General features: G+C 41.0%; 1 pseudogene across 1 annotated transcript; it reads right to left on the bottom strand.

Annotated features, from left to right (window-relative positions):
* Positions 1-64,287: 64,287 nt before the first annotated feature.
* On the bottom strand, positions 64,288-69,560 carry LOC308616438 (RNA-binding protein EWS-like; annotated as a pseudogene). The gene is made up of 2 exons: positions 69,539-69,560; positions 64,288-65,341 (listed from the first exon to the last, which is right to left on the bottom strand). The product of its transcript is annotated as an RNA-binding protein EWS-like (transcript).
* Positions 69,561-72,089: the final 2,529 nt, after the last annotated feature.

The following is a 72,089-nucleotide window of genomic DNA, read 5'->3' as shown; positions in this document are numbered from 1 at the left end:
AGTATTTCCAGTTTACAGTGGCTGTCAGCAGGGCTCAATGTAGGTAATACACAAATTAACCTCAAACATCTTCCTTCTCCACTAAGGCAAATCAGGGTGCAATATCTGCTGATATAGCCTTGTAAAAATTTTTTGATACCAGCCCTGGGAACCCAAACAAAGGTGCCAACTCCCATCCCCATTTGACCTTGGTTTCCACATCTAGAGTTTCATGGGGCAAAGACAGGCCAACTCTGGTTCTCCCTGCTCAGCTCCCCTACCTGCCCAGCCTCAGGCATCCTCCTTGGAAATTCAGCCCAGCAGGCTTCAGCTATGTTGCTCCGGGCTGAGCACATAATGGCTGAGCCCCTGATCCTGCAAAAACCTCTTCCCAGGTCCTGAGGGAGAGAGGGGAGCTTTTCACTGCACTGGCTGCCTAGCAAGAAAGAGAGAGGGCTTGAGTTTATCAGTTGGGTCTCTGGTGAAATATCTAGAAGGAACCACTGAAAGATGCCCAATTTGGAAAAGATCTGGGGGCAGCTTTTGGGAGAGGTAACAAGTGGCCTTTAGTCTCTAGCATTTCTAAGTCTCGGTTTCCTCCTTAAATGCGTGGAAATAATAATCACTTCCTTGCAGGATACCTGTGGGACTTCAACAGCTAAGATATATGTACATAGATGAATCACCAAGAGTTCATCTATGTACATAGATTCTATGATCCCATTTCATATTGCACCATATATGAATGCATGGTATAAATGAATGGCTTTTTACTTTCATATTTCATAATACTATCATATTAATAGTATCATGGTCCCATTAAAGGCCTATTAACCTCATATATTTGTCATTAGTCTTTGTCAAGTTTTTCCAAAAAATTTTAAGTCCTGCTTAGAGAGAAATTCTCATGTTATACATACATATTTACGTGTTATTTCTTCAAAGTATATCATGTGAATTCAGATTTACCTCAATGCCAGGAATAATGTTTAGGTAAGGAAAAAGAAAACTGTTATGATCTCAGGCAGAAAACAGTTAGATTGCTTTGAGTTTTAGATTGTTTGAAACTTTTTCAAAACTGGAATTTATTCTGTTTTACTAAAAATGATTAGAAAATCATGCCTTTGGTTTACTTATTGATGACTACACTATCCTTCTCTTAGCCTTTTGTATTCAACTTCCAGAATCACATTTAATTAGATCCAAACAGTTTTAAAAGAATCTGATTGATATTTATCACCTTCATTTAAAAACTACCTTCTGCACACTTCAAAGCTATTAATGTCGACTGATTTGACCAATAACCACTGTTTGATCCTTACAATTAAATCTTGTAGCTAAAAAAAGAGAGCTAACATATAGAAAAAGCATACTGTATCAAGTCCAGCACGCACACAGACACACACACATGCACGTGCACACACACACAGAGCTTGGCAAAGAAGAGCCATTACGGTATATTCTATTTTACTTTATTAAGCAACATGTGTTCATTGAAGAAAAATTAGATAACGCAGAGAAATACATAAAGAAAAAGCCAACCACAGCCCACCATCCTAAGATAATCACCATGAACATTTTTGAGAGGTACTTTAAAACATTTCTTTTTTGATGCATGCACCTGTGTATGCATCTAGACTCACAAAAGTACGATCAGATCATTAGCAGAGGCGGTTATCATAAAAGCAGAAGTTCCACAGTTCCCGGAGGACCCGCTAGTGTCCACGAACGTGTGTGTGAGCTTCACTTTGCCCTCTGCCCCATGTGAGTTGGCATGAGACAAAAACAGGTCAGTATCCTCCAGACGAAGACAAATTCCCTGCAGATGAAGTTACCTAAAGACAAAGGTTCATACCACATGAGCTGCAGTTAGAATGACTCTTGTATGCTAGTTTGGACTGAGTTTCTTTGAAAGTAGGTAATCTTGCAGTGCAGATGCACATGAGTTTGGTGACTGTGGAGGAGCTTTGGTCTTCCCTGAGAGTGAACTTCAGCATCAGGAATCACTAATAGTCCAAGAGATTCACATTTACGAACACTTACTATGGAGGAGACACTTGCTTTCCTGCTTTATGTAGTATTTGCTCATTTAATCTTTGCAATTTTATGAGGTTTACAGACGGGGAAACTGCGGCATGGAGCATAAAGGGAACCCTAAGGCTGGCTTCCTCTGTGAACTCCCCATGGGACCTCGGGCAACTCACTTTAACCTCTCTGAGCCTCTGTTTGCTTGGCTGGAAAAGGAAGGTGATAAGCTAGACTAGAAGTGCAACCTAGAAAGACACAATGTACAAATAGTTCTCAGCACAAAAAGGGAGCTCAAAACATGTTAGTGTATTTTCTTTTTCTTTTTCAAAAAGTCCTTGGCAAAAATTTAACTCTGCGCCCCACCCTAGCCTCCTGGACTAGAAATGTAGTTTAATCAATTTAATCAACTAGTTGTTACTTCTCATCCTGGCCACACATGTGTTTCTGTCTCTTGCAGCCTCATTAGCCGGTCCATGGTGACCGGGCTGGGAACACGCCAAGAGCTGTCAAGTGTAACAGCCCATGGTTCCCACGGCCTTGGAGTGTACCATTTCCTGGTTAATTTTCACCTGTCCACAGAGACTGTCAAGTGCTGGGGAAAGCAGAAAACTCATAGAACTCAATCAGAGATTCAAAGCAACTGAGAACTCATCTAGGTCAACCAGCTCACTGTACAAATGGGGAAACTGAGGTCCAGAGAGGGACCTATTACATTAACATTGGACATTTGAGGAATTTATTTTTTGAACAAGTATTTTCCCTTTATAGGCTCCCAGAACTTCTGGATGGGTAAAGGAAGGTGCTAAAATAATGAGATCATGGAGCAATAGAATGTCTATAGCCTTGTAGCTATTCACCTCTCTCAGCTCCAAGCTAGAGGGGACCCCAGAGTTTTCATGGTGGGGATACTTGCTTCCTGCTCTCCCTACACTATCATGGGATGGTGAGAGGGTAGTGGAGAAGGAGAGGTTTGATGGAAACCCTGTCTCCAGCCCATCCTCTATAAATGAAAGCCCCTCATCACTATGTACATTTTTCCATGGGATGAATGCTCTGAGTGTGTGAAGCTTTGATCATGTGGAGAGTCTGCTAGACAGAAAGTATAGCTGTTCTCCACACAGAACCAACTTGTCACCGAAAGGAGAGACTATTTCTCATTTCTGCCATCTGTTACCTAGGGAATAAGAAGGATCTTCAGAATGAAACAGGGAAGGCTGTCCCTGTGATTACACTGCCTGGATTCTCCAGATTGATTTTCCTGGATGTTTGTCAATGTGCCTGGACTATCTCTGCAAGCTCAGTGGACGCTGGTCGAGGTCTGCACTGGGTGGAGACCACAGCATTAAAGGGGGCCAGTGGGGTCAGAGCCAGAGACAGCAATGGTCAGATCCTTTGTGCTGCTGGTTCTCCCTGCTGAGTGCTCTTGCATCCAGAGGAAACCTTGTAGTGTTTGGGGTTTTCTTTTACTGAAAAAATTTCTTCTCCTCCACTGTCCCAGGAACTGAACTTCTGTAACAAAAAATGGAATAACCCAATGCTGAAATAAAAGCCCTGAGGTAGAGGGGCTAATCAATACTGGTTCACTCTTTCTTCCTTCTGGAAATATGTCACCAAACACACCAAGAGCCATAGAGAAGGATCCAGGCAAACTAATTACCTTTGATAAAAAGAACTAATAATAGTTAAGAAGTAGTGCATACTCAGGGATGGCCCACATTACAAGCATTGTCTAACTTAACCCTTGCAAGGTGGGAATTACTATCATCCCCATTTTACAGATGAGGAAAACAAAGCTCAAAGGGGTGAAGTGACCATCCAAGGTCATCCAAGACACAGCTGAAATTCAGAGGTCTCACTCACTTCCAATTCCATGCTTTCATGTCCTCTGTGGGACAAGATGAGAGCCCCCCAAAGCAGCATCAGTCATCTGTTCCACCCTCACATGGGGCCGTGTCAGGGATGTGGAACCCTCGCTGGTTGGTGAGACCATGCAAAAGTCACTATGGCCAACCGCCTGTCCTCAGCATCAGCCTGAGCCTTTGCGCCTGCCAGCGGCAGAAATATCGCTGCCGCCTCTTGGCTCCCTCACACACATCAGCTACAACCTGCCAGACGCGTGTGGGCGTCGACAAGTTAGATACAAACTCCAAAAAGTTAACGTTGCCTCTGCTCCAAATCCAGCACTGTAACCCCAGGCATTTTGCTTTTCATCTTCATTTTGCAAACTCAACAGAAGCAGCGCTGGCAATTAATCCCTACCACCTGCACAGGTCCTGGGAGGGGAACAGCCATGGAAAGCAGAACTGTGGGCCAGCTTGGCCCAGCTCACCTGGCTGAGCCCCCAACTGTGCCCTGTCAACCAGCATCTTAGCCCACAACCTCTAGGGCTTGGCTCAAGTGCTCCCAAAGCCTCCTGCCAGGGCTGACCTGGGCATCTTTGCCCGCAGCTGGGGACTCAATGTCTTGTTCCCAAGAAGTGGGAAGGTGATCAGATTGTGACCTCTGGGCAGACAAACCTGCTTGGAATCCCGGCTTGATTTTAATTAGCTGTGTGGTTTTGGGAAAACTGCTTAAACCTTTCAAACATTAATTCCTTCATCTGTAAAATGAGGAAGATAATAATTACATCTAATAAAAAGGAAGTGACCTGGGGGAGTACGTGAGATGATGTCTGGCACGTAGACCACACATACTAATTAATAATTAATAATCATTTATTACTAGGTCACATATTCCTCCTCTTCTTAGCCATAAAATATCTAAAGTTCCTTCCAAATCTGCTACCCAGTAGCCTACCAGGAAGTGATAAGTACCTCATGGTGTCTCGTGGAGAGTAAATGAGTCCATGAAGGCATGTGAAGCAACTGCACAGCTGGCACATCAAGTCATGCAAGAGGCAGATGTGAGGCGGCCTCACTAGCAGTTATGAATCTGTGCTCGTAAGGATGTGGTCTTGCTAACCAGGTGGAGGTGTCTTCACGAGGACAATTAAAGTGCCCACCTCATAAGCTTACAATGCAGGCTCCAACATTCAACCCACTCTCACCTCTTCCCATCACTATGGCTGCTGCCACTCTGGCTCCCAGATGCTGGCTCTTCCCACCCCCAGCTGCCCCTGCACACTGGGGTCTTCCTGCTGGCTCCTGTTCTTATCCACAGACATAGTCCCTTGAGGGTGCCTTTATAGCCTTCTTTTATCTTTTTCTCTTTTGCTCTTTTAGATACTGTTGCAATAAACCTTTTAGAGCATACAGCTTTTCCTTTCCACTAAGTTACTTCCTTGGAGAGTAAAATTATTATTATTTTTTATCTTTTGGTCACACCGTGTGGCATGTGGGATCTTAGTTCCCTGACCAGGGATGGAACCTGTGCCCCCTGCATTGGCAGCGTGGAGTCTTAACCACTGGACCACCAGGGAAGTCCCCCTGAGAGTAAAATTATTTGATTGACGGAAGCAACATTGTTTGACTTTGTATACAGCTTGCTACTACTTTTCAAAATGTACTATGTCCATTCACACCATTATCCCTAGGACACAAGTGTGCCAGTTTTACCACATCCTGACCAGCACTGGGAGTTACAATTTTCCCATTTATTTTACTTATTTCATAGGTATAAAACAGTACCCACCCCCTTGTTTAAATTTGTACTCCTTTGACCACTGTATGAATAATTTCCCTTGTGTGTATTATGTCTTTATCTCTGTTGCACCTGGGTCTCAATAGTTGAGTATTTTTAAAGGATTGCTTGAATCTGAATAACTTCGATTTTGTTAAAGTTGGTGATGGAGAAAGCCCCACTCTGAACTGCTGTGGTTAACTGGGCTTATACTAGCCCGAACTAGTTCAAACATGGTGGTCTGTGTCTCTAAGGGCTAGTTCCCTTGCTTAAAGCACTTTCCAGATTCTTCTGGATTCCTATAGTTTCTGGAACAAGAGCTCTTGTGCAAACACATGACATTTTCCTCTTAATCCTTCTAGCTGCCATCTATAAATCTAGAGACATGTGGCTGCATCTACCACAGTCAGCCTGGGAGACCTTCTCCTAGAGGAGAATTTCTGCCACACACTCAGGGGACAGGATTCCAGCCAGGGTTGATGCCACCCCCGCCTCCTCCACGTGAGGATGTAACATGTAGGATTAAGAATCCTGGTTCCAACACCTACTGGCTGGGTGACCTTGAAGCCTCTTTCATCTGTTTCCTCATCTCTGAAGTAGGCACAAACAATGTACTTACAGCAAAGAGATTCCAGGAGGAAAGATGGTGTGGCCAAAACAAAGGGATAACGAAGGCAGAAACTTGGATGGTAGATGGTCATGGGTTCAGATCCCAGCCCATCATCTATTCACTGTGAGGCTTTGGGAATGTCTGAACCTTGATTTTTACATCTGTAAAATGGGGGAGTTATCTTCATTCCATCAGATTGTGAGGCAGACTAAATGACACAACATGTACACAGTGTTTTGTGCTCTGCCTGGCTCACACGTGAGTAAAAGATACTACTTCCCTTTCTTGCCTCTTCAAATGAGCTATATTCTGTGAAAGTGATTTCATGAGGCACCAAATACATTTTAAGTCTCAACCACAACAAACAGACCCTGAGGGTCCACTGGGGGCAGACGCTCCCCTCCTGGTAACTCAGTCAGGATGTGTAGCACAGTCACACCCTCTGCCCAGGACTAGGAAAGATTTAGGAGAAAGATTCAACACAGGTCCTACCCTTGAGAGACTGCCAAACAAGGTACCTAATGTGTCTACTTCCTGCTGACAGCAATGATCCACAATGCCTTTGAGGGCATAAAAAGTAGCCAGAGATCTAGCTTAAAAGAAAAATAAAGCCTACATCCCCAGAGATTCTTTCTCCATAGGGCTGGAGCCTAGGATTCTGAATTTTTAATAAGGTATATTTAAGTACCCACACCAAGGTACTTTTCATGCAGGTGGCCTGTGGATAGCTTGAGAAACTGTTTAAGGTAAAAGGGAGAAATAAATGTTCATTGTTTAAGCCACCACTGGAGGGTATTCTGCTCTAGCAGCTGGAGCTGACTGAGACACCAGCTAAATTAAAGCCCCCTCTTTCTTCTCTCTAAAAGCACTGCATTATTTTCCTCCATTGCACTTATCACAATCCATGGTTACATAATGATGTGTGGGCTTATTTACTCTTCTGAAGCCTTTCTTCCCAAGACCAGGAGCTCCATGGGCACAGACACCAGGTTACTTAAGCTGATGACTGCATTCTAGTGGTCATACCAGTTCCACATTGGCCAGAGGTGGAGAGAATCCCACTAAAGATGTCCCAAAGGCCAGCTCTTCCCATGGAGAATGGGGTCTTGGTATTCTTACCTTTAAGGAGATGCAAAAACAGGCGGACTGAGGCCTCTTTTCTGAGTTGCCCTTCCACAGACTGATGGAAAGGTCGCCTCATTCAGAACAGGGACTGGGCTTCACTGCCCATGAAAAGTGGAGCTTGGAGAGTGAGCCATCTGACAGCTGTGACCTTAGAGCCAGATGGTCCGAGCCACCTGCCCCCACCATAAGAATTCCTGGGAGGATGCTGCAGTGGGATTCTGTGCTTTTCACCAGCCCGGCAGCCACCCCATTCTTCAGTGGTAAGAGTATCTGGACCTTCCTTTAGAAACCTCTTCCCGATGTGGCACATTTATACAGTGGAATATTACTCAGCCATAAAAAGAAATGAAATTGAGTTATTTGTAGTGAGGTGGATGGACCTAGAGCCTGTCATACAGAGTGAAGTAAGTCAGAAAGAGAAAGACAAATACCATATGCTAACACATATATATGGAATCTAAGAAAAAAAAAAAAGGTCATGAAGAACCTAGGGGTAAGATGGGAATAAACACACAGACCTACTAGAGAATGGACTTGAGGATATGGGGAGGGGGAAGGGTAAGCTGGGACGAAGTGAGAGAGTGGCATGGACATATATACACTACCAAATGTAAAATAGATTGCTAGCGGGAAGCAGCTGTATAGCACAGGGAGATCAGTTCGGTGCTTTGTGACCACCTAGAGGGGTGGGATAGGACGGGTGGGAGGGAGGGAGACACAAGAGCGCGGAGATATGGGAACATATGTATATGTATAACTGATTCACTTTGTTATAAAGCAGAAACTAACACACCATTGTAAAGCAATTATACTCCAATAAAGATGTTGAAAAAAAAAAGAAAGAAAAGAAACCTCTTCCTGACTCTCAAGTCTTGTGGTTTCTGTAGGGTGATTGTCTTAGGAATGGGCACAGGAGCCAGATTGGTTCAGTGGGACTCAATTGCAGAGCTTTTGTTGGACTTATTAGGAACAAAATTCTTTTTCCACTGGGGTTGCTAACTTTAAAGATGAAGCAAGGCAGGAACTGCTGGCAGCCATCATGTGGGGAGAGTCTACCTAAAGGAAAGCCAACACAAAATAAGGCAGAGTCCCAGAAAAAGCAAGATGCTGAGTCTTGATGACTTTGTCTAAGCTCCTGGATCCAGCCACATCTGAAACTAATACATCCCTGAACTTTTCAGCTACATGAACCAGTAAAATCTGGATTATTTTTACTTAAGCTTATTCACGTTGGGTTTCTGTACTTGCAAAGGAAAAACTGCAATACGGAATTTTTTGTTTCTTTTTTCCTGAAGACTTTGGGTTTTTCATCTAATTAATGTGGGCACTAAAAATATTATATGTCTTAGACCACAATCTTGAGCTCTGGGCTTGTGTTTCAAGCTGCCTACTAGATATCCCTCCCCTCATTTGAGGTGTCCTGACTAAAGGGAAGGAAGGGGCTGGCGTTCCAGTACTCCCTGTGTTTCAGGTCTTGTGAAGCAGTGGGGCTATAATCTAGGAGGCTCATGGGTTAATTCATTCTTATAATCATAATGTTCCTTTCACATGCATCATACACTTTATGAGTTTCCTCCTGTCTTTGGAAAAAAAGTGATATAAAAGACAAATTATGATTTATAACTCTTGTTCTCAAGTAAGACCCACTGTGATAAGTGTACAATTTCTCAAATGCTATGGCTCCCCTGGATGCAACAGACAGAACATAAAATGCTTATAATTTCCTGTGAGAAACATTTGTCCCATTTATGGCTCGAAACCCCTGTTGAAGGTCAGAGAGTTACTCACTGTTCCAACTGCAGAAAGGGAGTGGTGAATGGATAGCATCTTCACCAGTCAGGGCTGCCCAAGAAAGATTGAAAATGTCAGAGTACCCTCCCTCATCCTGCACAGTCTCCTGATGCAGGCAAACACCTCTGGGTCAACCTGCTGAAAAAAGTGGGTGAGTGGTCCAGACCTGCTCAGACATCCCTAAATATAGTGTGCACAGCAGAAGGCTGGGTCCAAGGTAATCCCATCTGAGAAATGGGTATGCTAGGTTAAGTGAAAAATGAAAGGGTGAGAATATAATCCTCTGACTGGTCTTCTGGAACTTTGGAGTTTCTGGACTTCTGCTATTGCTTATTTTGAAAGATGTTTAAAAAAAATTAGGTCTAACCTAGAGAAGAGAGTCAACTGACTCATATATAGAGTGGCCATATAAATGATCACACAATCCAGGACTGTCCCTAGCAAGCAAGACATAGTAAAACAGGGTATCAAAGGGTAAAAGGGTACTAAAACAGGGTATGAAGACAAGGAAAGCCAAGAGAGACCAAATAAATGCATAAATCGGTGGGGGAATGTCACAAATGAATGGATTATTATATTATAATATGAGCCCTTGTTCAACAAACTCTGCCCTAGAAGTAAAGAATATAGGAAAAAAAAAAAAAAAAAACAAGGCATAGACAAGGAGCTCACAGTCTTGTGGGGAGAAAGATGTGTAAGTAGACTATTATAAGATGTCAGAATCACAAGGACAGAGAGAAGCTGGGGTCCATAGGAACAGGGAGAGGAGGACCATGGTTAGACCACGGGGTGCCCCAGTATCCATTCTCCCATCTGTCAAGAGTAAGTCAGGCACCTAGCCACCCAGAATAAAGATGATGCATTATTGTGATTTCGAATAAAAAATATGTATTTAGTCTTTGCCCAGCTTCTGGCACAGAACTCCTCAAAGCCTTGGAATATTTTAAGCTCTGAGAGCAATAAAGGTGTCTTTTGTCATATTAATGAGGTTACATTTGAAAATCACCTCAGGGTGAGGGCTGGTCACCAGGGGAATCAACCATGTGATTAGAGAGTTGGAACTTTCAATCCCATCCCCTGGCCTTCTGGGAGGGGAGAGAGGCTAAAGATTGAGTTCAATCACCAATGGCCCATCATTTAAATAATCATGACATGTAATGAAGGCTCCATAAAAAACCACAAGGATGGGGTTTGGAGAGGTTCCAGATTTGTGAACACAGAGATTCAGAGAGAGCATGGAAGCTCCTGGTCTTTTCCCCATACCTTGCCCTATGTATCTCTTCTATCTGGCTGTTCCTGAGTTATAGCCATTTATAATAAAGCAGTAATCTAGTAAGTTAAATGTTTCTCTTGAGTTCTGTGAGCCACTCTAGCAAATTAATCAAACCAAAGGTGGGAGGTCACGGAAATCTCTGATTTATAGCTATTCATTCCGAAACACAGGTAACAACCTGGACTTATGATTGGCATTTAAAATGGGGGGGTGAGGGTAGTCTTAAAGGACTGAGCCCTTAACCAAAGGGACCAGAATTGAGTTGAATTGTAGGACACCTAACTGGTGTAGGAGAATTGCTTGGTGGTGTGAGGAAAACTCACACACACAATGGAATTGGTGATCCGAAACATTAGATGGAATTTCCAAGCCTTCCTTGCAGCTAGCAGTTGGCCTTGCAACTAATTCTGACCATTGGTATATGCACTTAAAGAATGTATACAACTTCCAGTTTTCTTTAAGAAAAAAAGGATTTTCCCCCCCTTTTCCTTCTCCCCCATCACAGTGGCTATAACATGGAGGTGATGGTGAGCCATCTTGGACATGCCCACAAGGAAAATAAATAGCCTAAGGATGACAAAGCAACAACAACAATAAAGGAGCACAGGCTGCGGGTGAAATGACCAAGCAAAACCACCACACTAGCTCAGACTTTTTTACAGAAGAATGCAAATTATGGGCTTTCAAATTAGAGCACTAGGATTTGGATCTCTGTTGCCCACAGGAGAACTTGCATCCTAACAAACTAGGGCACTTAACTTCCTGGAGTGGATCAGGAAGCTTCTCAGAGGAGCTGACTCCTGACTCAATTGAAGGACCAAGAGGAAGGGCATTCCAAACAGAGGGAACAGCATGTGCAAAGGCATATAGACATGAGGAAGAGAAATGTGTTGGCTATCTCAGCACAGGAAGAAGGAAGCTTGCAGGTTCTGGAACAGCAGGAATGAGGATGGAGAATTGGACAGGCAAGATGATTTGGGGGTGGGGGACAGGCAGTATCAGATGGAGACAGGAATGGACTTTTTGCCAAGCACCCTGAAATGCAACCAATAGAGGACGAGCCTAGACCATCTGTTTTTTTTTTCCCATAATTCCTGGAGAATATGGGGGAAAAAATAGTATAGTAAGAAGAAAGGCACACGCATGCAGAAACATGCCTTCTAATGGTGTCTGCGGAAGACGCTGTAAGCTGTAACCAAGGCCAGGGACAGGACTGTCCTCTCAGCAAGAGACATCCCTAGGCCTTGCCCAAGCCTGTGTACACCCATGGCAGAAACTGTACTCCCTGCATCTTCCTGGCCGTGTACCCTCTTCGCTGTGAAAACTCCGACATGTCTCTGTTGTCTGATCTGCCTGGAGGCAGGTTGGCCTGGTTGAGTAATTGGTTTGGAATCCAAAGAGCTTAAACTCTGCACAAGTTAGAGTGAAAAGACCCTTATAGGGAGCAAACACATCCTGGATGTTATGAGCTGAACTGTGTCCCCCAAAATTGAGGCCCTAACCTCCAGGACCCCTGAATGTGATTGTTTTGGGAGATGAGGCCTTTAAAGAGCTGATTAAGTTCAAATGATGCCATTAGGATGGACCCTAATCCTATCTGACTAATATCCTTATAAGAGGAGGAAATTTGGACACACAAAGACACACAAAGCACACAAGCGCACAGAGGGCAGACAATGTAAGGACACAGGGAGAAAGTGGCCATCTGCAAGTCAAAGAGAGAGGCCGCAGAAGAAAACAAACCTGCTGACACCTTGATACTGGACTTTCAGAAAGTAAATTTCTGTTGTTTAAGCCACCTAGGATGTGGTATTTTGTTACAGTAGCCCTGGTCAACTGGTACACTGAGTTTGAACTGGGTTTGCTAGACTTCTAGTATCCATGGGAGAGAAAAAGAGCAGAGGAAAGGACTGGAGTCAGGAACGCCTGGGCTTGTGACCTTGAACACATCCTTCAGCTTTCCAAGCCTCAGTTTCCTCATCTCTAAAGTGGGAATAAGAATGTCTATCTTCTGCCATACAGATGGCCAACAAGCACATGAAAAGATGCTCAACATCACTAATTATTAGAGAAACGCAAATCAAGACTATAATGAGGTATCACCTCACACCTGTCAGAATGCTATCTGAGTCTACAAATAATAAATGCTGGAGATGGTGTGGAAAAAAGAGAACCCTCCTACACTGTTGGTGGGAATGTAAATTGGTGCAGAAACTATGGAAAACAGTCTGGAACTTTCTTAAAAAACTAAAAATAGAGTTACCATATGATCCAACAATCTCACTCCTGGTCATATATCCGGAGAAAACTCTAATTCAAAAGATACAGGTACCTCAATGTTCATAGCAACCCTATTTACAATAATGTAGATATGGAAGCAACCTAAATGCCCATCAACAGATGCAATCTAAGTGTCCATCAACAGGTGAATGGATAGAGAAATTGTGTATATGTATATATATATTATATTATATAAATATATATATAATATATATATTATATTATATATATCTAATATATATACATACACACACAATGGAATACTACTCAGTCATAAAAAAGAATGAAATAATGCCATTTGCAGCAACATGGATGGACCTAGAGATTATCATCCTAAGTGAAGTAAGTCAGACAATGAATGACAAATGTCACATGATATCGCTTATATATGGAATCTAAAAAAAATGATACAAATGAACTTATTTAAAAAATAGAAACAGACTCACAGACATAGAAAACAAACTTATAGTTACCAAAGGGGAAAGGGGGGAGGAATAAATTAGGAGGTTGGGATTAACAGATACACACTACTCTATATAAAATAGATAAACAAGAAAGTTCTACTCTATATATAGCACAGGGAACTATATTCAATATCTTGTAATAAACTATAATGGAAAAGAATCTGAAAAAATATATATATGTATACACACACACACACACACACACACACACATAAAACCAAATCACTTTGCTGTACACTTGAAACTAACACAACATTGTAAATCAATTATACTTAAAAAAAAAAACCCAAAAAAGAATGTCTATCTTCTGAGACTGTAAAGATTAAATGAGATTAAATGCCCTGGGAGCTGATGTAGAAATGTTAGCTTGCTCTCCCGCCCCCGCCCCTGCTTGCTACATCTATTCCATGGCCGTTATACAAACCTCTGACTCCATAGTCTGTGCCTTTTTCACTCTGCAACGTTGCCAGGTACATGCTTCCTGATCTATGACTAACTATGGAACCCTGAAATGGGGAACTATTTCATGATGTATGTGAGTTCCCTGGAATAGGAATCCTTAGTGCCACTGCTTCCCGCAGATTATTCAGCTTCATGACAAACAATGACCATCACAGGTGAGAGAGAATCATTTTGTCTGACTCTAATGTCCCTTAGGGGAACCATGTAATAAGACACAGCAGTCCCTCACAGGAGATGTCGGGTACCTCTGACTGAAGCCATGCTTGAAGAAAATGACATTCAGGGCCTGGACATATTTTGCTTCCAGTTCTGCCATAGTAACGTTCACTCTGGGCCCTGTTGATACCTTTTCAGCAGACAGAGGCCTCCAGCTGATAAATAAAGGAACTCCCTTGCTGGAGGCAGAGGTCAGGTTCAGGCAATTCCCCCAAAAGGTGACCTAGGCAGGGCTAGCATTGAGCAAACTTTACCTCAAATCCCAGGCACCCCCCAAAATTCTCCTCACTTTCCAAGGGTGTGTCCTTCTATCATTAAGGCTATTTCTTATTTATCCAAAAGATTCTAGTAAACACATTTCCATCCAGGAAGCTTTCTTTATTGATTCTGCCAGTCTCCCTGGCCAGAACATAGAACATGTGGAAGAATCTTTCTCTTTATTTCAATCTTCACCCCTGAGTTCCCCGTGCATGTAATGAGGAACACCAGCTCTACGAACCATCCTTTCATCATTATTATTTACTGAGCCACTACTATGTACCACTCTGGGGGGAAGAGTGTGAGGATGAGAGGATATAACCCCCACAACTGCCAGAGGTCCCCTTCTAGTGGGGAGACAGATAGTATAAATGTCAGTCCTGATCCAGCAGGACAAGTGCAGTGACAAGCAGGCACACAACATGCTGTAGAGTCCTGAAGGAAGGAGAGACTCATTAGGCTCATGGCATTGAGGAGACTACCTAAGGGAGAGGCTATGGAGCTGAACCTTCTAGGCTATGCATCAGATGGAGAGGAGGAGGCACTCCAGGGAACAGCATACTTGGGCCAGGTCACAGGATGTAGTAGCTCCAGACAAGGTGAGAAGTCCTAGGAGGCTGCCCTATCATTGCATGGCCAAAAGTAGGAGAGATGAGTCTGGAAACAGAATTGGGCTACATCAAGATGAGCCCTATGCCTTGTAAGGGTGTTTGGATTTCATCTACAGGCAAAGGAGTCCTGGGTGACTTCTAAGGAGCAGAAGGTTATTCTAGAAAGATTTCCCTGGGACAGGGTTAGAGGATGACAGATACAAAGGAGAGGTATTTGAAGGAAGAAGACCAGTGGGTGACTGCCAAGTCATTGGGATGGCTAATTGTATGTGTAAACTTGGTTGGGCCATGGTGCCCAGGTATTTGGTCAAACATTATTCTGCATGTTTCTGTGAGGGTGTTTTTTTGGATGAGATTAACATTCATATCAGTGGACTAAAGGAGACTGCCCTGTTGAGGGTGAGCCTTGTCCTATCAGTTGAAGGTCTGAATAGAATAAAGAGAGACCTCCCCCGAGCAAGAGGGAATTCTGCAGCAGATGGCCTTGGACTTGCACTGCAGCATCAGCTCTTCCCTGGGCCTCCAGACTACCAGCTCACTGTGCAGATTCCGGACTTGCCAGCCTCTGTTATTGCATGAACCCATTCCTTAAAATTTACTAATTAATTAATTAAAATAAAGAAATATGTATTTGTATATATCCTATTGGTTAGGATATCCTAACCAATCCTATTGGTTCTGTCCTATTGGTTCTGTTTCTCTGGAGAAGCCTGACTAATACAATTACATTCTCTCCAAATCTATTACAAAACCACTTCTGTGGCTCTGGTAAATGCATGGAAGGCAGTTTCGGCCCCTGGGTGCTTTCTCCCCAACTTCACAGAGGGCACAAGACTGAGCTTCACTCATCTGTCTCCGCCTCCAGCACTTAGCACGGGCCTGGCTCAGTGAAAGCACTTATAAACTTTAAAAAGGTATAAACCAATGACTAAATGATAGTGTTTTCTAAACGATGGTGCATATCCCATTGGTGATGAGATGGTTTAGGGGATTCGCACACATTTTCCACAGTTATAGATAATAGAATCCCCTCAAACAAAATCCACTTTACTGAACTCTCCATTTTCTCAGTCCATTTTGTTGATTGACATTTGCATACCTACAAATACTCACTCGTCCACTCACAGTCTTCCATTGCCACCAGGATCATTGTATGCTCACCAAGAGGCCTCTGAGTTTGTTCCCAAACCGGGCTACACCAATTGCATTCCTTATCAGACATACGTGATTCAATTAAATATCATGGAAATCAATGGAATATCAGTAGGAAAAGAATGAAAACTCAAGTTATATGAAAATCAAGTTGAATGCTTTAGAGAGAGAGGACAAAGGTGAATTGCTAAAGAACAATATGGTAAATTGGTGGGCAGAAAGACAGCAACCAGTAGGGAAAAGTAATAGAATCCTAGAAGGTTTCACATCCAGATTTATATCCAAGATCTGAATTCTCACCCCATTTTAAACAATCTGAATTTGGAAATTGTGGGCCACGTGGGCCATGCACTTTGGGTGCAGTTTATATAGATGTCACAAAATCCTATATATTAACTATATATATTAACTATATATATTAACTATATATATATATTAACTATATATCTGTTATGGGGAGAATTGTGTCTCCCCAAAAAAGATATGTTGAAGTCCTAACCTCCACTGTCTCAGAATGTGACCTTATTTGGAAATAGGGACATTCCAGATATAATTAGTTAAACTAAGATGAGGTCACACTGTAGTAAGATGGGACCCAATCCAATATAACTGGTGTCCTTATAAAGGGGGAAATTTGGACACAGACATGAACACAGGGAAAGATGAAAGGAGAGATTGGAATGATGCACGTACAAGCCAAGGTTTACCAAAGACTGTCAGCAGATCACCAGAAGCTCAGAGAAGGCATGGAACAGATTCTCACTCACAACCATCAGAAAGAACAAATTCTGCTGATACCTTCATCTTGGATTTCTAGCCTCCAGATTGTGACACTACATTTCTCTTGTTTAAGCTACTCTGCTTGTGGTACTTTGTTATGGCAGCTCTAGGAAACTAATACAATACCACACTCAAAGAGAAGTCCATCGTTTACATCAAACAATGTACATATTTGAAGTTAGGATAAACTACTTATGATATGTATGTATCATTTTTTAATACCTTGCTGTAACCTGAATTTATTCTATTAACCCTTCAACTACAAGGCTCAGTGACATTGGATAAAAGACCTCTTATTCTATTCATCTTAATGCAAATTAGAAAAGTTTGTAAACAGCACATCAAATCCATGATCCTACAGATATTATTACATAATGCAAGGCTAAGTAAAAATAGAAAAATAGAAGTCTACATAAAGAAAATTATTGAGTGTGAGGTAATACACATGGCTCATGGAAATAAACTTAATTGTGGAGAGGTTATGGAAAATCCTCTAGTTTGGGGAAGCACTCATGAGGAGGAGCTTCACTTGGACTTGTGACATCTTAGAAGCTGGAACAAATAACAGTACCATCTTTCTGAACATCTGTTGCCTCATCTGGAAAGGGATGTTAACAGCTGCTTCACTGGCTGTGAGAATCCTATGAGATGGTTTCCATCACAGCACCTGGAAGGCTGCATAAGGTGGTAAACAAATGGAAAGAAGGCAATGAACATGACACGTGCCTTGTGTCTAGAGGGCAGGACTACCACCATCATCACTACTAACCCTGCCCTCATAAAATGTGCCCAAATTAGGAAACTGGGACAGGCAGAGAACCACCCAGTGCTTACTCTCTGCAAAGCACTGTAAAAGGCTTGGTCTTCCCGTTTTATTTGTAAGTTCTGCTTCCCATTGCTTCACCACATGATCAGTTCAAACCAGGACAGCAGGGAGTGAGTCAACCGATGCTGTTACAGAAAACAGCTGTGACCACCATGTTCATATTCGAGAAATGGATGAGCAGTCTCTAAATGACTCAGTCTCAAGTTCTTCCCCTAAGCCGCCCCATCTGGCAGCCTTCTCTGCCAGAGTGCACTTCTAAAGAGACTCCCTGCCACCTTCCAAAGCACACTTGGTTTTTTTTTCAAAGGTGCTATACCCTAATTTGGAAGTTACATCAGGGACTTTGGAAGTGTCCATGAATTATTCAAGCCTATCACGATAATGAGCCAGTTTCTCAATGGTCTATTCAAGTCCCATCTATTTTCTCCTGTAGATCTCCATCTTGTCTTCCCTTTTCCTCTCCTGCTCTCCTATGGAGGGGCTGCTTTGAACTTGGAGTCAAACGGATCTCTCAACCTCGAGCACATTACTTTACTTCTAAGCTTCCGTTTCTTAATCAGTAAGATAGGAATAAGAATAGTCACTCCGTAGTGTGGAAGTGAGGATTATCCAAGATAAAATAAGAGAAGACTAGCTCCAGGGCAGTATGTTCAGCTTTTCTTCTTTGTCCTTCTCTCACATAACATTCTGCTTTACCCCGAGGGCTCCACATCCTCCCAGCCTTCTGGGGTCACCCTTTCCATGACATAACTGCCAGGCAAAGTAACCTAAGTTCCCATCCTCTTGGACCACACGAAAGCCAGCCTCCTTCTAAACATTTCCGAAGGTTCCCTGGCCATGACTGTCACTCATTCTCACTCATTAGTATACCCCCTATATCTCCTCTCTGCCCCAGATGTAGGGTGGCCCCTTCTCCCAGGTGTGGAGAAGCCAGACCCGCCCATCATGTGCTGGAGGCAGCACCAAGAGAGGGCTGCTGGTTCCTTTGGTGTTTACTCCAGACTTGAGGCTATTAGAGGCAAATTCCAATGCAAAACAAGAGAACTGAGGTTTGAAATTACTTTATTAGCACACTTACACAAAATGGTATATAGTTAAAGCGATGCTTCCTCACACTCCAATTTCCTACCCCAAAAGGAACCACTGCTTTTAGTTCCTTATGTATCTTTCCAGATAGTCTGTGGATTTACAAGGATATATTTTTTTCCAGAAAATAAACATTGACACTTAATATTATAAACCAGGGCTCTGAAGTCTAGAGGTTCAAGTGCACAGCCATGTCTCTCTGTGGTCCAGCTTGCTGTCACTTCCCAGCATCCCCTCCAACTCAGAACCAAGCCCTCTCTCTCCTGCTCTCCCCTTATCATAAGCCACTAGCCTCTCAACTGCTCCCAAAGCCAATTAACATCCCCAACTGCTTCTTCATCTCCAGAGTAGCCTATTCTCACCTGCACATGGCAAAAGCCCATGAAGATATCTTCCCAACCAAAGGTCAGCTCTCCTAGGAGCCAATTACGCCCCACCTCTCAAGCCATGGATACAAATGCAGCAGCTGGTGGAAGAGTAACATTTTGTTGGATTTGTCCCCACTGCATGGTAGTTTTCTGTCGGCCAAGCTAGTTTCAGCAAATGCTGCATGGCTGTTTCTCCCATCTACCAATTTTCTGTCCAGAGGCATTGGCTGAGTATGAAGGATGCCCATCACCTCCAAGGAGCCCTGTGAGTGGACATCACTAGCCCCACTTTACAGGTGAGCAGATGGGGCTCTGAGAGGCTGAATGACCTACCTGACCCAGAACAGGCATCCAGTGTCGACTTCCACCCTGTGATTGACCCAACAACAGCCCTGTCTCTCCCGCTGGCACCCACAGGGACTAACTTCACCAGATAATCAAACTGCTCCTCTAACTCCAGGCTAGGAAGCTTGCAGGTTGAGCTTAGAGGGGAGACAAGAGAAGGAGCAGAGCTAAATGTTGGAGGAAGAGGCATCGGGTGCTGAGCTTGCAGCAGCAAAAAGAAGGGATCCAAGGACAAAGGTTAAACAGTACATCGAAGCAGACAAGAGGCAGAGTAGAGCAGGTTGAAGTGGGTGCAGGTTGTCCCAGTGTCTTCACAACCGGGTGCCAACCCACCTCGCAGTTCTCATCTCCTGCAGCCACATCCCTCTCTGTTTATTCTCAGCCGGTACAGCTCTCTACTGGAGGACCCCCTATACACCCTTCTGCAAGCTTGAGCCATTCCACAAGCCTCCCTGCTCTGCCCATGCTGATTCTTCTGTCCGAACTCCTTCCCATCTCCTCTGACGTCATCCCACTTGAACACCAAACTTCCAAAACCCAGCTGAAGACACATGGTCTATGACTCTAGCCATTCCTCTACCCCGTGCCGACCCACCCAGTTGGCTCAGGAGGTCGGGGTCTAGGGAGGAGGGAATCTCCTATTGCTAAACCTACAAGGAAGGCTTACACAATGGAAGAAAGTTTTATTTCAAGTCTAATATATGCAAATTGTAATCTAATCTCATCATCTCATAGTTGGTAGAGCCTGACAACAGGGAGAGAACAATTATAATCATAATTAATTATGAGGGAAATCGAAGATGTTTTTGAATATGTTTTGAAGCTCAACTGTTATTCTGAGGGAAGCTCTTCTGAGATTCATCACGTTTAAATGCAAGGGGACACGCTAGACATTGGGTAGGGTAAATCTTTTCCTAGTTTATTATTATTATTTTTATTATTGCCAACTATACCTTATGCTTGCAAGTACCCAAATTTGTCACACAAATTTCCTTTACCTCTTCTCATCTCTGAGTGTAATTGTCAGTGAGAACAATAATGAATCCAACTGCCCTGGCTCATGGCCACCACGGCTGGCACGTGACAAGCAGCCTCCAGCAAAGTCCCCACCCCAAGTAGTTCCAGAAGGCCCCAGACAACCCTCCTGCGTGTTCACGTTCCAGCCCCGTTCCTGCCAACTCTGCAGCCTCTCTGCTTTTCCACCAGGCTCCCCGGTTCACACCGCAGAAATATCCTCTTAAGTCTTAAGTTCATGTCTGCACTGGTACCACAACCAGCCTCTATGCCACTCTACTGAACACAGAAATCCCCCATCCCCTGTCCTGTGGTCTTCCCTGGTTTGCCAGCACGTACCAGCCATAAAGACTGTTCGTTGGACCCAGAGGTTTCCACTGGGGCTGCTACATCTCTCGGCTCGCCCTCTAGGTACCATTTTCCTGCCTCCAGCTGCCTCTTTGGAAAAGCAGCTCCCCAGAGTGACTGCAGCAGGAGCGGTGGACACTGTGTTAGACACAGCTGCTGGCTCTGTCACTGCAGCTCTGCTCTGGGGGGCAGGGCCTTTCCTCACTGACCAGAGCAGTCTGCTGCCCACTAGAGATGCCCCAAACTCACTCTGGGTCAAGGGTCGTGGGAGCGCATGGCAAAGTGGGAGAGAAGAACGGCTCTCTCTCTTTGGCTGAGAAAGGGACCCCACCCAGCAGTGCCTGGACCCCAAGACGTTACACTGACAACTGTGAAAGTGCTCCTTCCTTTTTTCACTACAGTGCATACAGTCTCTTGCTAGAGTCCAGTTGTACACCCAGGCAGCTGGTCCAGGGGCATATGGAGTCGCAGGTACCTTGCTGCACAGGCTATGTAAGAGCCTCACTTCCCTCTAATGACTAAGACTTAGTTACTTAGCAACCACCTCAGCCACCACTAGTACCTTCCTCCCTTGTGGTCAGTTCTCTGCAAAGAGACTCCCCCACCCCCTGACACAGGTATTGCAATCAGGCAGGTCCCACCATCTCACCTGAGCAGCCATGGGGAGAACTGGGCTCCCACTGAGTCCCCATCAGGATAGTCTTATCAAACATTACCTTCAATCATTTTTCACTAATTGAACACCTGCTCTGTGCCAAACAACTGTCTAGGCCCTGGGGAGACAAAGTTCCACGCACACTCCACAGAATCAGGCTGAAGAGGTTACAGGTGACTTAACTGGAGCCTCACAGGCAGTGAAAGCAGAGCTGGGCCACCCAGAACCAGCCTTCCTGTCCAGGCTCTGTGACCGCAGGAAGAGATTCTCTCCAAAGGTCCCCAAACCATGCTCTTTACAGAAGCCTTCAGCTATACCAGGAAATAATTTTGCTTTTCCTGCCCATGTTTTGGCTTCTGCCCAATTTCCTGAATATGAGGGAATTCTGGGAGAATAAGGACCACTTTTAGAAATTAGATGAATCAAGGAGGATTTGAAAGTAAAAAGTGAATTGGGGCTCAAACACAAGTGTTAGTCTCTAATCTTCGAGGCATAACATTTGCAAAGAGCCTACAGGAGTGGTGGGGAAATGGAGTTAGCATTGCAAATATGGGCTCCTGGTGGGATCTGAGGCCAAGCTCTGGCACTTAGCATGGTGCTAGGCACCCATACCCATGCACATTGTGATTGGAATATTAATCTCCATTATTCAGAGATGGCAACCCTCCACGGGGGCTTTGCATTCCACAATCCAGAACGTTTTCTGAACCAGGCCCTGTGCCAAGCATTTATGTTATAGATACGAACTGGGCACGATTCCACTCTTAAGGATCACATGATCACAAACACAGAGGCAATCAATGACAGAAATGACAGCTGCTGCCACTAGTTGAGAGCTTCTGTATTCCAGGTGCCATGCCGGTACTTTGCATGCATGATCTCATTTAATCCTTACAACCCTGCAAGGAGGTTCTATTATGCCCCAATTCATAGATAGGGAACTAATTCTGAGAAAGGTGCAGTAATAACCTATCCAAAGCCACACAGCCAACAGACGGGAATCTGGGTCCACCTGGGGAATCCTAACCCAGGTCCATCTGACTTCAAAATCCATGCTGTTAACAACTGTTCTGTCATAATCACAAAACAGCAAGCTGAGTGCTGCACCAGAAGGGTGGACAGGGTAAAGTGGGGTGCAGAGGACAGGAGGAAGTAATTCAGTGGAAGAGGTGAAATGGAGAAGTGAAGGGAGAGAGCTGGAGGAAAAGCTTCCTAGAGGTAGTTGCGTTTGAGCTCAAATTAATAGAATCCTGGTGAGTTTTCTGGGTGGATGAGGAGTCAGGCAAGCATTGCAGGCACCAGGAACAACATGCACAAAGACAGAGCTTCAGAGTGTGTGGCATAAATAAGAGAAAGCAAGTTGTTTTCAATGGATAGAATGCAGGTGAGTGGGGAGGGGCATTTGCTACCAGTGAGATTGGCAAAAATGTCTGGCACAGAAGAGCCTTGAATGCCATGCTGACAGGGCTGGACTTCATCCTTAAAGAACTGGAAGCCATTGAATGATGTAAAACACAAGATCAATCTGATGAGGGGTTTTGTTTCCTAGAAAATTCACTCTGGGGCATGTAGAGAATGGATTGATAAAGGGAATGGATGATAAGCTATGAGGATATTAAGGGTGGGGAGATGTAACACAACTTCTCAGGTCTCCTAATGATTGAACAGACATATTCTTCTGAAGTTCATGTGCATCACTTTCCTAGTTGAAATATGACCTGGTCAGAAAGACCTAAATAACCCCCCAGAGAAATAACATAAATAGTCTGAGAAAATGGTTCTTAAAAAAGACCAGCTTCATTTTTCTAAGTTCTATACTTGAGACTCAGAAGTGATCGTGGCCCAGGAAGAAATGAAGACACTGTGGAAAATCCCTAGCAAAGCTGGGCTTAGCCTGCTGCAGACATGGGGAAGGCATGACCTTTCAGGCTCTGGAGAGCCATGATAACAACACACATTGTCCTGGGGATACAGGAAACATACTCTCATCAGAGATCCAAACGTCTGAATAGCATTTTTCCTGGCTTACTTTTCAAAAAACCTGAGATTATGGCTCTGGGCTCCAAAGGCTGCCAGGACAGTGTCTGTCATATTTTGTTTTAAAATGCTAGGGATTTTGCACTTTGCTGATATGCCAAGAAAACACTGGCTTTTCAGAGACATCGCTTTTTAAATTGCATTTCTTATCCTAGGACTAAAACATCTATCACCACAAAGGACACAGTAGGAATCCAAAGGAAATAAAATATAGGCTGTATAAGCTGTCCAGCCTAAAAGGATAATTTTACACATGCAATTTCCTTCCACACTGTGCCATGTGCAGACATATTGCTTATAAAGTTGTCATTTCAGAAGATGCAACATCTTTGGGGGGAAAAAAAGTTGCATTGGAAAAAGAAAGTTGCATTGCCCATCTTTCATTGCATAGAATTTCCTTAGGAAACATTTCAGGAGGACAAGAATAAACAAATAAAAAATTAACAAAACATGAGATTTGGAGTCAGAAAGCCCAATTCTGCCTCTCACCAGCTGCATGAGCCTAGGCAGGTGATTTCCCATTCAGGGTTTCCTCCTCTGCAGGAAGAGTGTAAGGAGAGCCCCTACTTCATTGGTTACCATGAGAAAGAAATGGGATGATGCCTGTGAGATTCCCGGCAGGGTGCCTGACACAGGGCGAGCATCCGCCAAATGTCAGCTATTGTGACCCAACCATTATTATTATTATTATTGAAATATTAACTTTTAATCTTATTATAAAAGTAATGACCTTCACATTATTTTTTTTAAATATAGACATGCTAAAAGAAAAATTTTAAGCCATGCATAGCCTTGCTGATCCAAATAATACTGTGCATATTTCTATGTTATACCTTCTTGTCTTTTTTCTATCCAAATATACTTGGGTATATACAGAAAAAAGTTTCAAAAATAGGACCATACTATACATACTTTTTGTCAGTGAGCTCTGTGGCAGGAGACCTCATGAAGGCAACAAACTAGTGAGAAGCACCACGTCCATACTCTGCACTGAGTGGAAAGAGTATAAGCATGTACCCAACGTAAGCAAGTGACCCAGGATTCAAAATTCCTGATTTCTTTCTTGACCAGCAGCCAGCCATCTGTGCAAGCTTTCTAAGAAAGAGGTCATGCTTGGATTCCCATCTATCATAAATAGTAACTACTAATCCTTCGTAACCGAGTTCTGTTATTAGTTTCCATTTTCTTCTTACTAAGCAGTTGGTGAAATCGTATAGGCAGATGAGGCGAGGAGACTGTTTGTGTTCAGATCTGTTGAGGTCCAGTGTGTGTCTTGTATTCTTCTGGGATTTCTGGGTTTGCTGAAATATCTGTCTGCCTATAAATAACCCATCTATTCTGAGGCGCTGCTTTGTCCCGTTGTGTCCCTCAGTTTCCCCTGTTACCGTCCATGTTCAGAAGTCCTCTAAGAACAACCACATTGAGTCCCTCCTAGAGAGCTCAGCTTCCTCCAAGGCTCTCTGAAAAATGCCCTTTGCTAGTTAGTGATGGTCTAGAAATGACAACTCTACTTGCCTGGACATATAGTTCTCTGTGCAATTTAGAAAACTGCTGGGAGTCTGACAAGGATGGTTGTAATCCACCCCCTCTATGGAGAAGAGTAACTACCCAGCTGAGGTCCCTGGTGAAATCAGATCCCCCAGGGAATCCAGTGCAATCCAAATGAAAATGGGTTGCCCTAAAGGCAGCCTTGACTTTGGGTCGCATCCAAAAGAAATACAAGTACAGTTATGAAAGCCTTGAAAAGTGAGGCAGGTCTGTATTCCAAGATCTCTTCGCGAGCATGTAAAGGGGAAATTGCATGTCACAAAACCAAGCAAGATTTCCTTTAAAATCTCTTTACCCACCACTGTCTCCAAAACCCATCGCTCCTAGCAACTGCATCTTTCTCCCTTCTTTCTTTCTCATCCCTCCCTCCCAACAGGCTCCCTCCTCCTCACTGGCCTGCCTCTTCACCCACAGTAGGTATTTTGTTTTCCAAGTATCTGGATGCCCTTGCTGATGAAGATCTCCATGCTGTTTGATACCATTAATATCCTCAGAAACACATGGAAAGATATGGAAATTGGATACTATAAAAAGAAACAGGGAACAAAAAAAAATCTTGGAAAGAGTAGAATTTAAAAACTCAATACCAGGTTTGGAAGATAAGAGTTGAGGAAATCTGCCTCCCAACCTCCCCAAAATAAGTATTAGAACAAAGAATTAGAAGATTTTTTAAGAGGATCAGGAAACCCAAACAATTCTTATTCAATAAGAACAATTCAAACAATAAGAACTTAAGGAAGAAGAAAAAAAAAATGAGGGAGAGAATAGGAGGGAGAAAACCTTCATCAGGATAATTCAAGAAAATTTCTCAGGCAGATAGGAGAGTCCTGGTGGAGAGAACCCACCACTCAGGGCCCTACAGAGTGGATAAAAATAGACCAATGCCAAAGCACCTAATTGTGACATTTCAGAACTTCGGGGGGAAAAATATCTCTCAAGCTTCCAGCAAGGAAATTGTCACATCCAAAAGATCAGGCGAAACTATTGCTGTGGATTGTTCAACTGCAAACTGGTAAACAACAGTGAATACCTTCAAAATTCCAAAGAAAAATAAATTCGGGCAAAGAATTCTAGAGCCGGCCAAATTGCTAATTGAGTGTGAATAGAGATTAAGAATATTTTCAGAAACGCAAGGTCTCAGCACACCAATGCACCTGTTCTCAGGAAGCAGCTTGAGAGTGTGCTGTTTCAAAAAAGGAGGTGGTGGGCTTCCCTGGTGGCGCAGTGGTTGAGAGTCCGCCTGCCGATGCAGGGGACACGGGTTCGTGCCCTGGTCCGGGAAGATGCCACATGCCGCGGAGCGGCTGGGCCCGTGAGCTATGGCCGCTGAGCCTGCGCGTCCGGAGCCTGTGCTCCACAACGGGAGAGGCCACAACAGAGAGAGGCCCGCGTACCGCAAAAAAAAAAAAAAAAAAAAAAAAAAAAAAGGAGGTGGCAAGCCCAGAGAGCAGAAGACAGGTTGCAGGAAACAGGAGGACGAGGAGGAAATCCTCAGGGAGGGGAGAAGGGAGATGGCAGGAGGCAAACTGTGCGCCAGGTACAGGGGGCACCCATCCAGCATGGAAGGGGCCAGAAGTTCCCAGAGATGGATTCAGGGAGATGAAACCTACAGACAACCCAATGCAAGCAAACATCTTGTGAGGACATTTAGCTCAGGCTTGAAGCGGTAAGAACCATATAGAAAAACTAATCAGCACAATAACAACACATCAAGGGGAAAACTCTTTTTTGCTGAAATGTATTGCAGGAATCCGGAAAAAAATTTTGCAAAGTCAAACCATTACAATATATAGATCTTATTTACATTTGATTCGAAAAGGAAAAAGAAATCTTCCGAATGTCAATACTCAGAAAGGACGATGTGGTTGCCGGGGGGCGGGAGGTGGGGGGACTGGGGAGTTGTTTGTTTAATGGGGACAGAGTTGCAATTTTACAAGATGAAGAGTTATGGGGATGGATGATGATGATGGTGACACATTGTGCATGTATTTCAGGCCACTGGGCTGGCCACTTAAAAATGATTAAGATGGTTAATTTTATGTTTGTGTCTTTTACCAGAATACATAATAAAAAAAATTGGAAAAAATATGGAGGTTATCATTTCTAACTGATACCAATTCCAGACATTATAGTAGACAACAAAGCCTTTAGTTATTATATTCTTAGTTAATTTTGGATTGTTCTCCTTTTTTTTTTTTTTTTTTGCTTTCTATGGATTCCTTAGTCTGCAAGGCTGGTTCTCAGATTGGGAGTTCAATGTTGCTGCTTTTCTCAACCATTCAATTATTTTGCTTTGTCTTAGTGGAAAATAAAATTTCAGATTCAAAACCTAATCAAGGCATTTCTCAGCCATACAATTTTATTTGTGTCTCTTTAATCAACAAACCAAAAGTGAGGGGAAAATGCATTGATACAAGGAAATGGAATAATCCAGAAAAAAGATAAGCAGAGAGAAAGGAGGGTAGATCAAATGGAAAGCATGATGTGCTAGAAATAGATTCAAATGTAGGTCATTTAGAATACAGAGATGCTCAACTGTGTAAGAAAAAAGAACCAGCTATGTTCTATTTTATGAGATGTTATGATGGCATAGCAACACAACACCTTTGAAAATAAGGTGAAATGATAGTCTAAAGCTGGAGACAGAAAATGTTCTCTGTGAAGGGCTTGATAGTACATATTTTAGGCTTTGCAAGCCATAAGGTCTCTGTGACAGCTACTTACGTCCCATTGCAGTGTGAGCGCTGCCACAGACAAGAGTAAATGAACAGCGGTGGCTGTGTGTCAATAAAACTTTATTTAAAAACTCAGCCATCAGGCTGGGCTTGCCCACAGGCTATAGTTTGCTGATTGATCTCTGATCTAGTCCCCGGTCATGCTCTGGTCTCTCCCTCCTCCTCCTCCCCGCTGCTCTACCTGCTCAACCCCTGGCTCTCACCCACATCAGCCTTTCTGTTCTTCAAACCTATGAAGTCTTCTCCCATCTCAACATTTTGCTTTTGCTGTACCCTCTGTCTGGAACATTCTTGCACTAGATTCACATCCTCATCTCATGCAAGAATCTACTCAAATGTCACCTGCTTAAAGAAGTCTCCCCTGATCCCCCATCTATGATACCAGCCTTCCCCAGCCACAACATACTTTATCTACTCACCTTTGATTTCTGCTTTTTAGTGTGTTTATCATCACCTGACACATTGCATACCTGACACATCTTTAATTCTTTTCTTGTTGCTGATCTGTCTTCCCAGCCTAGACCGTAAGCTCCATGAGCAAAAGCTCTGTCTACTTTGCTCATTGTCTCCTCCCCAGTGCCTAGAACACTGCCTGGTCCACATTATCAGAGCTAAATAAATATTTTTTGAATCTGTGGATGAATGAATGAATGAATGAATAAATGGATATCTGCAGCATTATGGGTATTAGAAAACTTCTCTCAGTGAAGGACACATACATTCTCTTTTCATCTAGAAGAGTAAATTCTCATTTTTCTTCATCAATGATGTAGCGAAACATGAAAAAAACTTCCATCTCCCACTTTTACAAATAAATGGCACAAAAATCTTCCCCTATAGACAGGATGTTTCTTAAACATGTCTAAGCACTGGTGATATATGAACAATAAAGCCAGCTACTTCTAATTTTTAAAATATATTTTTAAGATTATTCTTTATAAAAGAATTGTGTCATCAGAGGTGAAAGGCCTTCATCCATCCCTCTCTTCCCAGAGGAGACCATGAGCCTAGAGAAGGGAGAGGAACTCTCAAGGTCACAGGGCAGGAGGGCAAAGGCTCTGACCAGCATCCATACAGTGAGTCAAGGCTACATAACTTTGCACTCTAAGATAACACATTTTCAGAAGCATGTCTTTTTTAATTTTGAAAGTAGCATTTATAAGAAAATGGATTCAGCTATTAAGTGTGGAGCTTTAACATCTAATGGATTCTTCCCTGTCTCTCAGTTATAAATAATCAGAAAATGAATATACTCCCCACACCTTAAAAAAAATGCCCCAGTTGCATGTGAAATTATTTTTATCTTTCAAACAAGAATTCTGGCTTTGGAGTTTAATTAGCTAATCCTTGGTATCTCACATCAAAATTAGTTGTCTTTCCAATGTAGGTGTATAATCATTGAAGTGTTTACCAGGGAGCATCTTTCATCCATTTTCAAACCATTTTTCTCTTATTTTGAGTATTTGAAGTAGAAAGAGCTTCTTAGTCCTTCCACTACTTCTTTGCCCAAACCTGCTGAGGCTGGAGAAGGAAATCAAATTTACTGAGAACCAACAATCTACTCTGTTGTGAGCATTTTATAGACATGATCTCACTTAATCTTCACCCCCACCATTTGAGGGGTTTACTTTTGTTCTACAGATAAAGGAACAGGCTGGGAGAGGTAAAGTTAGTTTTTTCAAGGTCAGGGAAGGAAAGGGAAAAGAGGATTTAGAATCAGACAGACTTTCATCAAATTTCAGCCCCAGACCTATCTACTCTGTGACTCTGTACAAATCACTCAACTTCACTGAGCCTCCAGGCCAGTGCTGTCCAGTAGAACTTTCTATGAAAATGGAAAGAACCTGTATCTGTGATGTCCAGTGTGGTAGCTATGAGCCACATGGGGCTCTTGAAATGTGTCTAAAGCAACTGAGGAATTGAATTTAAATGTTATTTAATTTTAATTAATTTAAATGTACATAGTCACATGTGACCCATGGCTACCATATTGGTTAGTGTAATTCCAAGTAGTATTCTCTTAGACACAGGCAAGAGGGCCCCCTGTTCTGGACCGTGCACTGTCCAGGCCCTATACTGCTCTCCTCTGGCCACAGCCCTTCCCACAGGGTGAGGCGTCCACAGTCCCCCTGGCCCATACCTACTCCCCACCTCCAGACCATGCTCTGAGTGTCTGAAACCATGATCTGGAATTCCTGCCCAAACAGCCAAAGTCCAGGGCTGCCAAGACCTCTTCCTTAGTGTCAAGCTTCCAAGAGCAATCTGTACCTGTGTCATTCACACCTCTGACCCCAGGAGTATCTAAAAATGGCCATTTTGGGGAAGTATAAACACACCTTAGACACAAGACTGATGGGTCCACATGGGATTGCACAAGACCCCCTGTGACACTGCATAAAGCCAGGTGTGAAAAGACTGCAGCTGGAAACCCATTCTCCCTGCAACCCAGTTGCCAATGTGGAACTCACCAAGAGCTTCCCCACACATCCCCTTGAGCCTAAGCCTTGGGGTCTAATGTACTAATCCTTGGTATCTCACATCAAAATTTGTTATCGGGCTTCCCTGGTGGTGCAGTTGTTGAGAGTCCCCCTGCCGATGCAGGGGACACGGGTTAGTGCCCCAGTCCGGGAAGATCCCACATGCCGCAGAGCGGCTGGGCCCGTGAGCCATGGCCGCTGAGCCTGTGCGTCCGGAGCCTGTGCTCCGCAGTGGGAGAGGCCACAGCAGTGAGAGACCCATGTACCTCAAAAAAAAAAAAAAAAAATTGTTATCTTTCCAATGTAGCTATATAAGTGTTGCTACTGTTTGCAGCCAAAGAACGTTATTCCACCATCTTATCTCCCAGCAGCAGCTCCCAGCCCAGAAGATTCCTGCTGCAAGAAATTATCATGGCTCCTGCTTCCTACTTTTCAGAAATCCTTGGGTTCTGCCTGTTTCCAAGCCTTCCTCTCCAGCCTCCCATCAATATGCTCTGGAGAATGTGCTCTTCAATCCAGCAACTGGCCCATCACCCCCAGCACACCCCACAAGCCTGGAGGTCATCCTGGGCCCCTCCTTTTCCATGATTCCTCACATCTGCTCACCTACCAAGTTCTGTCCAATCAGTCCCATTCTTCAGGCTCATCCTTGGTCTCTGAGGAAGATGTGGGTTCACATTTTTTGGCTCTGCCATTGCGGTTGAGGCTGCTGCTGCTATCTTATAGAAGAACAGGTGGTGCAGGCCATTGCTGCACACCTCAAAGCCTGCACAACTGCAAAAGCCAACTCCAAGGCCAGTGACTGTTTCTTTTTAGGACAAAGAATGTCTTCAAGTTAAGACGAAGACTAAGGAGGAGTTAACTTGGAAAATCTGTGAATTATACTTTCCTCAAATATTCCTTTCTGAAACTTCATCAAATGTGGGTTTAAGTAAAGCTTTCTTCCTAAATTGCAATTGTTTGGCCACTGACCCCTCAGAAGGGAAGTAAAAGAGATTTTCATTTTAAATCATCTATCTCAGTAGAGTAGTTTTTCCCCCACAAAGTCTAAGGGCAGAGATGATTTTGAATGAAAGAGAGTTCAGAAAGAAATCAGACAGGGACAAGTTGCCTGTTGCTTCTTTAGGTATGCTGTTGCCTGACCTGTGCCCTCTTCCTGGCACACCTTTTCCCCCTTGTCTACTGATGAACTCCTATTCATCCTTCAAAACCCTCCTTGAATACATCCCTTGTGAACTCTTTCCCCCCACACACATCTATGGAGGCAAGTGTTCCTTCTGTTATCTCCTACAGCTTCTTATACAGCCCTCTCTTAGGACATTCCTCATGCTGCCTTGGAATTTATTCATTTACCTACACCAGACAGTGAGCCCTGGATATGGAGGGTAGGAGACTTGGGAAGAAGGGAGGGGAAGACATGCTTCTTACAGCTAGTTAAATCACACCTGAGAAATTAATTCCTCTGTCAGTCTTTCTGGGTCCCTGAGGGCCTGAAGCATGCAGAAGAGGAAGAAGAGGAGGAGGAGGAGGGGAGAAGGTGATGGAGAGCAAGACCATCAAGGAAGGAATTAGTGACCATAACCTGATAGGCAGCATCCGAAGCCGGGAGAAGCTGAAGCAGTCAGGACTCCCGGGACCGGCATGTGGCAACTGCAGTCCCACATGAGCTGGGAGTTAGGGGCATGAGAAGCAGGGTCCAGGGCCCAGGATAGGAGCTGATGGGGATTAAGCCCAGTGCCGAGATTTTGTTTCTAAATGTCCTGGACTTGAAGAAACAGGATCAGTCCCATGGTCCTCTCAAGGTTTGGAGTGATTCCCCCCAAACAGATCTGGGACAGACATGTAAAGGCAGCAATGGGTATGGTCAGTGTTGAGACAGAGGTGTGGACAAGATGTTTCGGGAGCCCAGAGGCAGAACTCACCCTGTCCACAAGGGTGGAGATTGGAGATCCAAACCCATGGGGCAGCTGAGACAGGTCCTAACTCCTACAAACCTAATCCTCTCCCCGCCAGAGCCCCAAGCTGCATCCCTATGAACCTAAAAGCTGGACAGAGCGTCACTCCAGTGATCCACCCCGAAGGGCTGAGCAGAGGGGTAGAATGGTAGTGACAATATTCACAGGCTGGAGACACAGGAAGCAAATAAGAGCAAGGAGCCGCCAAAGGAAGGGAGTCCTCCAGAGCAAGTCAGAAACACAACACCGGCAGGAGCCGGCATCTCCCCTGCAGGCTGGTGTAAGTAAATGAATAAAGTGTGTTTCCCAAGACCTGTGTGGGTGAGTGCCTGTTGGTCTTGACTGCACATTGGAATCAACCAGGGAAATTTAAAAATACTGTTGCCTGAGCCCTTCCCCAGAGAGTCTGAGTTCATGTGTCCAGGGCCTGGTCTGGGCATCAGGATTTTATCAAGCTTCCCAGGTGATTCCAATGCACAGCCAAGATTGAAGACCACTGATTTAAAGGGAGATGACACCAGATCCTTCTCAGAAATGCTTAGAGGCAAAGATGGAAGGAAGCAGTGTGACCACATGGAGGTGTGGAGAGCTTCTTCCAAGACTGCAGAGGTGCCAACTGGGGAGGGGCTGGGTTTCTGTCCACAGTGAGGGCGGATGTCCCTGCCACACCAACTCTCACCCCTTCTCACCAACTACCTCTGTTCCTTCACAAGGCATATTCCAGTAGCTCCAACTGGTGCCTGTGCAGTTGGTAAAAGAGGGGAATGACATCAGGACAAAGCAAAAGGTTCATAATTTCATACCTGATTTTTCCCAGCATGTTCATGACTGATGAATCATAGTAGCATAAGAGAAAACTAAAAGTAAACCAACACAGCTGATCAGAGCCCTGTTATATTTTTTAATTTTATTTTTAAATTATCATACTGTATAATCGACCTTTTTCCTTTCGTGTCCATTTCTATGAATGTTAACACATGCATACATTTGTGTAACCACCACCACGATCAGGATACAGAACAGTTCATCCAGCACCCAGGGAAACTCCCCCACTGGTCTCATTCATTGTCACACCTTCTCCCCATTCCTGTTCCCCAGCAACCACTGATCTGTTCTCCATCACTGTAGTTTTGTCTTTCTGAGAATGTCACCTAAATGAAATCAGACCGAGCATGACCTTGTGAGGATGAATTCCTCCCTGCTGCATGATGCCTTTGAGAAACATCCAAGGTGGTTCATATATCAATAACCTGTTCCTTTTTATTGCTGACTAGTACTTCCTTGTATGGATGTGCCTCCGTTTATCCATTCACTCACTGAAAGACATTTGTGTTGTTTCCAGTGTTTGGCATATGAACACAGCTGCTGTACACATCTGTGTATGGGTTTTTGTGTAAGTATAAGTTTTCATTTCTCTAGGATAAATAACTAGAAGTGAGATAGCTGATGAATGCAGTCCTGTCATGTTTGGGGGCCCAGTTTTTAAGAGTACAGGATTTTTAAGAATAAATAAAATAGTATTAGAGAAGGAACACTGTACAGTTCATGGCATGGAATAATCTGTCTTTTGTTTAAGCCTATTTACTAACTGTATTAGAACATAATTCTTTTAGTTTCAAGGAACAGAGTCCTTAGCTTAAGCAAAAAGAAGTGTATTAACAGGAAACAAATGTGTCATATGGAGCCTCAGGACAGAGATGCAGCGGAGCCTCAGAAAGATCTAGAACAGTGTAGAAAAAGCCATCAGGATGTTCCCTGCATCCTTGTGCTTGCTACTCTCTGTGCATTTGCTTCATTTTACACTTCTGGAAAAAATGTACACTCTCTGCATCTTGGCCCTTGGGGTATTTAGAAGATGCCACCTAGCATCCCAGGGTTCACATATTATAAACCCAGCCACGCAACAAGACTGACTCCCCACCAATGTGAATTGCATATTTGTAGGACAAGAACTCTGGCCAGTGCATCCCAGTCAGTATGGTCAGAATGACAGGCCCATATGGAATCAACATGGTTAGTCAGTGACGCCCCATGACCTTTTATGGATGGGGAGGCACTGCCCAGAGTGGAGAAACTTGTGTAGAGGAAGGCTGATCTTTTTGACCCTTTCATCATGCCAGGGAGATCTCTGCCCTACCCTTCATAGCTCGCTGGCAGGGAAGAAGATCAGCCAACTCTTGGTCAGAGTGTGAGACGAGGTCTGGCCTCATTTTACCCTTGGGTAGGGTTACCATACCTCAAATGTTTTCTCTTCACTCTCTTGCATCTCCTAACATGCTTAGTTCTTTAGAGCAAGTCAGTCTGCCTCTTCTTTCTTCCACTCAGAGAAGTGGACCTCCCATGGGCCTGGGTACCTCTCTCTTTCCTAGCAAGCACACATGGACATTCTCGTCCCTCAGTTTGATTTGAAGAAGAGGAGATGGTTTGGAGAAACTTTTCGCAGAAAGCTGCTAATATACTTACCCAGATATTAACAAAGTGGTACTTTAATTCTAGTTTTTCTCTTATGGTGGGTGTAAAGCTGCCTTAGGTACCTTCCCAGTGCATGGAGAGTGATTGGCAGAGCAGGATTTGAGCACCCCTGGGTCCTTGTCCATAATAGCCTCCCTTCATGTCTAACCACCCCAAAAGGTAACTAAGACTATGTCCCAGCTGACCTCAGGGGTTCTTTAATTGTATACTTCCCTGAACCTCTTTAGAGACATACCAAAGAGACAATAAAAAGATACAATGGAGCTCTAAATCCCAGCCTAGCTTGGAAGAGCATTTGCCTAAAGATACAGCCATTCACCTCTCCCTACACCTCTTCCCCTCAGTCTCCAGAGGTTACCATGGCTCATGGTCAAGGTCAATAGCCTTTATCCTGACCTCTCAAGCAGCCACATAACACATAGATTTGCCCCTGAAAAAATGATAGCACCCTTCTTTGTAGAAAGCTGTAGCCTATCATCTCCCTGAATAAAATGAATTCTCTCTAAAATTGGAGGCAAGGGTCTGGCAGAAGGAACACGAGCTTTGAGGACTAGAAGATTAGGGTTTGCATCCCAGCTCTGTTCCATGTGATTGAGAGGAACACCCAAGCTCCCTGAGCCTCATTTTCCTCCCCAGTGGTGTGTCCCAGGGTTGTTGGGAGGATTCAGTGAAATGCTTTCTGTTAAGTGCCTGCCCAAGATAAATGATCCATATTCATTGATTCTCCTTTCCTTTTTTTTATCAACACAAGTTCAGTGAAATCTGTTTTAAAGTTCCTTGGTCTTAAAGCTCTGTTTGGTATGTTTGACACTCTTTGCTTAAAAGTAAGCACAAATCCTTCCTTGTTGACAATTTTCTAAGGAAAAGAATGAAGCAGAGGCGTTCTGTTTTTGACTCAGAAATGCGTTTATAGCTTTTCTATATGTCCAAGACAATTTCATTCTGTCCATCCTCCTTCTGGACATCCCAAACCCCTGTTCATCCATTTTTGTTGGCCCTGATCACATAGCTAATATTTGTCTGCATGCGTTGGTCCACGCTGCTAGCCTGTGAGCTCCTGCCGACCTCCTATGTGTCTAAGTCATTGGCGAGGAAGAAAACTTTCCTCGACCCTCATAGGGCCTTCTGGCTGATCTAAGAATTAAATTGACATGAGACAGATTAACAGGAGAAAATTGAATTTCATTTCATAGGTACAAGAACCTCACATAGGTACAAGAACCCCACATAGGTACAAGAACTCCCACCATGTGAGAGGTTCAGAGACAGAAAAGTAAAATGAGGTAAAAATGCCATCCTGAGCTAAGGAATGAGTCAGAGGCCTGGGGCTTCCAAGGACAGGAGGGTCAGTGACAGGGCAACAAGAAGAAAGGTAGATGTTTGATAATTAAATGTTTGCCCTGCTGTACAGATGTGACTTAGATGAAATTTATCTCTGAAAATAACTCTTTTTCTGGGAAAAATCTCCAATTTAAATTCTCCTAGGTAGTTAAGGGAGGGACAGTAGTTTCTCTTGAGCCCAAAGGGTCTTAATTGCCTTTAGCTCAAAATAATCCACATATCAAGGTGGCACATCTTAGGGAGGCCTGTTCTGAACCACCACATCCTCAGTTTCTGGCACAAGGCCTAGAGCAGAACAGAAATCATGCAAGTTTGCTGTGGGAATGAGGGAACGCCTGGAATGTAGCTACAGTGACATGACCTAGAAAGATTTTGTTTCACATCTCTGTCTGGCTGACAGTTGGCCACCTTGAATTTTACACTGCATTCTAACACTTTTTACCTGGGTTTTCCAGGAAGAAATAACATCAGTAGGAAGAAATAACATCAGTTGCAAGAAATGAATATATTCAATTCATCTGCAACTTCCTTGGAGAAAAACACTCATCCACGATCAATTCTGTTGATTTGATCAGATCAGATCTTCCTATTTAGAGGGCAAAGGCATATAGTAAATCTACTCCCCACCCCGGCCCCATTGCTTGCCACATTGGTCTTCCAGAAGGTTTGACCCATTATGAAATCTCCCTAGGTGACGCTATGCTAAGGTACCCTGTAATCCTAATAAAAAACAAGTTTTCTTCCAAGATGGAGCCCAGAAATAAAGATAAGTCCTCTAATCACTGAAGTTTCCACTCTGCAACATTAAAGTTCGTTGCACACCAAGATAGAGCTCCAAGTTTAACTATAGCAGGAGATGATATGGTATATCGGACATCCAAGTTGGAAAGATATTTCTAAAACCTCAAGGAAACGTTTGTGGAAAGGGATTGCAGGCTGGAAAGGGATGTCATTTAACATGATCACTAAACAAAGCCCAGGGCTTTTTTGCCCCATTTGGACAGCTCCTCATTCTTCAAGGCCCACCTCAAGGTCTACATGTCATGGCTCTTTGCACCTTTCCCCTCCCAACAGAAGCAGGATCTGTCCTTCCCTCTCCTGTGATTCTGCAGCCTCCTGCCCCTGCAGTGGCTTTAGTAGAGCAGTTCTTCCCTGTGCTGGGAGTATTTGCATCTGCTTCCCCCACTAGGAGAGGAAATGGGATCTTATTCCTCCTGGATCCTCCCACATTACTTAGCATATTTTAGGAAAAATGGTAACAGCAGTTTGCATTTACTGAATCCTACAGGGCTCCAAGCACCCCTGCTAGGTACCTTACAAACACCATATCCTTTAATCCTGAGAACAAACCTGCAAGGTTGTTTTGTTTGATTTGCTTTTCCCCACATATATTTTGAAACATTCCAAACATGCAGAACAGTTGAAAGAATTTTATGATGAACACCCAGAGACTCACCACCCAGATTCTACAATTAACATTTCATGATACTTGCTTTATCACACACTCTCCATCTGTCCATCCCGCTATATATCTATTAATCCACCTTATTTTTTGATGCATTTTAAAGTAAGGACAAATGTACTTTTAATCTCTATCTTACAGATTCACAAAGTTTTAGTGAGGCTGAACATTTTGCACAAGGCAACAGAGCAAAGTGGTAGAAATAGGATTGAATTTCCCATCTGCTTACTGCAGAATCCATGTTCTTCCTACTCTACCATCCTGCATCTCATCAATATTTGTTGAATGAATGAGTGATGTCACTTGTGAAGAGCATCGGTAAAGAGATGCTAGTTTATTGGCAAATGAAAAGCTGCCTTGAAGTACACTATGTCAATATTTTGAAGAAGGTTTCCTTTGGTAATCAAATAAATATTATTTACTGGGTTATGAATTTATATTAGAATTTACATTAGTGTGGGGGAGATATACAATTTAAAAAAATTTAAAAATTGGAAAAATCCAGAGAGTGATTATGCTATGAAAGAAATCAAACAGGATGAGGCTCTAGGGAGGGTGTGCATACTGCAGCTGACACTGGTTGGGCAGAAAGGAGAGGGGAGCACCCAGGAAGGTAACAGTAAGTCTGGGGGTGAACCCGAGTGATGAGAAGATGCCAGCCTTGAGGGAGAACTGGAGGAAGCATATTTCACCCAAAAGGAAGAGCACGTGTAAAGTCATTGAGGTGGGAATGATTTTGGCATGCTTTGGGGATAGAAAGAAAGCCATAAGGGCTGAGCAGACAAGAGTCATAACAGATGAGGTTGCAGAGGGTAAGGGTGGCCTCATAGGTAGAGGTAGAAATCTTAAATGTATTGATAAATATAGATGCAATAGGAAGCCATCAGAGAATTTTCAGAAGGGAGGAGTGCCAAGGTATTTAAAGATTACTCTGACTGAATATGGGAACCAGACTTTAGGAGACGAGAATGAAAGCAGGGAGACCAATGTAACGAGCTGAATCTTGTCCTCCCAAAATTCACGTGTTGAAATCCTAACCGCCAGCACCTCAGAATGTATTTGGAAGCAGGATCTTTACAAAGATCAATAAGTTAAAATGAGATCATTAAGGTGGGCTCTAATTCGATATGACTGGTGTCTGTATAAGAGGAGATCAGGACACAGACATACAGGGAAGATTATGTGAAAACTCAGGGAGAACATAGCTATCTACAGGCCAAGGAGAGAGGTTTCAGAAGAAATGAACCCTGTCGACAGCTTGTTCTTGGATGTCTTGACTCCAGAATTATGACAAAATAAATTTCTGTTGTTACAGACACCGTTTCTGGTATTTCGTTATGGCAGCCCTAGCAAACTAATACAACCTGTTCAGAGACCATTGCCATGGTCTATTTGAGATATGATGGTGTTGCAAAGAGAAGTAGTAAGATTTAGGATCTATCAGAAGCAGAGCCAGCAGAATTTGCTGATAGATTGGACATGAAGGAGAGGGAAAGAGAAGAATCAAGGTCAGGGATGACTCTTAAGATTGGGCTTGAGCTACTGGTTGAATGGAGGTAGGGAAGTCTTGGGGAAGAACTCATTGGGGTGGAATTCCAGGGTTCTGTTTTGGACAAGCTAAGTTGAGAATTTGAGCAGGCAATAGCATATGAACTTTGTTGAGCCCTCATGGTAATGACATAAATAACCAATTCAACTGAGCATCCGTTAGGTGCCAAGCACCACGGGAGGCACTTACACCAAAAAGAGAAGAAAAAAATGTAGACCTTGTGATCCAGAAAGCCAAAAACTTATTTTAAATCCTCAGTAATATATGTCCCATAGTATTGTATTTTTCTAGTGGTCAACGTTAGAGAAACAAAAGTCTTGAGGAGAGCTGCAATGATATAATAAATCTGGGGGGCATTTCTGGGGGCAGATGTATGTAACGCTTGTCTGAGTAGGAGGTGAGGATGTGACACTGCCTACATAGTCATGTTAAATGATCAGAAATTAACTGAACATGTTTTTGTTAAGATGATTTCATTTGTCTAGGAAGCTGCATTCTTAGAACAAAGAGAGTCAGGGACAGAAATGTATTATAAGTTCCACCTTCAGACTCAACCCACGCAAGTCAAAAGCAAAAAAGTTGCATTATCCCTGAGTTCATGAACAAATGCTGCTTGACACCCATAGAAATGATAAGGGATGGAGATGTCGCCCTCTTTTTGTCTTTGGAATGGAGAAGCAGAAACCCAACTACCTTGACTTCTTGCTCTAGGCTATAGAAACTTGGCCAGCATGTTTACTGCCAGGTATGGAGCTGGGTCTTGTTCAAGGTCCTAGCCTGGACCCTGATGGCAACACTGGGGCTTAGGTCAATTTTTCCCTTTTGTTCTCCATGGTAACATTTGGTATACTTTTCCCAGTCTTTTCCAAGGTCTTCTTAGTTAGATCATGATGAATATAGAATTTTCACTATGACTTTTTTTAATTTAACATTGTATTGTGAATATTTTTCAGGTCATTAAAAGTTGTTTGACATTACATGCCAATGGTCATTGGATATTTCATCATCTAGAAGCATACTAAACTAAGCAAGTCCTTAGATTTGAACATTCAGATTGTTACAAATCATTTCCCTTCAAAGGTAATGGTGTAATTAATGATTAGAATGCAAATTTGGGTATTTTTTGACTCTACTAAACAATGATATTTTTATGGACAGAGCAGTACCTTTGGGCCACATGTTTGAATTCTGTTCACCATTGGTTCTGTCTATAATTCTTCTCTCCTTCATTCCTTCTCCTATGCCTGATACCCTCACTAGAGCCCCCCTCAAGTCTCTCTTTAGCATTCAGTATCTGCAACTCCCCTACAACATCCCCACTTCCTATCCCCAAAGCAAAGTGCTGCCATGGACGCAGCCTGAGAAGGCATTGGAGGAATTCCTTGAAGTTGCATATGGAGAGGCTTAAAACCTAGGGCAAGACCACGGCTCCAGGTGGGCAGGGAGAGAAATCAAAATTATCAACAATTTAGAATCCCCAGTCAAGAGTGGTTTTCCTGAAAGCTCAGCTGAGAGGAGCAAAACCCTGCAGGAAAGAATAGAAGTCCAGTGGACCAGCTACTCCAGTGCCCAGAGCAGAAGGACCGACATTCCAGAAAACAGCAGAACCAGTATCAGCTCATGATCTATACTAGAATTATAAATGATGTAATATTTTTATGGATAGTTTGGCTTCGTGTTTTGAAATGTGAATAATTTTTTGTGAATTACAGTAAATGTCTATTTATTGCATTTACTCATTTTTCCAGCTATTGAATTCCAATCATTACATTAATAATTAAATTAATTAGATAAATCAAATAAAAATAAAATATAGCTTGGTTTGAAATGAAATAAATACAGAAATAGCAGTATTTTCATTGTATGCCAGTGGAATATCTTTGCATATAAATCTTTCCACAAAATTATATAGAATTCAATGCCCCAATGTAGAGGGGAGTGTGACAAATTCTCTCACAGCTCAGGGCTGTGATTCTGAATAATTTGTAGCTGTCTTTCCACCAGACTGTAAGAGCTACGTCAGCCTTAACATTTTGTTCTTTACCAAAGTTGTCAGGAAGCTTAGAACTAAGTTTTGCATGCAAATGCTATAGCCTTTATAAACAGAGATGTTCTTTTCCCATATATATTTCAAGTCCTTCCCATTAGGTCCTTTATCCTGTTATTGTGTTTTATTTTTTCTTTGATTATACTGTAAACTACTTCATATCTTTTTTTTTTTTTTAAGTGGTAATGTTGAGAAAAGAATGCAATCAGAATCCATGGTTTAAATGGTGGGAACCTAGAGTTAAATCATCTTTGGTCAATTGACCAGGTGATAGCAGAGACTTTTCTCCTTCTTTCAACCTTTGTATTTTCTTATCTTTTAAAAAGAGCCACTGAGTAGTAAGCCTGTACCAAGATCCCATTGTCAAAGAACTTGCCTCACCTTTCCCCTAGTTGACATGTAAGGTTTCTGTTGTTTTGATATTGATCTCATCTATTGATGATGGAGGACCATAGCAGCCTTCCTTGGGTGCCATGATGTCAAAAGATCCCAGATCCAACTGCAAACTGCTCATTGCTCATAGACTAGAGCTGAGGAATATGTTTCAACCGGTCTTGCGAGTTTCCTCTTCTTCCCATCTTTTTCAATTACTTCCCAGCTACTTAGCATGGCATGTGAATTGTTATTGTGAAGCAAGTGATACTGAACTCAGTGGGGATTTTATAATGTAGTCAAGATTGCAATATACATATATGAACATTGAAAGGTAATTTTTTGAGCTACGTTTTGGACATACTTAGCCTGATGAATAATAGGTAATTCAATAAATATTATGGATGTGAGGAAGGGAGGGAGGGAAGAAGGAAGGAAGGAAGGAAGGAAAGAAAGAAGGAAGGAAAAATTCCACCCGGCACCATGTTGTCAATAAACTCTCTGAAGATTCTGGGATCTAGATAACTTCAAATCTTCTTCATAGTTTCTTTAAATCCCTGGGAGCCTGATGTATTAAACTTGGAACTGAGGACCATAAAATGGAAGAAATATCCTTACTCCCATAAACACTAGGGGGAAAAAAGAAAGAAAAAAAGTAACCTTGATGTCTTCCTTTGGTCTATAAATGTATTATTACTTCTAGAGATCTCTTGTATTGCTTGCATATGATATGCCTAGAAATGATTAGAAGCCTGAACAAGCAGTATCCTCTTCCTTACCCGCTTTGTACCCAAACCTTGCAAGGAGTCCTAATACTGTGGTTCAGAAGAAATAGTGGAAAACTTCACAAAAGAAAAAATAGTCAAGTCATCTATGGATGCTAAGAGTCACACACACAGTCCTTCTCCTCTTTCCCTTGAAGGCAGAAGAAGCCAAATAGGTGGTTCTTTCTGTCCTACCAAGCTCTCTGAAGTGGGTGCTCACATGGCTGGCTGGAATCTGGCCTCTCTCTCTCTTTTCCTGGGTCATGGCACCTACACCACCTCACACATCTGAGAATCTACACTAACTCTTCTCCTATCCAACATATCCTTGGCTCTGTGCTCTTCCTCATTCATAATCCTGAAACCTGCAGTTCACAGTTCCTCCCCACAAAATAAACAAAAACCATCATCTTAGAAGTGGGGAAAACACCTCTCTGCAACTTTCCTTGATTTTGCCATATATTTTTCTCTTCTTTAACCATCTCACAGAAACCACAGAAAAATAAGAAATAGAAAGTAAAGAGCCTCATATCTGATGCAGTAACCAAAAAAAATAATCACACTACGTCCTTCTTTCCCAACGTTTAGCCAATATTAGAGCAAAGTGTAGCAGAAACAGGGTAGGCAAAAATTAAACCCTGGCTCTACCACTTGCAAACTGAGTGGACTTGACAAGTTATTTCTCAGAGCTCTCCTTTCTCGCTCAACAAAATGATGTAATAATACCTATTGCACAGGGTTGCTGTGTGGACTCAAGATAATATATGTAAAGCACCGGGAGTACACTAGGCTTTCAAGTCCCGGAGCTGTTGTTAAGGCACATACCTCATTCATGGCTCCCATCTGTACTGAGTTGGAAAAGTGCCTTAATGGTGTCAAACAAGAGAGCATATTTCCTCAACCCAGGAGAGCAAGCTGAAGGCACTGCAAAAGAAAAATGTATTGACACTGTGCCATTACCAGAACTAACAAACATTCACTGGAAAGTCCCTTGGTGCCCATAAGTCATTACAAATCTACCAACCTTGAGTCTGTCTAAGCATGTTTTTAAGCAATTTATACTTTTCAGCTTATAAAACCTACTGAGATAACAAGTTCCACCTGTTAGTCATAGCCCATAAATCTCCCCTTCACTAACACAACAGCCTTCAGGGAAGGTGATGAGACCCAGGGGAAGGAGTTCAGATGCTGTTTTCAAATGTGGGTTGAATCTGTCATTTTCTACCTGTAAGGACTTAGATAAGTGGCTAACTTCCATGATCCTTGGTCGCTTCCCTATGAAATGGAGATAAGAGTACCTAAGCCACACATGGTTCAACCTCAGAGATTTTGACCCACTCTTCCTTCTTCCAAGAAATGTTTTTTCCGCATAGATGGGTATGTTATTCATTTCATTGAAGTATTTATCCAAAGTGCACCTATGTAAAACGTCCCATGTCTATACCATAAACACTTAAAAAACAAGACAAACTTTTTTCAGATGTTGGACAATAAGCAGAAAAGTTACTGAGAGTAGGGAATAAGGATGAACTTTATGAATGCATTGGCCGTCTGTCTGGAGTTAATTTCTGGAACTCAGAATAGGCAGAAGAAGCCCAAACTGAGATTGAAATCTTGCTAAGTTGAAGAGACTAAGATAAGAACACTATGAGACAGAGGTAACTGGAATTTTGTGGGGAAGAATACCAGAAAGGAGAGAGCTAAGCAGAGAAAATTTTCCCCAAATCTGTATAAGGTTCCCCTTCCTGTCGTTGGATAAATGCTAATTTGTGTGTGCATGGGGTTAAACTATACAAGACTGTGCAAAGAAGAGTTGCTGGGGAACTATAAGTTGAACAATTCCCATTCTCACATGTAGTTGAGAGACATTTGAGTTTCTACCAGTCAGAATGGAGAAAACTCACTAAAAACTGATGACCTTCAGTAGAGACCCCAGACAATACCCAGTAACTGCAGAATATACATTTCAGTCAAGTGCACATGTAAAACACTGTTAGATGATATGCTGGACCATAACAAGTCTAAATAAACTTAAAAGAACTGCAATCACATGGATATGTGCTCTGACCATAATGAAACTAAATAATAAATCAATAACAAAAAGATATCTGAAAAGAACCTAAATATAAATAAGAAACATACATGTAAATAATCCATGAGTCAAAGAAGAAATCACAAGAGAAATTAGAAGATACATAACAGAATGAAGTAAAAATAGAACATAACAAAATTTGTGGGATGCAGCTGAATCAGTGCTTAGAGAGAAATGTATAGCTATAAATACTTATGGTTTTTAAAAAGAGAAAGACCTAAAATCAATTACCTAAGATTTCACCTTAAGAAGCTAGGGAAGAAAAGACAAATTTAACTCCAAGTAAGGAGTAGAAAGAAAATAATAAAAATGAGAAGGGAAATCAATGAAATAGAATATATAAAACAATAGAAATTTTAAATAAAAGCAATAAACCCAATTGAATTTGTTCTTTGAAAATATATTTTAAAAAAATACAAGGTTTATCTCAGGAATGAAAGATTGATATATCATTAGAAAATCAGGCAATGTAATTCACCATATTAACAAACACAAAGAAAATAAAAACCATACAATTATTTCTTTGAACTAGAGAAAGTATTTGAGAGAATTCAACTTTCATCTCTAGAATAAAATAGAAATAAAAGGAAACATCTTTAATGTGTAAGGGGAATCTTCAAACAAACAAACAAACAAAAACCTACAATTAGCTCCATATTTAGGGATATGAGACTGAGTGATTTTCTACAAGATTGGGATAAGGCAAGGCTCTCCACCCTCATCAATTCTATTCAACAATCTATTGGAGATCCTAGCCAATGCAATAAGATAATGAAAAGAAATGAAAGAAATACAGGCTGGAAAGGAAGAAGTAAAATTGTTTATTCTCAGATGATATTATCATGTACATAGAAAATCATAACAAATACCTGAAAAAACTTCCAGAACTAATTAGTAAATTTATTAAAAAATATAATAAACAAGAACAATATACCAAACCCAATTGTAATTATATTTAATAACAGCAAACCATTTAGAAATAAATTTTTAATGCCATGTGTAATAATATCAACAACAAAAAATACTTAGGGATAAATTTAACAAAATATGTGTAAGACCAGAACCCAGAGAACCATAAAACACTTCTGAGAGTAGTTAAAGAATTCCTAAGTAAATAGAAAGATAGTTCCTGTTTACAGACTAGAAGATTCAATATTTTTAAGGTGTCAATTAGCCCCAAACTGATCTAGAAAGTCAATGCAATTCCATTCAAAATCTCATCAATCTTTTCTTTAGAAATTAACAAGATGATTTAAAAATGTATGTGAATGCAATAAACCCAGGATATCCAGAGCAAATTTGACATAGAAGGACAAACATGAAGGATTTATACACCTCATTTCAAGACTTGCGACAAAGTCAGCAACTTTCCCTTTAAAAGGCCAGATAGTAAATATTTTAGGCTTTGCATGCCATATAAAACTCTTTAAAGATATGAAAACCATTTTTAGCCCATAGGCTGTACAAATCAAACTATGGCAGGATTAGGCCTAGAGAATTTAATTTGCTACATGACAAACTTCCCTAACAATAGTCAAAATAGTGTGGAAAATGATGTAAGGATAGATATATAGGTCAATGGAACATAATTGTGTCCAGAAATAGACCCACACATATATGGTCAATTTGATTTTTGGAAAGAGAGCCAAGGTAATCCAACAAGGAAGACATTAGGCTGCACTGCCCAAGAAGACAGGGTTGGAGCTGAAGACATAATTTAGAGAGGCAAGAGTTTAATTTACATCTTATGGTTTTACAACCTTCAGCAAGAGGAATAATCAATAATTTTTCATTCAAGAATTTAACCTTCTTAACTGTTTCTAAATCCCACATTGGTTGCTTGGTTGTTTACTGCTGTTCAGTCCTAAAAACAGGAACACAAAAAAGTAACCATGACATGGTTTTACAACTTCAGAGAACACTCTTAAGGAAGTACAATCTCTACCATGCCAAAAAATCTGCCACCCTTCCTCCTTATTTAAGAAGGCTCCTTTAGAACTGGACCACTCCCCACCTTCATCCACTAAGTCACACAGCCCCAACCTCATCTTCTTGGGCAGTGCAGCCTAATCTCTTCCACAGGCCAAGATTTCGTGAACAAAGACCTGTTAACTCTCTCTAGGAAGAAAAAGAATCACAGGTCTCAGAGACACAAAGTCCTACTGAAAAGTAGAAGGAAAGATGGGTTTTCCTCAGTGATGAGACTACTTCCAAGAAAAGAAGACCTAGTCAATTTTTAAGTGTGTTAGTCTACTTTATTAATTTTTCAAGAAATTAATTGCCTTGTTGCCAGAATAAATAAGAAAATTAAAACAACTCATAATCTCACCCCCTGGAGATTAATGAATTAATATATTTGTTATACACAGAGCTAGAACTAATTGTGAAACAGAAATTAAAAAAAAAAAAACTCATAAGATGCCAACACCTAAATGGGTAAACGACATGACAGCTAATTCACAAAATAGGAACTAAAGCTGGTAAACAGCTTTATTCTTTCTTAAAGCCTAAAATGCAAATTCAAACAATAGTGTTGTTCTAAATTTCACCTATTAAGTTAGCAACAAACAAAAATACTGGAAATACAAATCCACAATTATAGTTGCAGACTCCAACATACCTCTCTCAACAACTGATAAAACAATTAGGCAAAAAAATCAGCAAGGATATAGAAAAACTCAAGACCACCAACCAACAGGATCTAATCAACATTTACACAACACTCCACCCAACAACAGAATGCACATTTTTTTCAAGCACCTATGGAACATACATAAGGTTAGACCATTATCCAGGCCATTAAGAAAAAAAAAAAACTTCAGCATATTTAAAATAATTAAATCATACAGAGTGTATTCTCTGACCACAATGGAATCAAACTAGAAATCAATAACAAAAAGATAAAAGGGAAAACTCTAAACACTGGAAACTAGACAACATAGTTCTAAATAATCCATGGGTCAAAAAGGAAGTCTCAAGAGAAATATTTAAATACATTGAATTGAATAAAAATGAACTAAGATGAAAATTTGTGTGACAGAGCTAAAGCAGTGTTGAGAGGGAAATTTATAGCACTAAATTCATATATGAGTAAAGAATAAAAGTTTCAAATCAATTATCTAAGATCCACCCAAAGAATTAGAAAAAGGAGAGCAAATAAACCCAAAGCCAGCAGAAGGAAGGAAATAATACAGATAAGAGCAGAAACCAATGAAATCAAGAACAGAAAAGCAGTAAAGAAAAAAATCAATGAAATAAAGAGCTGGTTCTTTGAAAAGATCAATTAAAATTTCAAATCTCTGATAAGACTAACAAAGAAAAAATAGAAAAGATATAAATTACTAATATCAGAAATAAAGCAGGGGATATCACTACAGACCCTGCAGACATAAAAAAGATAATAAGAAGTACTATAAACAATTTTGCACACATAAATTTCACAATTTAGATGAAACGAACCAATTACTCAACAAGTACAAACTATTCCAACACACACAATCTGAAATAGATTATTTGAACAATAGATTTAAAAATCTATTGATCTATCTATAGATTTAAAAATCTCCTCCCAAAAAAGAAATATACAGGCCTAGATGATTTAAGTGTTTAAGAAGAATTAATACATATTCTGTTTATTTTTTCCAGAAAATAGAAGACAAGGGAATACTTCCCAACTTATGCTATAAAGCCAGTCTTATCATGAATTCCAAAACCAGACAAAGGCAATACAAAGAATATCCCCCATGAATATAGATGCAAAAATTCTTAACAAGATATTAGCAAAGAGAATTCATCAATACATTAATTAATTATACACCAAGATCATGCAGGGTTTATTCCAGGGATGCAAGTCTATTTCACTATCTGAAAATCAATCAATGTAATGCATCATATTAGCAAGCTAAAGAAGAAAAATCACATAATCATATCACGATGCAAAAAAAAAAGCATTTGACAAAATCCAATACTCATTCATCATTTTTTAAAAATCTTTCAGAAAATTAGGAAGAGATAGACCTTCATCTATCTATTCTATCTATCTATATAGATCCTTTACTCTCAACTTGATAAAGAACATCTACAAAAATAAAACATAACAAAACCTATAGCTAACATCATACTTAATGATGAAAGATTGAATGCATTCTCCCTAAGATTGAAAGCAAAGCAAAGATGTCCACTTTCACCATGGCTATTCAACATAGTACTGGAAGTTTTAGCCAGCACAATAACACAGGAAAAGAAAATAAAAGACATGCAAATCAGAATAAAACTATCCCTCTTTGCAAATGATCTATATAATACCAATAAACAGGATACAAGATAAAAATACAAAAACCAATTATATTTTGTATATACTACAAGTGAACATGTAGACAATGAAATTTTAAAATACAATAACATTTATGATCATTAAAATAAAAATAACCAGGTATGAATTTTCCAAAACATGTACAGGACCTGTATTTTGAAAACTATGAAACGCTGATGAAAAAAAAAATCAAAGATCTAAATAAATGCAAAGGCATGCCTTGTTCCTAGATTAAAAGACTAAACATGAGAAAGATATCAGTTCTTAAATTTATATACAAGTTTAATGCAATTCCTATGAAGATTTTGTAAATAAAGAGAAGATTATTCTAAAATTTTTAAAGGACTAAAGTAAGTAAAGCTATTCTGAGAAATAGATTCTTTCTTGATTCTGGAATCAAGACTGTGTGCCTGCTCAAAAAATAAATAAACTTCTAATTAATCTTAAAAAGGACTGTGTGGTATTGATTAAGGACACATAGATCAATAGAACAGAATAGACAACCCAGAAATAGCCTGACACAAGTACAGACAACAGATTTTGACAAAGGTGAAAAGCAACTCAATGGAGAAAGCACAGTTTTTTCAAAAAATTTTATCAGAACCACTGGATATCCATAACAAAAATAAATAAACCTCAATCTAAGTGTCATCTCTTACACAAAAACTAACTCAAAACTGGCTATAGATTGAAATGTTAAATATAAAACTATAACACTTTCAGAAAAAAAAAACACACACAGAAGAAAAACCTTTGGGACCTGGGGATTGGTGAAGAGTTCTTAGATATAACACTGAAAACATGATCCATAAGAGAAAAAAAAAACAATAAATTGGACCTTACCAAAATTAAAAGCTTTTTCTTTGTGAAAGACCCTGTTAAGACAATGAGAAAGCAAGCTACAGACTTGGAGAAAATATTTGAAAACCACTTATCTGACAAAGGACTCATATCTAGAACATATAAAGAATTCCCAAACTGAAGATTTTTTTAATCAATTCAATTAGAAAATAGGCAAAAGACATGAAGAGACATTACATAGAAGAGAACAAACATGGCAAATTGTTATATAAATGAGCCAAAAATGGCCTTTTTGTATTGGCCCCTAGGTTGCTTACTTCTTCATTGCAGGCTGAGACGCATTAGCCTAAAAGCCTGCTGGCACCAACTTGAATTTTTACACATCCAGCTGTTTTAAAGATAGACCAACTAAGCAGATTTTTAGCCATTTATGGCTTCCTTGCTTTACATTCCCTGAAAAACCTCATTCCGCATCTGTTGACCGTTTATAAGCTAGAGCCTTATGGTTATAAAACCCCAAGCTACTATGGCCCTTAGGAGTTCTGTGACCCAGAGGCTCCCTGCTGTGCTGCTACATCACCCAAACAGATAAGCCTCCTCTCTGATCCTCCTCTTTCCTTGACCTCCCCTCATTCTGAGTAGCAACCCCTCAAGCCATAGCTTCAGAACAGACTTCTGCTAGGAGAGATTTCCCTTCACATGCAACCCTGTCCAAGCGCCAGCCAATTAAGCCTGTTGTGTTTTACTACCTTTCCTGGTCATATCTTTTTTCTTGATCTGTCCAAACTCTCTCAATCCCCAGCCATAAACAAACACTTGGAAAGATGTGTTGTATCATTAGCCTTTAGGGAAATGCAAACTAAGACCATGATGAGATATCACTATATACCTATTAGAAGAGCTGAAATTTAAAATATTGACAATACTAAATGCTGGTGGGAATGTGGAGAAACTGGATATCTTATCTATTACTGGTAAAAATATAAAATGTACAACCACTCAGGGAAGTAGTTTGGCACACGCAAACCAAACGACCCCAGGAATTATGCTCTTAGACATTTATTCCAGAGAAGTAAAGGTATATGCCCACATAAAATCATGCACATGATTGTTTATAGAAGCTTTATTTGTAAAAACACAAACCGTGCACAACTAAAATGTCCTTCAATAGATGAATGATTAAACTCTGGTTCATCCATACCAGGAAATACTATTCAGCAATAAAAGAAGTGAATTATTGATACATGCAACAATTTGGATGGTTCTAAAAGGCATTATGCTGAGTGAAAAAGCTCAATCTCAAAAGGGCAAATACTGTATAATTCCATTGAAATAACATTCTCCAAATGACAAAATTATAGAGATATGCAATGGATCAGTTGTTGCCATGGGACAGGGATCATAGAGGGGAAGGGTGTAGGTGTGACTATAAAGGGATAGCACTAGGGAGATACTTGTTTGTGATCGAATAATTCTGAAATTGACTTCAGGCGTGGTTACACAAATACACATGACATAGAAAAATACACATACATTGTGCCGATGTCAAATTCATGGTATTGATATTGCATCATTATTATGTTAAGATATGGAGAGGGTTAATTTCAACTGGCACGGTGGAATTTCTCCTAAACAACTTTACTTAGCCAGTTTGGCATTCCCCCTGTAAAGCAAGCAGACTGTTGCCCACCGAGACGTTATCACTCCCACTGTAGTCTGCTCTCCAGGACTCTGTGTTCTAATGCTCTCACCAGTTGAGCTGCCTGTTTACCAAGAGTAAGTTGTATCTGTTCTCAAGCCTGTTGGGACCACTGGAACTGTTTTTCTAATTACTTAATTAAAATAAACATAATAAAAACCAATGAAATATTAGCGGGATAAGTAGGAAAGTGGCTGTTTCATTCAAAATGAAATTGAAGGCTTTGGAAAGACTCAAAAAAGAGCCAAATTATGGATGTCGAATTAGGGGTGGGTGAGCCAACAGTAAAAGATTCAGAGGGGGTAAGAATTTTAAAAATCCAGAAGAATGCTGCATTCAGGTGGTCTCACAAAGACCTCTAGTTCTTGCTCTCTTTTACAGAATCCTAACGGGGAAATTTCAGACAATGCATTGAGTGTAATGCTTATGCAGGAAAGAGAACACAAAAGCCCAGACAGGGGACACATACACCATGATCTTGGCTCTACATCAAATGATTAGCAATGCAATAGATTTAGACATAGACATAGGTAAAAGAAAATGCTTAAGGTGTGTTTGTATAATCCTTGATTCTCCATTTTAACTAACTACCACTTCCTACTACTTCTAATAAGGTTTCTCCTGTACTGTCATATACATATTTGACAATGTCCATCAAGAACCACCCCAAAAGTTCTACTCTCTCATCTCCTCATCTCACTTTGGGAAATTTCATCTAAGAAAATGATTCAAAAATCTAGAAAAAGCTATATGTGCAAAGATGAAATATTTATATAGTAAAAACTTGGTTTATGATTCACCTAATGCCACTGCCCTTATTTTCTTTGAGGGGTTTATACCCCACCTCCTCTGTGTATAGTCTTGGTGCTACTGTGCAGCTAGGCATTCAGGCTTCACCTCTCCTAGGTCTGTGTATGTGACCCAAGATAGGTCAGTCACATTTTCTCACTCTCTCTCCCTCTGTAGTGGAATAACTCAAGGAGAGGAAACCAGAGCTAACATGTATTCAATCTAACAGCAAAGCTCTAACCAGATCATCAAGCAGTTCCTGTGATCCTGATCCCCAGAATTTCCCCAACTCTTGGGTTTTTTGTTCACCTGGTTCTTCAATCTCCTTGTGAACTTTGAGAACTCATCTATACGATTCACATAAATCCCTTTTCTGCATAAGCTATCCAGAATTGGTTTCTGTTACTTGCCAATGAAGAACCCTAACTGACTTGGTTTATAAAAGTAGAAAAATATAGGAATCATCTAAACATCAAAAAATTGGAAAACAGCAATATATAGTTTAGCCACTCAAGGAAATATTATGCTGTCATTAAAAATTATAGTTATTAGGATATATAATACAATAATGATGTCTATAATACAATATCTGTGGGGAAAAAAGTCAAGGTGCAAAATCTTACATGCAGTATAATTACAACTATGTAAAATATACACAGAAGAACTTCAAAATAATAATATTGTTGGGATTATGTTTTTTGTTCATTTTCGTATTTTTTACATTTTACTAATTGAACTGCCATCTTTTCAAAATAGAAAAGCTAATTTTTATGTTTGTTCAGTTTTTTAAATAGGAAAAGAAACAGATGCAAACACTTTGGTCCTTTATTGTTGTCACTATCTGTCTTTATAATGGGGCATGAGTTCTCCCATTGGTTCACTGCTTAACTGTCTGTTGCCATATAATGGATATTGCACCTCAGATTCTTGAGTGCCTAGGATGGGCTGGGCACAGTGCTAGAACTTTACGCCATCTCTAATCCTTATAACAATCCTATGAGGTCAATAATATTGTTCCCAATTTTCAGAAAAACAAATTGAAGCCTAGAGTTTGTAGCAGCTAACTCCGCATGATAAGTGACAGAGACAGGATTCGATTAGCATCATGTATCACATATGTTCTATAGCACAATTTTGTTTATATATGAAACAAGGTATTAAAATTAACATTTCATTAAAATGAAAATCTGAATTTTCATCCAGACACTAATATACAATAGGTATGACATTTCCAAGTGAGGAATCACTATAGACTTTCAAAGTAAATTGTTGAGAACAATTTCCCAGGCCCTTCACCCACTTGGATGATATAAAAGGGTAGAAAAATAGAGGAAGAAGATTTCTGTGAGTAGGCTTATTTGGGAGAGAGCTGTGCTGGAAGTTTCATTCCCTCTCCCAGGTGCTTAGAGGGTTTCTTTCACAGAGCTACTCAGAAGTGACCCCTACATATGGGAGCAGCTCAGCAGATGGACTGGGGTCCATTTTCTGCCAGGGAAATCAACAGAAGGGGCAATGGGCTGGCAAGTGCACTTCCGGGACTGTCAGGGCCAGGGATGCTGATTGCTTCCTCGGGACGAAATGAGGTCCCCTGCGGCAAAAGCTGAGTTGATTTGTCTCAGTTCTGGTCAATCAGGGCAGCTTAGAGGGACCAAGGCACCCAGAAGCAAGTAGCTAGATGGAACTCCTAGAGGTTGGGGAAAGGAATCACAAGTCACCACCCAAAATAAAGATAGATCCAAGGACTTACAGGGAAGGAGAGCCCAGTAGGAAACTTCTGAAAAGTACACAAAAGAAAGAGTCACAAGTAAGAGAGACAGCTATAAGCATCCACTGGGGCCAAGGAATCCATGTGCCACACACAAGACAGCACCAGTTCAAGAAGGACCTGCCTTTACCCTAGCACCTTTCTCCCCATTGGAGCCTGGCGGGGTTAGACACAGGGCAGCTAGGAGGCTGGAAGTAAGAGAAGAACAAAACAGAGGAGAGAGAAGCTTCCAATGAAGCCCATCTTCCCCACATCATGCTTCCCACTGGCATCAGGGAAGAAGATTTAAAGCCAAATCCAGCTCAGAACTTAAATTTTATCTTGGACTAAGCTTTCAAATTACTGCATTAAGACTGCATTTTCGGGAACTGCCCTGGTGGTCCAGTAGTAAAGAATCCACCTTCCAATGCAGGGGACATGGGTTTGATCCCTGATCGGGGAATGCTGCGGGGCAGCTAAGCCTGCGCGCCACAACTACAGAGCCCACATGCCCTGGAGCCTGTGTGCCACTACTGGAGAAGAGAAAACCCACACGCCACAACTAGAGAGAAGCCCGCATACCACAACAAAAGATCCCGCATGCCGCAACTAAGATCTGACACAGACAAAAAAAAATTTTAATTTAATTTAATTAAAAAAAATTTTAAAAGAAAGACTGCATTTTCAACCAAAAGTGACTGTCAAACTGTTGAAACTGTGTACAAGCCCCTGTGTCCTTATTTTTTGAAGTAAAAGGCTGACTCAGGAGTTAATGATTGGGAAACGTGAAGATGTAGAAACAAAGAATAGCTGTTGGGCTGAGGAACAGGTAAAAATTTAGACTATAAATCTGCCGAATAGCAGAATCACATAACTCCCAGTTCCCTGAAAGATATAGATAAAGGCCTGATACATATTCCTAAATTGTTTTTACAGGAAGCAGACACCCACCAGATGAAAACTGCTGACCAAAAGAACATGGACCCTAGACTGGTCGAAACCAGAAGGTTGATGATGCTTGGAACTTCACCTTGATGCCAATCAATCCCAGAATTGTGTACAAGATGATCATTCATGCTGCAGCCCCCTCCCTCACTCTGCCTTTAAAACCTCTCGCCTAAAAGTCATCGGAGAGTTCAGGTCTTTTGAGCATGAGCTGCCCATTCTCTTTGCTTGGCACCCTGCAATAAATGCTGTACATTCCTTCACAACCCGGTGTCACTAGATTGGCTTTACTGTATGTGGGCAAGCAGACACAAGCTTGGTTTGGTAACACTTCTTGTACTTAGGAGTGAGCAGAAAAGCCATGGCACCTGCCAGAATTCCTATGCAGAGACAGGGGAAATAATTCCCACTGAAGAAAACACTCAAGGGAGGAACAGAACTTTTTTTTAAGTCATGTTTTAATATGTCATGAGCTGTACTTGTTTAACATACTGGTTGAACACACAGGTTTTATTTATAGATGTCTGTCTGGCTGACTAGGCCTGTGCTCTAGGATAGGGCCTAAGGTTTGTCACCACAATATTCCCAATACTTAGTACAACACTTGGCACATAGTTAGTAAGAGTTTATCAGATTCTCTCCCCACTGATCACACTACCTAAAGAAATGGTGGATGAACTAGGAAAATCATCTTATTTCCATATGATACCTTCAGTAACTTATTTGAATTTCTCACATCTTGAGAGAGATTGGGAAACAATTTATCTGTTTCCTTTATTTAACAAGTTCTGGCAATGACCTCTTTAGGTATCCAAAACAGCATTGTTTGAGGTTATTTCAGGGCACTATGTTTTTTCCAAAATAGCATTTTATTGTTGTTTAAAGTAATTCTGAGAGCACTCCATATTAAATATTTTGTGCTAAATCTTCTCTGATTTTTTTAGAGGGTATATAAGAGAAACAGAACCCAAAATATAGGTAGACAGAGAGATAGGTAGGCAGATAGAGAGAGAGAGAGAGAGAGAGAGAGATAGGTAATAGACAGATTGATTGATTGATTTTACAAAATTGACTCATATGATTTGGGAGGCTGGCAAAGCCAAAATCCATAGAGCAGGCCAGCATTCTGGAGACCCAGGAAAGAGTTGATGGTACAGTGTTTAGTCCAAATTTCACAGGGCAGAATTCTGGAATTCCTTGTTGTCTTGAGGAGAATTCCTTCTTCTTCAGAAAACCTGTCTTTTCCTCTTAAGACTTTGAACTGATTGGATGAGGGCCACCCACATATGGAGGATAATCTGCTTTACTCAAAGTCCACTGATTTAAATGTTCATCTCATCTTAAAAAAAAAATGTCTTTACAGAAATATCTAAACTAGTGTCGCACCCAGCAACTGGGCACCATGGCCTAGCCAAGTTGACACACAAAATTAACCATAATAGGGGGAAAGATTAACCTTATATCAAGAATATAGGATATTATGGGGGTAAACATGCCTCTCCCCAGTGCTCCTGGACTAGGGGAAGTTAAAAAGTTTTCCCAACATTATTGTCATAAATGAGTTGGAGATTTTTTCTTTCTTTCTTTGCCCAGGTCTTCTAGAAAGAAGAGCCTGAGGCAGAGTTTAGTTGCTTATAACTTATATGGAAGGGCAAGCCCAGGGCTCTGACAATGAAGGAAAATGGGAAGTGAAGAAAGGGAAAACATGATGCCTTGTGGGGCAGTGTATTACCCTGTGGGTCATCACTTCACAGTGAGCTAAGAGCCTCAGCATATCACTCAGAAGGCTTTCTCACCCAGTACTGTACACAGATGGGCCAAGAAGAGAGAGACTGTCTCAAAGTGGTACCAAGGAGAGAGAAGGAGATATTCATCTGTCTGACTCACCCCTTCTCCTGCTTCCCATTGGCCAAGATTGACTCCACAAGGACATAACCGCATACCCACACTTCCCGATGCATCACCTTGGGGACTGCTCAGGAAGCCAGGTCCCAGGTTCCCACACCCTGTGGCATGGTGTCAGGTCCAACTTCACAAATGGAGCGGTGACCTGACAAAGTGAGGTGTCATCAAGAGAGAAAGAAAGGAGCGGAGGAGAACATCTTAGAAAACTAAAGTTTGTATCCCAAGACACATCAACTTTAGGGAGTGAATAAAAACAGAAAAACAGTGAGAAAAGGTGATTAGAATCGAATGCTGATCCTATTTGTAAGTGCCTATTTGTAGAGTCTGAGGTGAGATTTTAATTCCCAAGGGTTAGGGGAAAAGAGCTTTGGAGTCAGATGAGTCAGAGTTTAAATACAAGCCCAGCCCCTTTCCAGCTGTTACCCTGAGCCTCCTTTATTTCTCAATCTGTAAACCCAGGAGAATGAATGCTCCCTGCAGCCAGGGCTGTGATGAGATTTAAATGAAATCCTGTCCCTAGACTGACACACAGAAATGCTCAATCAGGATAAGATTTCTTCCTTTTCCTTATTTTATCCAACATTCTTCATCTGCCCTATAGTAAGATATTCAGAGAAGGAGTTTAAGACCTGAATAACTATCCACAATCACTTTCAAATCTCATGGATGTGCACATTTCAGGTAAAAAGAAATATAGGAATAGTGTAAAAGAGTTATTAGCTACATGGTATGACGTTTAGTGAAATTTAATTTTAGAACAGTTTGCTGAACATATTCTTAGCTTTCATCACTCAACAAATATTTGTGAATCATCCATGTGTGAGGCATAGATTCATAGGCTGTGTTTTGGTAAATTTATGCCATTAGAGGTAGATATTTTTAGAATCCGTTGTGGCAAACAGAACATCATTTTGATAATAGTAAACTGTTAAAGCAAATCCATTGGTCTTTTTGTAGCTCAGGAAGTGGGTCTGGGGATATTGTTGGCAGGAGAGGGGGCCACATGGTAACTGCTGTAACAGAGGTGGTGTTACATAAAGGAACTCGCTCTTGTTCAATTGTGCCTTGCTTTAGTACATACTATTCCCATGAGCTAGATTTCTCATCTTTATCCTTCAAAAAAAAACCTCTAGGCAGCCATGTATTCCCTTCCTTTATCATCACCCTAGTCTGTTTCTGATACCTGTCCTCCACCCTTCTCCATCACAGCACCCATCATACTCCATTGCTGGGTAGTTGCTGATTTTCTGGTCTATATTACCACATTGAATAACAGCTCCTTGTGGACAGACTCATGCCTACTCATCTGGCTAAGTCCAGGGCCTGACACAGTGCTTGGCACATATTGGGCACCCAATGGAGGAAGAGAGGGAGCAAGAGAGGAAGGAAACCTACTACATTAATACATAAATAAATTAGTTAATATATAAATACATATATAACTGGGTCAGTATATAAAAGAGTAGGCATTATGTACAGTTGTATAAGAGTATATAGAACGTGAATTTTGATAAAGTAATTTTGTAATAATTTTGGTTTTAATTTTATAGTTTTAGCATCTCCCTTTTTTGGCCAAAGAACCCTAATTTTTTGTTCTTACTGAAGAAACTGAAACAGAAAAAAGGAAAGTTATTCTCTTCCATTCACAACTTATAAATGGACAGAAACCCCATTCAAACTAAGTTCAGAGAATTTATTGGCTCTGGTCTTTGAAAGTCCAGAGAGTATATCAGCTTCAGGAATAGCTGGATCTGTGGGCTCTTTCCACTTCTCAGTGTTCCTTTGGGTTGACTTTTCAGATTCAGATTTACCTCACTGATACTTCTAGAAGCTCCAGTGAACAAAAGTACAGTTTTCCAACAGCTCCAACAAAAGTCTCAGAACTGAATCCCACTGGTCTGTCTTGGGTCATGTGCCCATCTCTGAACCAATCATTGTAGTAAGGCAGATGATCATATAGGCCTGGGCCATGGTTCACCCCTGGAATTTGGGGCAGTATCAGAGTCCCCTGTACACCATGGATAAGAGTGGAAGAGATGCCACTCTCCAAAAGGACATGAAGGTGCTGTCCCCAGAGGAGGGAATGGTTTTGCTGGATGGCAGAACAGCATCTGATCAAAATAAAGTGATGATAGAGTCAAGAGTGGAGTTGATGGATTTCTATGAGAAAATTTCCAAAGTTCTTGAGGGGGTGGGGATAACAGTGGAAATGGAAGGAAGGGAGGGAGTGGAAAGATAAAAGGAGGGGGACTGAGAGACACAGGGTAATGGCCAGGCTGCGCTGGGTAATGACAGAGAACAAAGAGCGAGGCAAGCAAGACGGCCAAGTGACAATGTGGACTGGACAGGTGACATGAATACCAGTACTTCGAGAGGATCTCTCATGCATGGGTACTACCCTAGAAGCCTATCCATTTCCATTCGACTTTGATAAAATCCTAGAATCACGTTTCCAAGTTTAGGAAAACTTCCTTCTCTTTGTTCCTTCAAAAGCAACCTGGTCTTTGAAATCTGGCTTCCAAAAAAAAAAAAAGCCAATTTTATTATTATTATCATTATTAATCTCCTGATTGAAGAGGAAGGTAATGGGATTAGCAGTCCAACAGACCCTGTCAAATCCCTGCTTTGCCACTTGGCAGCTGTATGAACTTGAACAAGTCGCTTCCCCCTCAGAGCATCAGTTTCCAGAGCTGTAAAATGGGGATCAATCAGGATTTTGGAATATGTGACAGCCACCAGTCAAGTCCCCGAAGTGCTCGACTCCTGTGAGTTGCTATTACTGTTACTCATGGCACTGTAAAATTTAGAGATCTAAAAAAGCCCAGCCATGAGTTCCTCACAACAAGTTCATAACTAAAGCCAGCAGGACAGGCCCCAGATGTGTCTGCAGCCTGTGGAATTTTTCATTAAGGAGCAAATGCTTCCACTTTCTGAAGATCAACATTAACCCAGGCTTTTTTTTTATTTTTTTCCATACCACCATTAGACTCTGCTCAGGATTCTCAGAGGGAAACAGTACTTAGATAATTCATTTTTAATCATCTGAGCCACACAAGAAAATTTCCTTCTTATCAAAAGATGAAAAAGCAGAAATGAGGGCAAGAGCAAAAGGGAAAAGGGGTTTTGCTGGATCTGAACTTGAGCTATGGCCTGCACTTGTAGAGAAAAGTCAGTGACTTGCTGGTTTTCACACTGGGTGGGCCCACCCTCTACCACATGAACTTGCATTTCATCCCTTTAGTCATCCACCCAGTTATTCATCTCCCAACACTCACTGGCTACACTCTGCACCAGTTTTGAGGCTGGGCACCAGGAACAGTGTGAAATAAGACCTGTCCTTCACCGTAAGTAGCTCATAATCCACAGCTAGTGTCCTGAACTGTTTTAATAAAGGACCAGATAAAAGTAAATCATTTAGACTTTGCAGGCCGCATGGTTTCTGTCGCAGCTACTCATCCCAGCCATCATAGCACGAAAGCATCTAGAGACACAGGGTATATGAATGGGTGGAGCTATGTTCCAATAACCCTTGACAAGCAGCCCTAGTTTGCCCACCCCTGCTCTAGAGGCAGAGGATGCCACAGGCAAATAAATACAAGGTTTTTAATTGTCCCAAGACAGAGATGAAGGCAAGAGGGAACAGTGGCTTGTGCTGGAATTTAGGCACAAAACTAAGAGAGATGATTAAATATTGGGGAACTTTTGAGACTTATTGGGGAGAAGAGTCATTAAGGATGATGCCTAGGTTTCTGGCCTGGGCAACTGGGTGGTAGCCCTTACTGAGGCTGCCCCAAGGGGAAGGTCATCCAAATCAGTGTCTCTCGACCTTTTTTAAAATTATCACCTCTCATCTGGAGCCTTTTTAGACATTATTTGCTTAACAACCCCCCAGAAAATTCTAATACCACCAATGTACTATATATATTTGTGCACTGATATACATCTCTGCTTTATACATAAAGAGAGTAAGAGGTTTTTTCCCTACCCACAAGAGACAATTTTCATCCCCTTGGGAGCAAGTTAGCCCCTGTCAAGAATGCATGGTCTAGATATAGGAGAGGTGACTCTATCTCCTGCCTATCCATGGCCTTCGAGGGGGCATGGCCAGAACCTCGAGATGTCCAGAGGAAGACCGTGTTACAACACAGCAGGGCAATGCCACCTTCCAGGGCTTTTGTTACCTTCTCAACCTTCTGAACCTTCTGGGATTACTTTGCCCCAGATTTTCACTTGGCTTTTCACCCACAGTCACAAGGTGATTTAAAAAAAAAAAGAAAAAGGATATTCACAACTGGCACCATAACTCCCCTTAAGAAGAGGATCCTAATTCGGTGTGGAGAAAACACCTAAAGAAGTGCTTTGGGTAGAAGATGAGAGCCTTGGTGTAGGTATTACTGGAGAGGGGTGTAGAAAGCATTTACTGTTCTGGAGAACAGGATGGGGTGGAAAGAGAAGCTAGGGCAGACCCAGCAAGACAGGAAGGCCACGTGAAACACATGGATCCCTTCCCTCAGCCTGTAAATCTTCAAGGAATGCAACAAGCACACCCAAGATGTCCCACATGAGCACATTTCTTGTGGGAAGATGTGAAGGGGCTGGGATTTTCACCAGAGAGGAAGGCAAAGGAAGGTGAATGCATGAAGGTGCAGCAGGCAGAACCCAAGCAGGTGAGCCCAGGAATAGAAAAATTCTGGAGGTGTCTCATTTCCAAGACAACATAACTGGGAGCATGAGATGATCCCACTCAAATTTCCAGGTCCAGGGAGGCCCAGGAAGATGGCCAAGGATTGCTTTCTGTATCAGCTCCCATAAACGTGCAAGCCACAGAAGACCCAGCAGAAAGTTAAGCAACCAGGAACTATTATATCAGGAATAAAATGTTCAGAGGGAGGACATATCAGGGTTGGTTCATTCAATCCTAACATTATCATCATGGCATCTTCCATCTTTCCCCTGCCATCCTTGTCATGTGGGCCATGTCTCCCTTCCGGGGTTCCCAGGGGCTACCACAGTTACAGCCACATCTAGAGGCAGAAAAAGTGTGAGTGGCTGTTGTGTAAAAGAGTGAAGAAAACTTTCACAGATTCTCACCCGAACCCCGAGTCCTCAGCACACATCTCAGAGATAATGGATTTATCATAGATCCTTGTCCATAGCAGCCCCAGGCAAGAAGAATGGAATTAACTTGATTGGCCAAACCAGTGATTCTCAGAGTACAGTCCCTGGATCAGCAACATCAGCATCACCTAGGAGCTGCTTAGAAATGCAAATCACCAACCCCAGCCCAGGCCAACTGAACCAGTAACTTTAGGGGTGGGAGCCAGCAATCCATGGTTTAGGGAGCCCTCCAGGTGATTCAGATGCACCCTGAAGTTTTGAAACTAACCACCCGGATTAGACTAATAAACATGCATCCCTGTGGACTTACCTGTCCTGCAGGTGGCTACCTGAGCATGAGAGAGGCTAATTGGAAAGTCAGCAATATATATATCAAGTATAAATTTAACTGCATGTATATCAGGGTGGAGAGCCTGTACTCTCATCACTTGGCAGGGAAGAGATGAATGAATTCCTCATGGATCAGGTGGACCCATGAAAGTACCTGGGCTTAAGCATCTTGCCAAAGGCAAGACAACGCAAGACTTTAAAGGAGAAAGATCTTTGCCCCACATCTAAAGATTAGCAACAAAATGTATACTGCTATTTTATAGAGTAAAATAAAATGCTTAAGATATGTTGGTATAATCTTGTTTTAAATTATCAATTACCTATTTAAATTAACAATTTCCCTGTTGCTTTGAATAAGAAAGGAAACTTAAACACCGCTCAACAACTGATAGAATAAGCAACACCCAAAAAAAAATTGTAAAGATGTAGGCTATCTAAACAACATGATTAACAAATCTGACCCAATTGACATATATAGAACACTGCACACAACCATAGAAAAATACATTTTTTAAGTGCACATGGATTTACCAAAACTAGCCACATTGCTGGGTCATGAAGCAAAGGTCCACAAATTCCAAAGGACTGAAATTATACTGAGTATGTTCTCTGACTGTAATGGGATTAATCTAGTTATCAATAACAAGAATATTTTCAACATTTGGAAATATTTGGAAATTAAGCAACATGCTTCTAAATAACCCACTAGTCAATGAAGAAGTCAAAAATAGAAATAAGAAATCATCTTGCACTAAATGCTAAGGAAAATATTACATGGTTGTGGGCCACAGCTAAGACGGTGCTTATGAGGAAATATATATCAAGTATAACTTTAACTGCATGTATCTAGAGAAAAGAAAGTCTGAAAATGAATAATCTAAGAATCTATCACAAGAAGTTAGAGAAAGAGGAGCAAATTAAGCCCAGATGAAGTTGAATAAAGGAAATGATAAAGTGTAGAAATTAATTAAATAAAATGGAGACTTATGAAATCTTACATGGAAAGCATCTAGTGTGTAACAACCGCAAGGAATGAGTAGCCGTCTTTCACTTTAGTTGGAATACTGCTAGTGTTTCCCCATTCGGCATAATCCTGGCTTTGGAGCTAAGTATATTTTATTATGTTAAGGAAGAATCAATTGATTTCTATTTTATAAATAATCGTTGAGTTGTGTCAAATTTTGTGTTGAGTTGTGTTTGATTGTTTCAGCAATCATAGAGGTAATCTGGTGATTTTTCTCTTTAAATCATTAATTTAATCAATTTCCTAATATGAAATCGTCCTTGAATTCCTGAAATAATACTTGGCCCTATAATATTATTTCTGTTACATTTTCTTTCATTTGTGAGAGTTCTTTTCAAGTCTTTTATTGTGATGCTACACTGTGGTCTCTAATACTTTATTTAGATTTTTGTATTGATATTCATAGGTAACTTTGGTCTTTCAGTTTTCTTTTCATCTCAATCTTTATCAGGTTTTACTAATGTTAATGTCACTTTTTTAAAAAAAAACATGTTTCTTTTCCTTTTTCTTTGTTCTAGCTTAGTTTAAATAAAATTGGAATTATCAGTTATTTAACATTTTGCCTTGAAGAATTACAGATTTAGAGAAAAGTTGTTTAACAAAGTACAAATTTACCATACCCCAGATTCCCTAAATCTATATGTCATTTTTTCTGAGTCATTTAAGAGTAAGTTATACATATATCCCTTTAGCCCTAAATACTTAAGTGGGTATTTTCTGAACACAAGGATGTACTCTTAAAAAACCACAAGACAATTATCAAAATCAGGAAATTAACATTGATACAGTCCTATCATCTAATCTATAGACCTTATTAAATTTTATCAGTTTTCCCAAAAATGTCTTTCATAAAATTTTTTTCTCTAGTTAGGACCCAATACAGCATCACATGTGTATTTATCATGTCTCTCCAGTCTCCTTTAATCTGGAGCTATTCCTCAGTCTTTGTCTTTAAAAATCTTGATATTTTTGAAGAGTGCAGGTTATTTATTTTGTGTAATATCCCTCAACTGGAGTTTTCTGGTGTTTCTTCATGACTGGATTTAAGTTACAATTTTTTGTCAGAAATGCCACAAAAATGAGATCATGTCCTTCTTAGTGCATTATATCAGGAGACACACATATGTTTGTCCTGCTATAAATGATGTTCACTTTGATCATTCAGTTAATGTGTATCTACCAGATTCTCTGCTATAAGGAATATCTGTGCTTTAATAGTTTGGTTAAAATTCCCCTAGAAACTTTATAACATTTTTTTTTCTTCATGGAGGGGATGGTAGCTTTTTCAAGACTTTCTTTATAACTGGTTTATTTAGACATTAATCTCTTCCAAGATCAGGCTTGATAAATTACATTTGCCTAGAAAATTGTTTATTTCGTCTAGATTTTAAATTTTATTTTTAGGGATTTATAGGAACTGATCTCATTTTTTTAAACTCCTGTTTGATAGTGTTTCCCCCTTGTCATTTCTTTTTTTTTTTTGAAGGTTTATAAACATTTGGAATTTTATTTAAAAAAAAACATCACAACCATGAACATTGTTACAGTTAGAGAGGCCCTCTTGGTTCTCCACAATGATACTGAGCATGCTCACAAGAGATTCCCATTGTTTAGTCTTAGTTAAACAACCATCTCTAAAAGAAGGAAAAAAAAAACTCAGCACACTACCATTTAACTTGTTTTAATGTTTCTTCACAAATGGTGAAAAATACTAAAGTACAGACAGGAATAATCATAATGCTGTGGCCAACATTATAAATATGGAATTATAAATTTAAAACATTTTCTGGTTTAAAAAATAAATCTGGTAGTCAATGCAGCTCTGCAGGGTCTCTGTGTCTAGTAGGGCCGGTCTCTGCGTTCCTGATGGTGCTCGCCTTTATCCATTTTTCCAGGTCCTCCACGCCCGCCTCTTCTTCCTCCCATCTGTTCCATCAAAGGTCCAGGGGGTCCCCCAGGGCCACCTCGTCTTCCTCCACCAAAGCCACCGCGGTCCATGCCCCGGATGCCACGGAAGCCACCTCTGTCTCCACCACGGCCACCTCTGAACATTCCACCAGGACCACCTCAATCCATGAGGCCACCTCTTCCTCCCCGCATGCCACCAGGGCCACCTCTGCCACGGTCACCGCCCGGGGGTGGGAAAGGTGGTGGGAGGAAGCCTTCAGGCTTTGGGGCCTTACACTGGTTGCACTCTGTTCTCCACGCAAAGTTCTGGTTTCCACACCCCGGATTGGGGCACTGCCAGTCTCCAGCTCGGTGCTGGACATTTCCTCCTCCAGAAGGGTTCCCTCGGGAACCACGGGGCCCTCTTGGTGGGAAGCCTCCTCTGTCTCCTCCACGGCCTCCCATGCGACCCATGGGTCCTCCAGGACCTCCTGGGCCTCCTGGACCTCCTCGGAGTGGCGGCGGCATCCCTCTGCCCTCACGGGGGGGCATTCCTCCCCGCATGCTGTTCATTGGAGGCTTCTTCCGAGCAAGAGAAACTTTAAGTTTGCTCCCTTGAAAATCTTTCCCATCAAACCACTCGACCCCTTGTCATTTCTTATTTTGCATATTTGAAGTTTCTTTTTATTTTGCTTCATTAGTTAGCTAGTGGGTATTTTATATATTTTTCCAAGAACTTGCTTTTGGTTTCATTTGTTTATTACTTCTAAGACTTTTGTTGCCTAATTTGTTAATCTCTGCTTTCATTTTTTTAATTTTTAAATTAACATACAATAAAATTGACTTTTGTGATATAGTTCTATGAGTTTTAACACAGGAATAGTTTCATGTAACCACCACTAATATTAGGAAAACAGAATAGTTCCATTCCTCCCAAAATTTCTTCATGCTGACCCTTTGTAGTCACTCCATCCCCTAGTCCCTAACCCTGGACAACCATTGATCTGATCTGTTCTCTGTCTCTCTAGTTTGCCTTGTATAGAATGTCATGTAAAAGGAATCATACAGGAAGTAGACTTTTGAGACTTCTTTCACTCAGCCTAATGCCATTGAAATTCATCTATGTTGTTGAATGTATTGATAATCTGATCCTTTTTATGGTTGAATAATATTCTGTTGTATGAATGGACAAAAGTTTGTTTATCCATTAACCCATGGAAGGACATTTGGGTTGTTTCCACTCTGGAGTGATAATGAATAAAGCTGCTAAAGAAGCTGCTACAAAAAGTACATATAAAGAATTTCTCTTTATTCTTTACGAGGTAATAAGTTTCCCATATGCTAAATATATCTACCTTATTAATTACTTATTCAATTTAAATATACCTGACCTGTTATTGACTAAGAGATTTAATGTCCCTTAATATTGCTATGTTTCTATCATGTATTATTTTTCCTCCAAGTAATTCTTGTAGTTTTCACTTTAATCAGTGCTGATGCATCATTGTGAATCACACTCTTTGTCCGTTTTTTTTTTTTTTCTTGGCTTATTGAATCCCTTAATTTTAGAGATGTGTCCTGTAAACATTATAATATTGGTTTTTCATTTCTGACCCAATCTGAATTTATTTTTCCATTAATAGATGAGCATATTAGTTTCTCATTGCTGCTGTAACAAATTGTCACAAATTTAGTAGCCTAAAACAACACAAATTTGTTACCTTACAGTTCTAAAGATCAGAAGTCTGAAATGGGTCTCACTGGGCTAAAAGCAAGGTGCTGACCCAGCTGTATTTCTTCTGGAGGTTCTAGGGGAGAATTCTTTCCTTGCTTCGTCCAGGTTCCAGAGGCTGCCTGAACTTCCTTGGCTTATGTCCCCTTCATCCATCTTCTAAACCAGAATTATAGGTTGAGTCTTATTCAGATTGGACCACTTCTCTTCTATACTCAAGTTTCCCTCTGCCTCTTTAAAGAATGCTTGTGATTATATCAGGCCTACCTAGAAAATCCAGTTTAATTAAATATCTCCTTAAACTCAACTGAGCTGTAACCTTAGTTCCATCCACAACCCTTGCCATGTAACATAACTTAATCACAGGTTCCAAGGATTAAGATGTAAACATCTTTGGGGACCTGGAGAGGGAGCATTATTCTTCCTACCACAGTGAGTTTAGTCCTTTTACATTTAATAGTATGGCCAATACTTTGGTCTAAATTCTGACATATTTTTGTACTTTCTTTGCTTGGTGATCAATTTTCTTTGGTTCATTTCCTATAGGCAGTTCTTCTGATATTTAGAAAGGTTTGTACTTTATTCTAGTGATTACTTTTAAATTATAATAGTATATGATATTCTTAGTCATTAATTTTTTACTTATCTATTAGTTCCCTATCATCAAATTTTAGTTAATAGTATCCTTCTTTAGTGTTTATATTTGTACTCTTAAATATGCCATAATAGATTGACTTATTGTCCTAAGTTCTTCACTCAAGAGCAATATATTCTTCTCACCACCATTGATAATGGGCTTGGACACGTGACTTGCTTTGGCCAATGTATTGTTAACAGATAGGAAATGAGCAGTCCTGAAACGTGCTTCATTAGTTGGCTTGGCCTCTTATACTCTCGTGGTGTGCTATTAGAAGACCTCCCTCTGGGAGCTGCTGCCCCTTTAGCCTGGGTCCAGAGCTAATACATCTGAATATCTGAACCCAACCCACAGCTTGCAGCCAAACCAAGATGACTCACAGCCTGAAGCAGGTCCTCCTGACAATTTCACTTTGGATCAGCCCAAACCTCAGTCAAACTGGTAACAGATGAATGTGAGAATAAATGTTCTTGTTGTTCTTCTTGTAAATTCTGACTGTGGGGGATTGATTATTATATAGCAAAAGCTGGCTATTATATTTTTATTTCTACTACTTTGTCAGCTTTAAATGATATGATTTTACTCCCAGCCATTATATGAAACAATCAATATACTTTCTTTTCCTTCTATTTTCTTTACCTTTTCCTCCCTGGTTTTTGTAAGTTTTATTATTTCTATGATGTTCTACAATATGTAACATTCTTATTGTATTCTACCACTTTAATACCCACATTAATATTAGTCTTGGTTTCAAATACTCTATGTTTTCACTTATATGTGAAATCTAAAAAATAATAAAACAAATGAATGAATATAAGAAAGCAGAAAGAGACTAATAGATACAGAGAACACATTAGGGGTTACCAGTACAAGAGAGGTAGAGGGGTGGGCAAGACAGAGGAAGGGTATTAAGAGGTACAAACTACCAGGAATAAAACAATTAAGATACAGGGATATAATATATAGCACAGGGACTATAACCAACATTTTTAATAATTTTAAATGGAGTATAATCTATAAAAATATCAAATCAGTTTGTTGTACACCTCAAACTAATATAACATTGTAAATCAACTATATTTCAATTAAAATATATACGTAAATTAGTCTTGGTTCTACTGTCAAATATGTACAGTGCTCACTCTCAGTCACTGTTAAACTTATACATAGTTTCTCAAAAAATGTCTTGGTTTGCTGAAGTTTGTCATTTTTATTTTCATCAAGGAGGGCTCATAGGAGCACATTCTCTGAGCTCTTGGGTTTTTAAAATTGTGTTTCTCTGGCTTCTATATGTAAAGGATATAAAGGTATAAAACCATTGATTCATATTCTCTTTTATTAGATATTGCTTAAATGTTGCTCTATTTTCATCTGGAACTGAATGTTGCTCTGGAGAAATCTGAAGCCAGCTGGAGGAGAGAAGAAATAAAGTCCTATATAAGGGGGAAAATCAGGAATCTTCATATTTGAAGTCCACTAATATTATGAGACAATGTCTCGGTGTTGACCATTTGGGGTCATCTTTGTCAGGCACATAATTTGTTCGTTGCAATATGTAGATTCAAAAAAATTTTTTTAGGAAACTCTTCTTTATACCTTTGTCATTTGCTCTGTTTCATTATTTTGGTTTTCTTTTTGATGAACTCCAATCATGCATATATTTGATCTCTTTTGACTCTCTTCTACATCTATACAGTCCTCTTTAGCTATTCTTTTAATCTACATTTCACTTTGTTTGTTCTTCTCACTTCTATTTTCTATGTCCTTTCTTGTATTTACATAGAGTTTATTAACCCTGTGCTCTGTCAAATTTTGTCTTTATTTTAATAATGGTTTCATTTTTTCTTCTATTTATTTTCTGAGTTTTGCCAGATCACATCTCATCCAGTGCTGCCTTGCAATCCCACCCCTGAGTTATTGCATGGTGGTTGTTCTCAGAGGTAATTGCTCCTATATGATATTTTCTGTAAGGTGGAAGTTTTGCTCACAATTTTAGTCTGTTCCAGGGCCATTTTACTAGTGAGTGTTCTTTGTTCATAACTTTTACTGCTCCTTTCTCCCTTTTTTATATAGTATCTTTGTTAAAATACAGCACTGGTTTGTTTGTTATTGCTCATTGTTGACTGAATTAGGACTTTCTGGACCAAACATTGGACAAAGTTTTCTGTAGGTGGGGAGAGGCCAGGGTAGAATTATAATAAAGTTGCTTTTCACAGCTCAGGGTCTCTCTTCTCATTTGCTACAAAGTCAGAGTGCTTCTACATATAACCTGGTGTGGAGGATTAAATTTCTATCCTCACTTGTTCATCTCCCAAAGTACTATGCATGTACACTCTTGTCATGGTCTTATGGTGATGGATTGTACTTCCTTATCTCTTGGTTTCAGATTTGACCATGCAACTTGCTTTGGCTAATGGGCTATTAGTGTGTATGCCATGAGCAAAGCATGAAATGTGCTTGTGTAGTTAGATTTACCTTCTTGACTCTTGCTTTTCATCACGAGAAGAATATGCCTCAGGTTGCCACTGACTTAAAAGGTTGAGATACACATGGAGCAGACCAGCACCCAGCCCTCAGACTGTAGTCAAACCCAGCTTAGAACAGCCTAGATACATTAACCCCAGCCACCCTGAAGACACATGAACAGGAAAAAATGTTTATTGAATTTGGAGGTGTTTGTTATGTAGCAAAAAATGACTGATACTTTCAGCCTTCTTACTTCTCTGAAGCTAACCAAGTTTGGGGGAATCTCTTCTTCTCAGCTTATCCTATGTCCCCATCCTCTTTTTCAACCAAAGGATAGATATTTTCTCCTTTAGACTAGTTCCCCCAGTATCAAGAAAGTTTGTCTTTGTCTTTGTTTTTTGGTCAAATACTTTACTGAACTCTCATCTCTGCTTTTGGCTACTGCCTCTCTCACAGCTACTGTGTGCTCTTTACAACCCCTACATAATATTTTTCAGCCTGTCTCCTAGCTTCACTAAAAATGGAGTTTGGAATTTTGTTTTCTATCCTCCTTATTGCTTTGGATGGTTTCCAGGAGGAGATGGAAAGAATATCAAGTTGGCACATCCATTTTCAAATGGAAGTCTCCACCTCGTTTCTAGAATAAGAATAAGAAGGTAGCATGGAGTCTTGGAAAGAATATGAGCTTTGGAACCAGACAGACCTGGATCAAATCCTGGCTCTGCTAATTTTCTTTGTGAATTTGAAACACTTACATCAACCTCCCTGAGCTTCAGTTTGTTTTCTCATCTATAAAGACAATCTAGTGACACTTATATCAGAGAGTTATTTACTGGGGAAAAAACATCTTCAGAGAACCAGGAATCAAAGCTAAAAGACAGTACTGCAAATAGTAGACACAGCAAAAATGAGAAATGTCATTATTGTGCTTTTTTGTTGTACTGGTGGTGGTTGTCAAATGAATGATGTAGGAAAGCACTTTTAAAAGCACCTAAGTGATGAAGCAATAAAAGTATGGAGATATGCCTCCCATTCTCTGAAACTTGTATAGCAGCCATGAGAGCTGAAGATTCTTTCAGAAGCTCAGAAAACAGTTTCTTTCCTAGCAACCTCTTCCCCTTTTCAATACTTGGATTTTCTTACTCCACTACTGCAGAATACATGCCTTGATTCTAGGTATGGAGCAGGTGACTCAAGCCAAACCAGCTAGCACAACCTCACTCCCTGAACACCATCCAGTGGTTCACTGATGGATATGTGATTAATTCAGGACCAAGAAGATTGTAGTTATTTGCTGGTGGCTTCAGGAAAGCAAGGTTTCAGTCTTCTAAGAGAGTTTCTAGAAGCAATTCTATCCTTCTCCCTGAATATGGTCATCAAATCCCAGATTTTGGCAGCCCTCTTACAGCTACACCAAGAAAGAGGATGGCACAGCATAGAGAAAAAGACCCTGGATCCTTGATGATATGTTTGAGCAGCTGAAAAAAACCAACCCTGAAGCCCACCCAACCTTGTTGCTGTCTAGTTATATAAGCAATTAACCATTTTTTTAAAAAACTAGTCAAGCCCATTTGAGTTAGATTTTCAGTTACTAGCAACTGAACACACACTACCACACTGTCAGATGTCAAAGCTTCCCAACAATTTCCATTGCCATCATTGGCATACCTTCTCAGATGAAGACAATCTTCTGTCATGTGTCCCTGGTGGTTTCCAGCATCAAAAGATTATTACTCAGTATCCCGTTTATGATCCCTCTTTTCCATAGACTATGCTATGGTGTGTGTTCAACAAAGATTTAATAATAATAAAAGCTAACACCTTTTAAGTTCTTACTGCACACCAGGCCTTGTGCCATCCTCAAAACACCCTTATAGGTAAGCACCATTGCCTCTGCTGTACAGAGGATGAAACTAAGACTTAGCCATCTTACCTACTTGACCTACATTACATATCAATAAAGTGGAGAGTCCAAGAGTCAAAGGCAGGTCTCTCTGACTCCAGAGTCAAATTTTTAAACACTACGCTGAACTCCCTGTTAAAAAAAATTTATTGAACACCGTCCATATGCCAGTTATGAGAGGTACATGGAATCAGACAGTTTTTACTCATGAGTTGCACACAGTCTGGTGGGATATGCAAATGTGTGCACAGATAATTACAGCACGGCAGGGCACTTGCCAGCAGGGGCTAAAGAGGCAAGTTGAAGCCAACTCAGGAAAAGTCTGACCATTGTGCTAAGCAACCAGGACTCCACCCTGCCAGTGCAAGGTTTTCATCAGGGGAGCGATGTGAGTAGACAGGGGTGTGTAAACTGTGGATGTGACTCTGATGTGAAGATGACTGACCAGAATGAGACTGGAGCCAAGCAGACTGTGAAGAAGGTGTGCAGTACTCCAGGTGAGGTACAGAAGAGCATTCACATGACTGTTCCCTGAGGGATAGAAAGAGGAGTGTAACACGCTTCTCCCAGATTCCCCTATAAGCCCACATTCTGCACAGGACCTGCAGCCCATGAAAACTCCAGGTGTTGGCAACACATCCCACATTAGTAAAGTGC

This window comes from Mesoplodon bidens (assembly GCF_964165515.1).
Source record: "Mesoplodon bidens genome assembly, chromosome: 4".
Lineage (NCBI taxonomy): Eukaryota > Metazoa > Chordata > Mammalia > Artiodactyla > Ziphiidae > Mesoplodon > Mesoplodon bidens.
Note: the sequence above shows the minus strand (reverse complement) of the source record. Positions and strands in the feature narration are given on the sequence as shown.